Below are 72,089 nucleotides of genomic sequence, written 5' to 3' on the forward strand. Positions count from 1 at the left end.
AGATTAGTTTGGTCAACCAATTTTAAGTGTGATCAGTTTCAGACGATATATATTATCAATCTCTAAAAATTAAATTGAATCGATCGATTTGATTAAAAAATCGATAAATTAGAACTTAAACTAATTCAGTCTAACATTATTAAAATCTGTTAAAATTGAACAAAACCAATTAAAATCGGTACAAACCAATTAGAATCGCAAGTCAATAATTAATAAAAGAAAATTCCTCTTTAAATTCGAACTTAGTCCTCTTTATGTGTAGAAGCTTGGCTGCCTAGGCCAAATTGTTTTTTATTATATATATTTTTTTAAATATATAACATATATAAATTAAATTATATTCTAAAAATTTAATTTATTAATTATAAATTCTGACAACCATAATATTTTTTTCAACCACTACTAAGATTCGAATTTGTGTAACTTTGGTTTGAGGCAAATACTTTTGCCATTGAAACACATGCCTTAGCCACTGACAACCATGATATTAAATGTACAATAAAATTATCCATCAAAATTAATTATTAATATAAAATATATATTAAAATATAAAATACATCATTAAAAATGAGTTAAATAAGACATGTATTTATACATGAATATATAATAATTAATTTTAGTTACTAATTTTAGTATATAAATAATATTTTTATATATTTATATATATATATATATATATATTTTGTGTGATTAATCTATACGTAAAAAGAGAAAACGCGTATTTACCGTAAAATATTTAAGAATTAGTGCTTGCACATATGGTACGGCGATTCATCTAAATCAGGGGAATATCACATTAATAATCAATTATCAAAACATGTGTTATGTGTACATGGTTGCATGTTTTAGTTTGAATGATATGCACACAAAAAAACAAGTGATGATAATAGGTATCTAGCAAGGCCTGCCAACAACGCAAGTAAGAGCACCAGCATAACTAGTGAGTCTGTTAGCATGAGAACCATGTCGAGGGGTCATGAGGAACCCCCTGAAGGGTAGATTGGTAATTGGAGCTCCAGACTCAACAAACCTGGCGTTGTTCATGAAGAGGTCATTCTCCGAGCGCCACTGCCAGTTGGCCCACTCCTCGGGCCTGGCGTAGTCGCGGTGGGTCACCTCCTTGGCCGCCATGTTGTTGGGAGCGATGAAGCGGTTGCCCTGGCTTAGAATTGTTGGGTTTGAGCTTCCTCCAATGGCGTACATGAGCCAGTGGGTGTAGTCGTTGTTAAGAACATGGAAGAATCCGAATCTGCACCTCGGCATCCTTTGAATCAATCCTTGTCCGAAGTGGTTGAATACCACGGTCACTTGCATGATCTTGTCCCTTGTGAATCTGTCATCAGCTCCAAACAACATCACCTGCAAATAACACCATGCACCCATACATATTACTTCATTGATAGCACATATGCTAGTATGTAAGGTTTTAGATTTTGAAAATCAATCAACATTAATAAATCTAGCAAATCAATCAACATTAATAAATAATCAGTTAATATGAATTTTGAATGTAAGGTTTTAGATTTTGCATATATATTCTTTTAATGTGCAAAATTTTTGTTAACTAATTATTGACTTATTTTTATTGTTGTGCCTATAGGATAGTAGTATATTGAAGGTTAAATTTTAGTATAAATGATTCATACAAAAATGCTAAATACTTGAGTAAACTAAATAATTAGTTTTAAGGTAATTAGTCAGGTGAATATGTCTAGACAGTTTGGCTAAATTATTTAGAGTTTAATTAGAGAAGTAATTTTTTCAATGCATTGGTCAGCATTTTGAAATTATCTTTTATTTTAAATTATTTTAATCTTAAAATATAAATCCTCTAAAAAATTATAATGAAAAATTGACCAATATTATTAGCTCATTCTTAAAAGTTCTTTATTAAGTAAGGAGTACAGCAAATTATTTTTTTATTTATTATATTTTATAATTAATAACTCAAATTTAGTATTTAAAATTTAAATTTTATGAATTATGATTTAAATTTTAATATTAAGAGTTTATAGTTTAGAATTTGAATTTTAGTGTTCAAGAAACTTATTTTTTACTGAACGCATAAGTATTCGCTAATATTAATCAATTAAAAATTAATGAATAAAATGACAAATAAATTGCGAAAAATTTATACTTCTGGGATATATTAATTTTTAAAAAAAATACTAATAAATATTTTAGGATAGTAAATTTAGAACATTATCATTAAATTAGTTCTTATTTTTAAGATAGAAGATTTTAATTTGAACTAACTTGTTTATATTTATTATGTTAAAAATTTTTATTAGTATTTATTTAAAAAAAATAATTTGTTCAAACAAAAATATTATTTGTATATTAAAATTAGCTATTAAAATCAGTTATCAATATATTTTATATTTTAACATATATTTTATTAATTATTCAAAATATAAATTTTTAAAGAGTTTATTTGTCACTCAACTCAATTAATTAAAGTATGATAATATGTACTTGCAGTTAGTTTTAGTAGTACTTACATCGTTGTGTTTGGTCATATGGCAATTTGAGATGGTGATGCCAGTGGAACCGGCAACAACATCGATGAGGCCATCCTCGCAGTCAGACATGGAGATATGATCGATCCAAACGTTGCTTGACCCAAAGATGGTGATGCCATCACCATCACTCCTCATCCTCAGACCAATATGATCTGCACTTGACCTTATCATGCCACCAGATCTGGACCTCACTCCCTTGATGCGAATCCCATGAATGATAACATTGTTCACGAACTGCAACGTTAGCCCGGCGCCGCCCCTGATCTGAATGTTGGCGCCGCGCCCGTCGATCGTCTTGTCGGAGGTCACGATCAACTCTTGCTTCAAGTTGATCAACATGCTTCTTGCAAATATGATCCACACTGGTCCCCTCAGGAGGACTCCATATCTTAGGGTTCCGGGTCTAGGGTTTATCATGTCGTCGTCGGATTCGTCAGTGACGACGTAGATTGGGCCGCCTAAGCCTCCCTTGGCTCTTCTTCCGAATCCCTTTGCGCACTCCGCCAGCCTGAAGCGGTTTCTGGCCCAATTGGGATCGCACCTCCAACAACCGTCTATGGGGTTGGTGGCTTCACAGATAAAACGTCTGTTCCTTCTCTTTATCTTCATCAGATTCCTCCTTGATTCAGTTTTGTTCATGAATCTAAAAGACGCCAAATACACACTTTAATTTCAGTTTTCTAATTGAAGTAATGTTTAATTGCAAAAGAAAAAAAAGGAAGAAGAAGAAACTTGATCCGTTGTTTACAATGCACTTCATTCAATTTTACCCAAAATAAGAGGATTGTGATATAATATAAGTCAAGATCATCAATTTGATTCATTTATTAAAATGTAGTTGTTTTTTCTAGGATGATAAAAATAAGAAATATTATATAAATAAGTGTTTTTCTAATTACCTCCCAAAGAATTATTATTTTTTCTATTTTTTTAATTTAATTTTAATGTACTGTCAGTGTAAAATAATTTTACATGTGTATTCAATTACATAACGTTACATTAATTAAAATAATTATCTTTCACATTTTTCATGTAAATAATTATTCCAAAAAATAGATATAATTACCCGATTATGTAAAACACTTTACAATGCATCAAATTAAATTCATTCTTTTTAGTCATACAAAAAATTCCTAAAACTAACATAGATTTTTATTTTGAAAAAATACAAAAATTTTTAAAAGAGAAAGAAAGAAAAGAAAAAGCAGAAAAAAGAATATGAAGAAAGACGAGGACAAATAAATAAAAAAAAATTGTGGCAGAAGAATAGAAAAAGAAGAAAAAGGGGGTTTTGGGTAAAAAAAAAAATTGTTTATTTAATACTACTAAAAAAATAATTAGATATTTAATCGAGTAAAGAACTTAAATTCATTGTTTATATAAAAATATTCCATATATATTAAAATTTAATCACTAAATTAACTGCTATATATATTCCTATATATTCATATATTTTTAGAATATTAGATGTGTACGACAAAAGAAAAGATCAACCACTTCTACAAGAAATTATGCATTCTAACAAGCTAGAGTTAATAATACTTGTATATTAAAAAAAAAACAAAAACAAAATCATAAACACACATATATGATGAGAGTTAGAATTGAATAATTACAAGTTAACATGATGGTTGAGTTCGAATGTAACTTCCAAAGGGTCTGGGACGTAAGTTTTGAGGGCAAGTTCATAAGCAATCCTCTCTTGTTCTCTGAGATGATCATCAAACACCACATTCCCACCAGCTTCAATGCATCGAACAACAATGGCCAAAGTAGCCAAGAAAACAAATGTAACCTTCTTAGTTGCACTTCCCGCCATTTTTGTCCCTTTTTTTAATATAATTAAATATATAGTTATATATTTATAATATGTATGTATATATTTTTTTTTGGCAACTACTCAAATGAAGATGCTAAAAACATCTTTTTATGAAGATTCTTGTGTTAAAAGTGTACTTTGTTTGTTTAGCCACACTTTAAAAAAAATAACACTTTTGTAACACATCAAAATCAAACCATACATTTCATCATCTAATGGTAAAAAAGAAGCATCTTCATATAAAGACAATAATAAAATCTTCATGGTAGTATCCACCTTTTTTTTTTTAGGTGAACATATGTATGTATGTATGTATGTATATATATATATATAATATTGGCAAGGTTTCCTGGCCAAGGTCTATTGATTTTTGAGCAATTAAGCCCAATATGAATATGACCCTGCCGTTTGCCTATACCAGTTTAATGCCTAGGGAACATGGCCATGGCATAGAAGGCATAGAACTTATTAATGAGAAGTTGGCATGTTTAAATAACAATGTTGTTAATTCTAAATTTAGATATAGAGCTATAGCGGATAAAGTGGCCAACCACCGGCTATAATTTAGTTTTCTTTGGTTGGTTTTATCGTCTAAATTTGATCAATGACTCTGGTGGTTATTGGGAGATGAATAGCAAGGACAACCAAATGTTTGTGCATCTTATTAGGGTTTTGTTATGATATTGTTTTAGCTTAGATCTTAATTTGGCATTGCAAATTTTCAGTATTTCTTGATTTTCTTCAGTTAATTTGACCACACGTTTGTTATGTTGACTTGTTCAATGTTGTGATTAGAAGGGTTTTTCCCGAGTGATTTTAATTTTGCTATTCTAACGAGAAAAAAGAAAAAAAAATAAAGAAGACTTTTGGTAATTACTAATGTTAATGTATTTCTAGAACGAAAAGTTTAGGGCCATCAACTTTATTAAATTCTGACCAGTATGTAACTAGGAAAACAAAAACAAAAATGAGTAATTTCACACCATTAAAAAAAATCTTACACCATTAAAAGTATTATTGATAGCTATTCAATGAATATAAATTACAAAAGTTGCTGACCTCTAACGCTCCTTTTTTCAGAAAAGCCAGCAGGAAAAATATATTCAGTTTGTAGCTTACCAGTTACCACCACTACAAGCATAAAAGCATGAGAAGAGACAACACTTATTTTGTGGAAGAGAAAGTAATTCTCGTTATTAATTAGTTCCACTCGCATTTAATTTCTTCCACTACTCATCCTCTTGACAGCTTTATCTAAAGCCAACACCCGCCATCTGTCTTCCTTATCATCCTTCTCTCTTCAATAACCAAAGTGTAAAGCTTTCCTTCCTACGGCATGACCATCAGCAGGGACGAACACCCAGCTCTTTTGAAAATTGGATCGGAAAATCAAAGGCTAAAAGAGTTTCGATGCATTTACACTATCACACTAATACACATGCCATATAACATTAATAAAAAAGTTCTTCAATAAATAAACCGAGAAAGCAAACCCAACAAAACTCCTCCTAGTAACAGCAATAATAATGTAGGGATAATTTGGTCCTATGCAGTTTAGGCAACTTCTCACAAGTAGGAATCCTTTTGACTTGTCTGGCGTAAATGCAACTCGTTAGTATCCACTCCTAGATCTATCTATAGTGTGTCTGTCTAGCACTGAAACTCTTATCTCTCCTCAACCCCACAAGGCCACAAGTGTTACGACCCCAAGCAAATTTAGGTGGTTGCCCTGGAAGATTGAGGACGGATCCAACAAGAAAGTTGAGACAGTAAGTGATCTGCACTAGAACTTCCAAATATAATTCTTCCACTATGGGTGCTGACAATAACATAATCTAGCTAGGAAGAGAAGCTACAGTACTTTGACTAAGTACTCCAATGGACACCTTTTCTGCATGCTGTAAGTTTAGATTTAAACATGAGAAGTTGTATCCTCCCACAATACAAGATATTAATTGGCAAGAGTTGATTATGTTATATGATGCAGTCTCACTATATCACCACTCAAGTAGAGTAGAGTTTCTTGTACAAATTAGTTAGGAAATTTGTAACTAGTTAATTATATCCTATGCATGCAAGTGTAGGGAAGTCTGTTATGAAGTTTGCTATATAAGGTAAGAGTGTAAGCTTAATTTTGTTGTGATCTTTCATAGTAAGATCAAGTAATATTAATTTCATTTCTTCTCTCCGCTCTTCTCTCTCTAACTCGGCATAAATTCATTGATGGAAGAATAACCAAACCTGACGAGTCTGATCCTAATTTTGAAGCGTGGGAAAGATGCAATACATATGTAATTGCTTGGATAAATCTCTCTTTGAAACCTGCTATCTCGCAGAGTGTCATATGGAACAATATAGCATTTGATCTTTGGGATGACCTAAAACATAGGTACTACCAAGGGGCTAAATTCCGTGTAGCTGAGTTGCAAGAACTGTATACTGTTAGATAAAGAGATATGACTATCACAACCTACTTCAGAGCGCTTCCAGGTTGTGAGTGTGGTTCAAATTGTAAGTGTGGGTTAGGAGAGGTTAGAAGATTCAAAGCTAAAGATCAAGTTACTAGGTTCCTTAGAGGTTTGAATGAGCAATACTCTGGAGTTAGATCAAAGGTGATGCTTATGGACCCTTTTCCGAACATAAACGCAGTGTTTTCTCTCCTCACATAGCAAGAAAGGCAGTTTCACAGTCTAAGCATTGATTCAAGCTCTGATAAAAGAATAATAGCCCAAACTAAATTGCTTCTCTCTTGAACACTGATGATGGTGTGTATAGCAGAGGAGACAAAGCTCAAGGCATGGGAAGAGGTCAAAGAGGAAGGAACAAATATAATCACAGTGTTCATATTGTGGAAAGACTGGTCATACTATAGATACATGCTATAGGAAGCATGGGTTGTCGCCACACCTAAAACAAAGACAAAACACTGCTTTTGTCAATCTGAGTGCAGCAAAACTGAGGAAGCAAATGACAAGCTTAATACACCTTGCAGTGGAGAAGGAAGCGATTCAACAAGCTTTGATTTCACTCTAGAGCAGAAGACAGCCTTGCTAGCGCTCATCAACAATGGCGAGCACAAGCCTACTCAAAATGCTGTCCCTCATAACATACAGCCTTTACCAATGCCTCATCTAGGTAGTTTGGTAAACATCATGCACTTTAAATCAAATGTTGCTGCATTAAACGTTTCTAATACAAAGGTTGCATCTTGGGTTTTGGACACAGGAAAACTGATCACATTTATTCTTTATATGATTTTCACCATTAGTAAAATTGTTGGAACTATCATTTTCTCCAATGATTTATACCTCCTTGATGCATTGTACATACCGTCCTTCAATTTCAAGCTTATCTCTGTTTCCAAAGCCACATTAAATCTGCATTGTCATATGGATTTTACTGATAAAGTTTGTAAGATACAAGATACCAACTCAGGGAAAGTGATTGGCACAGCTGAGGCGAGTAATGGACTCTACACATTTACTAATGAGGCTGAGAAAAGAAATTCTGCACCTATTACCAGTTTATTAGCTACATCATCCAACACAAACAATTCCAGTACAAGAAATAAGCATACAAACTTGTGGCATTTTAGACTCGGGAACTCGGCATCCTACTTTGTTTTATACAAAACCCATTTCGTTACTAATTGCAAGTAGGAAATTTAACATGGATATTCGTCCCGCTTATATATATCCCTATAATTTTTTAAACTGAATTTTTTTATTAACTTTTATATATATTTTTTATATTATTTATTGTATATATTAATTTTCATAAGTATACACACTGGATTTATTCGGAAATCCGACATCGTCATGTGTCGAAAGGGATAATTACCACTCCAATTACTCCAATCTGGTAAGGGATTTTTATTGCTTTATTTTTGTCAGCATATTAAGAAACGATAAACATGCAAACCATGTTATTTGATTATTCCCGTTAAACAAATCATTTGTTAAAAATATGGGAATGACAGAAATACGTCGTAATAAACTTTTCATAGTCACCGATAAGAAAAGTACATAGATCGGGTGAAATCATGTTTATCTCAAATATTCATTAGAATTTAATCCAATCTTAGATACCATGAGAACTTCCATACTACAAATATACTTGAATCCAATGACGAAAGCTAGTGCACTCCAAGTAAAGTAAGGAGTGCAGCACTCTTTAAAAGTTAACCTACTATCAAAAGTGATTAGGTAAATTAAATTTATTTATTATTGTTATTATTTTTTTTGTTATGGGGTGAACAAACAAACCGACACTAACAAAAAAAACTAATTCGCTCGTTTAATAGAGGATTATCTTTACACAAAAAAAATACCCAAAAAAATTTAATCCAATTCCTCTATTACTCTGTTATTGTTGATGTGATGTCTTCAAACATTTTCACTGTTTTATTTACTAGTAGGTGTTTTTACTATTGTTTTGTCTAGCCACAGATTTTGACGCTCTTAAACCCACTCCATTCCACCTCTACTATAAATGGACCTTCAAAGCCGAAAAAATTTCTGCCATAGAAAAGGAAGACGCTGTCTGTCGCTGCTGCTAGTTGGTTAACTCCAAACTGATTCTGTAGAAGAACCGGTCTCCATGAAGGCGTCATGATTCTCAAATGATGACGCAGTCAAAGCACAAAATACATGACAGTTATAACAAATTCATTATCTTTTATTTCAAATTATCCTTAACTTGTGCTTAATAGAATGAAAAATTAAAATATAATTTTATTTAAACAATTATTTGTATTATTTTTTATTAATTTATTCAAAAAATAATTAAATTTTGAAGCTAATTGGTATAAAATATTACAGATATAAAACTAAAAAATTTTTTTATTTGTATAAGAATGAGCCTAATAAATAATTATTCTATTTAAATATAATTAAGAGTATTTCTTTCTTTGTCAACGAGTTATAATTCAAATGACATAGTCTCTATATTCATCTAAAAGTTGGTAAAAAAAATACTTTTTTAAACATTAATTATTTATTTTACATACTATATAAAAATATATGAATATAATATTTATTGAGTAGACACAGTTACGTAAAAAAAAATTTATTGTCATAGTATTTGAACCAAAGAAAAGAAAGTATTATTTTAAAAAAACTAACAATATATTTTTAATAATATTATTAATACAAAATAATAAATTTTAAATATTTTTAAATAATATATATTAACTAAAATAATATATTTATTCCAAATAATATATTATAAATATAGTAAAATAACATATTTCAATAAAAAAATTGTTAATAAAAAATTATATGAATTTTTGCTTCGCACAAAATAAAATTATTATATGTTTGTTTGTTTTTTATGTTATATATATGATTTTTTTAATTAAATTAATATAATACAAAATCTTTTATTATTCTATTCATATTTAATGTTTTAATTTTGTTTCTCACAAAATAAAATTATATATATATATATATATATATATATATATATATATATATATATATATATAACACAAAAAATTTTATCATTGTGTTTATATTTAATATTATAATTTTATTTTACATAAAACAAAATTTATTTAAATTTTAATATTATATACATAAAATATATATATAACACAATTTTTTATCATTGTGTTTATATTCAATATTATAATTTTATTTTACACAAAACAAAATCTATTTAAATTTTAATATTATTTAAATTTTTTTCTAGATTTAGTACATGAATTTTTAACTTATTTTTTATGTATTATTTATTTTAATTCTAAAGTCCAATAATTTTTTTACAGATATGTTGTTTTTAATATTTATATACTATTTTTTATTTTGAACTTCAGCCCAATATCTGAGATTTATAAAAAAATTCTAAAATTTGTAAAAAATGATTAACCTGATTAACATGTTACCTTTTTAAATCCAGACCATTCAAATAAAATATAACAAATGAAGAGTTTAAATTTAACGAATTTACAAGGTGTGCAGCACTCCATACTTAGTAAGGAGCGTTTAAAAATGAGCCGAATCCAATAGAATAAAACCAAATCTAGATCTTATATTTTTTAATAGAGGTACTATATATTTAAGTATTTTTGACAATTAAATTTAATTAAATTAGCCTAAATCCAATAAAAATTATTTTCATTATATATGTAGTGTATACACACACTTCACTAATACAAATAAAATCCTACTTCATTTTGTGTTTATTTTTGCACGCCTCTTCCTCCTTCTTCTATCAGTGTTGTTACTACATTTTAGTTTTGTTTCTTCTCTTTTTTTTATGTTATTGCATTTGTTCTTTTTTTTATATTTTTTTATTTTATTCCTCTAAAAAAAATCAAGAAAAATTTTAAGAAAATAAAATACAAAAAAAGATAAAAAAAAAAAAGACAAAACAGAAGATGAGAAAGAAAAATTTAAATAAAACGAAATCAAATGAACCTAAATTAAACTAAGAAATGACTCAAATTTCTTTTAAGGAATAAAAAATTGGTTAATACTTAACAACAGCATCAAATTAACATCAGTTAAGTAAAAAATCCAATTATCAACAAAAACACAACGAATTCATTTTTAGATACAAATGAACCTCAAATAAACTAAAAAATAAACCAAAATCATTTAATAATAGCAACTGAAAAAATTAAAACCAATAAAGATGTTAACAAAATATTGATATTATTGATAATAACAAGAGAGAAAAATGACAAAAAAAAAAAAAAGAAGGCACAACATCAGGAAAAAGAAGCAGCAGCGACAACAGTAAAACGTGCGCCCATAAATTTAAAAAACTTGGTTAGACTTTGTTAGAATTATGATTTGGATGCAGAGTTTTATTCTCCTTAATATTTGATCTAGATATCATATTTATCTTGTTACCAGGTAACAAATTGAAGAGGCTCTATTTTCCTCGGAAAGGATCGACATTCGCACATTGTTTTTGCACGTTATATCTTTATTTGTATGTTATGCGATTTAAGTTTTTAAAGGGGAAGAAAATGATACCAACATTAATAGGAACAATTATAATGATAATATAAACTACAAATTGCTCCTACAATATGCTAATAATATCATGTATATCTCTTACGAATTAAACTGCTAATTGAACATTTTTAAGAACAAAGATAACTTCCAAATTAAGGCATGATTATAATTTTCTGCCACTACATAGTTAAGTATCTTAACCATCCAAACAAGCGGATGTTTGTACTCTGTAACCCATGGCATGCTAATCTCCAGCTCATTCCGGTTAACTTCACAGGTTAATATACCGTTAGAAGCTCACAAAATTACCTTCAAAATCAAGTAGCTCAAGCACTGTCAGTCTCATTTCCTGAATCGATATTCACAGGTTGCGGATTCTTGTAGCCACTAATCTCATCCTTGTAACGTTTTTTATCAGCACGAGCTTTCGCCTCATATGGTTCCTTCTCCTCCGCTGTGCATTTAACAGGAAAATAATTAAATAAAGCTTGGTCATAAGGTAAGCTTGGATCATATCCGACACTGAACAATTAAATTATCAATCAGCCATACCTGACATCTTTTTCCATTTTTCTCCAAGTACTCTTCCCACATCCGTAAATGAAATTCCGGGATTACTTTTCTTTAGATTCTGCGATTAAAAAGGAAAAAAAAACAGTTAAGAAAATGTGAAAAATCAACTTATAAATTCCCACATAACAGCTCAGCAATCTCAGCTACAGTATCTACTTTCTTACCATTAATGCTAGATCCTAACAACCAAATGCACCTAACATGCTGACAAGAAAAGTTGGACTCCTCAGTCTCTCCCAATCTACTTAATTATATGCATGAATTTCCGTGTAAGACACAGTATTTTTCAACTCAACCAAAAATGCTACGAGTAGTTTTACTAGAGATCATATTTCCCAATACTGTAATCAGAGAATGAGTCCAGAAACAATGTGGCAGGATGTTCTAAGGTTTCTCTTGCACTAATATAGGCTTGCTAAAGCCCAAAAGATTTCAGATTATCTAGAATCTGGTCTTGTAAGAATCATACTGGAGAAACTTTACTCCAGGCACATATAGAAGTTATGAACATTGTGGTTCATGTCAAGCCACCACTCAATGGGACTCATTACTCATGTTAAATATATATTGCATGCACATGATCTTATTAATTTGACACCCCACATCAAGATAAAAATTTATGTGAAGCAACATTATTTGTGTCTTGCTGCAAAAGTTTTCTGGATGCATCAATGCTCGACTTCCTCCTTAAATGATCTGCAACATAACTTGAACTACCAACTGGAACTCAAAATCATGAAGGGTAGATATCCGTAAGGGGAAAACTGAAATACTCTCACCCACATCCCCCCGTCAGCCTATATCCATAAGGGCCTACCCAGATATGTACAAAATTGTACCTCTCTTTCCATTTGAGAAAAGAACATGAAACCAGACATTGCCCTCTTGGGTGCATTTGGGTCCTTTTTCTTTTTCTGCTTTTTCTTTTTTCCATCTTCATCAGCATCTTTTGATCTCTTTTTCGAAGTAGATGCCTTAGAAGGCAGCTCCTTCTTTGATTCCTTTTTGGCAGGCTTCTGAAAATCGACCATCATTGAAGTGTCAGATACGTTAAAGATTAGTAGAGGGAAGTAACCATTGTCACCAGATTATACCACAAGACAGCAAAGGCAAATAAAGTGAATCACTTGCCTCTTTCTCATCACCACTTATACTAGCATCAGAATCATCTCCTCCAGAATCATCAGTTGGAGAGCCTTCATCATCCTTGTCAGCAACAAAATCTTCATCCTGCAGATTATTTATCACATGGAATTTAGTACTGCATAGTGATATCTGGCCCTGAACACTATTTAGCATGATTCTGTCTTGCATATAACAAGATAGCTGCTATATTGAAAAAATATAGAAATATGTAGTGTAAAAATTATACATTTAAAAATGTTTTATAATGTAGAGGATAATGCATAACAAAAATGTTTAAAAAACCTACAATTATACAACTAAACATTATAAGTAATAATCCACAAAAATAACAGTGTTATCCCACTAGATGAGGTCAGCTATGCAGATCAAGTGATGCAAATGCGCCTTGTCATAGACCATGTCTATGCTCAAGTCTTTTGATAATTTCAAAGAGTTTTCTTGGGTTAATAATCAAAATTTGTAATTTACACTTTACATACATGATAGCTATTAATCTAATGTATAAATAATAATAAGTCGATGCATAAGAATTTCAGTAACATAAAAGGAGTAAAAAATAAAACACAGCATCATCATACCTTCAAAAGAGTTTAAATCAAGAGTTTTATTCTCATGGAAGGAATGACTTACATATAAAGAAAATAGACAAGCCCAGCCTAAACAAAGGTTTCAGCATTAACAAATAGGATCTACTTGAACATGAAAAACACACCCTTGAGTATGATGCAGAGAAGCAAACCAAGACTACAAGGATTCCTCCCACAGAGAGGACCCTTGAAGACAAAGACCAAAGAAACAACTGTTTCGAAGATATGAGACATGTACCATTACAAGTTCCACACACACGAGAAACCAAAAGAGATAGATGAGACAGAGAACAGATTGAGAATAGGGTTTTTAAAATGGGGAAAAGTGACAAAGTGGCAAATTTTAGAGCCACTACCCAGATACTTATGGATGCTGGATGATAAAAAAATGATGTCTCCTAAACTATAAGAAAAACACCATTTAAATATATGCTATGAGAAGTTAAGGATAGGACACGGAGTGAAATGAAAAATTTAGGCACCTCCTCATCACTTTCATCACCGGCTTCATTTCTGATGCGCTCAAGATGTGGATCAACAGCATCATCATCATCATTCTCAAGAACCTTAGCCATACCAACAGATCCTGGTTGGGCATCTCCTAAGTTCATAATTTTCAATCCCTTTGAACTGCATTTGAAGGAAAAACATGAAAAGTTAATAAAATAAGTAGTTACTTGTGCACATATGTAATAATGTGGCATCTAACTGACATTTACCTGATAAAACCATACAAATTGTGGTACTCATTTCTTTGAATATTACGAAAAAGATGCTCTTGATCAGACTTTAGTCTGACCAGAAGGTCAAAATAATGCATATTTGAACCACCAGCACCATGCCGCTGAAATTCAACATAGTCGATCTAATAGAAAAGACAGAACAATTAACCTCCAATATATATTCTCATTTGCATGTAAAATAGTAAACTATACAAGTTCATCTGTGAGCACACTGGATTTTACCTCTTCATGAAGAATAAGAGTTGGAGGTTTAGGAAGAAAGAAGAAACTCTTCTCAAGGGGATAAAGAATTCCATCTTCAGCTTTTAAAGATGATTTCACTGCATAACCATCATGGCAACTTCTAAATTTTCCTGGTTTGGTAACCTTGGCACCAGACAAACCACGCAATATTGTTGTGAACACTTCATGCATGAGCCCCTGATTATTAAATAGGAAATAATCATCAATTATTCTATCACATGTAATAGGCATAGCAACCAGTTCCATGAATTCTTGCATCATTTAAGATATCCAAAATGTTCTCTCTTATTTTCCCACAGAGTGAAGTACTGTGCGGTTATGCATCAATTAATAACAGTCTAGCAAATACCTTATAGGATAACTCCAACTTGTCCTTGTACTTGCTGTTATAAAGATCTTCACTCATAGCCAACTCACTTTGAACAACATAATCAGTTTCAAACTATATAGATCAAACCAAAACAAAAAGACTGTTAGATCCAGAAGCAAGGAATATATGTATCCACTCAACTGGTACACCATTTTAAAAATGATACCTGCATCACAATATGAGGGTACAGAGTTTGTCCTTTCCGAATAGGTGGGTCCAGACTAATAATAACGAACGTATGTGGCTGATTAGACTAGGGGTACATACAAATAAGAAACATGAGAATTGTCAGTATACTATAACAAGTCAGGACGAAAGGGACATCAACTCAAGAGATGGCTAGCTAGCTGCATCAAAGTGTTATTTGTAAATACAAGAATGCAAATGATCAAGGAATAAACCTTGGGAAGTAAAAATAGGCGAACTACACTGCTATACTGGATCTTGAAATCATTAGCCTGTCCCTGAAGCCGCAAGAATGAAAGATGTAGCTCAACACTATATCTTCCCCTACAAAAAAGTAGAAGTTTTGGTTAAAAAAAGACCAACTAATTCTTTTCCTGAATTGAGACATCGAATCAAAAGGAACAGGACAGCAACAATAAGAAGCAAAAAGTGTTTGAATCATTCATGTGTGTTTAAATCTATATGTACATATGAAGACATTACCTAGGTGTGAGGATGGCAATACCCTCAAATGTGACAACAGCATCTTCACCTCCAGCACCAACATCAGCCATAGACATGATTTTGTCATGGAAAACCTTACACCAACAAGAGTGTGCAAATGTCAGCTAAGTAGAAGTTATAACTACAACAGATGTCATCAAATGATGAAAAATCACCTGAGCAGGAGGTCGATTTTCATCACCAACAAACTGCGTGTTAGAATTTGGGATGTGGAAACTTATCTCCATCAATGAATCTTTCTGAGACCATAACATACATAATATTAGACAATAATGCATTCTCATAATAATAATAACAACAATAATAATAATAATAGTCCAGACTAAGTTTAGATTACGAATATTCTTTACAAATTAGCTTTGTGTTATTCTTGACTCTATGAATACTGCATTGTCCTATGGCCTAGTCTATCTAGAACAAGCTTTCTGAAATCTTTAGTGTGGTGAGTTTGCCCAATGGTTTCTCTCACCAAGTTCACAGGGTTTGGCTCTTGTAAAGAAGTAAATATATTGTGCCAATCCTTAGTTTTTGCTAATCTTTGGTGGACTCGATTACAAAAGAATGAAAGAATTTTTATGGAGTCCTTTTCAACTATAAACTTTATTAGAGTCAAGAATAACTCTTTTCACGTCCTTTTGATGCTCTTTTCAATGTCAATTTAATGTGTTTATTTATCCAGATACAAAGGCATCAACATGAGTTGTTACACATTTTATTTTAGCATTTCGTTCTAGATTTTTGTTTCTTTGTAAGGATGCCAAAAAGGGATGTGTATGTACCTCATTGGCTCCAGTTGTGTCATCCACGTGAAACTCCAAGATCACATCATTTTTCCCCTGAAGCTGTGTCTGAGAGACATCAGCTAAAGACACTTCAAAAGCTTGTTTTGAACCAACCATGAAAGCCAGCATATTTCCTAAAACAGAACAAAAGTTCAGGAATATTCACACAGCACAAAAATAGTGAACCCAAGTATATCAAAAAGGATGCAGCATAAACTGAAAGGACACATTCGATTGCAAAGGAAAAAACCAAGAATAAAAGTTCCTCTATGAAAACCCCACTCCTCAAATGATTTTTTTTCTTCAGATTTTCAGAAGATCAAAGTATAAAATAAAGTGATATCTAATTTTACACCTAAATTGCACCTAGTGGGGTAATCTCAGATATTGATACTTAAATTTGTAAGCGAATTCAAACTTAAAATAAAAAATAAAAAAACCCTTGAAATTAAGAACAAAGGAAAAAGAAAAAAGAAGGAACTAGTTCATGAACTCATGGTAATCTTCATGAATAATGATATGATAAACAAAGATATGATATCAAAGACTTTGTTTCTCCAAACACATAATATTCTGAAAGTATTAGGTATAGCAAGTATGGATGGCAAAGCAGAATGTTTGAGACAAAGAACGCACCAAAAAGGGAAGAGATTACAACACATTAATTCATGTATATATCACTAACCATTTAGATCAACTTCTCCCCAGTTACGCCCACTTACAGAAAGCTGCTTCTCCTCTACTGCTATCCCACATGTATTTTGGAAAAAATTGGTCAAATTTGAAACATCCTGCCAGAAGTGTACAAATTAACTCCATAAGAAAGTTCTTTTAATAACTGAATGATTCTCTTGACCACAAAAGTATGTAAATGCACATTCAAAAGGGATGGAGAGAAACCTGGTCACGGAAACCAGTGAACTTGTAAAACAAACCGTCCTTGATCTGAACACCTAGTTGATTAGTCCTTGGAACCTTCATCCATGTCACTCCCATTATGTCAGCTTTATCGACTTCAATCAATTTACCACCCCCCTGTCTCTTCCATATAATACCTCCTGAATATATCTTCATCTGCCCTGGATTCTGCAACCCCAATCACACGAAAAGAAGTATTATACATAATAATTTCTGGTTTCTCCGCAACTATTCACTTATTCACATAAGCTTTACTCTTCTCTTCTTATAAGAAATAATGTTAACTAATTGTATTGTTTGAAAAAGTTACCAACAAAAAATTGATCAAACAAAGCTTGCCATGGAACAGGTAAATAGGTAATGCAACCATGATTAAGGGAGCAGATTCAACGTTACCCTATGTGTATTAATTGAAGAGAAATGATATTTGCACCACCCTTTACGCCCTAGTGTTCATCAATCGAGTTCAGACAATTTTTTTTATTTTCTCCGAATTCTTATCAATCACTCGTGGTTCAAACTCAAAATGATTTTCGTTCCATTCTCTACTTTCTACTTCGCTACTTTCCCCTAACTCTCAAAAGTTTCTAATAGTAGTCACTAAAAACCAAAAAACTTTAACCTATTCAAAACGTAATGTTCTCTCTTAAACTAAACCCTAAGCACAAAAGACGAAAAACAAAAGTAAGTAACACAGAATAAAACCCTAAGATTTGCTCGCTAAACCAGCTGGTTTCAGGTTCCCGTTTCGCTTTTTCACATCGTCACATCAAATTCCACACAAAAAAAAATAAAAAATAAAAAATTCCAAAAAAAAAAGAGTAAACTTCCAGCAGCAAAAGAAAGCCGCCAAACAAGGGCAGCAGTGAGTGATACAGATAAGGCGAAGAAATCAAACATTTCGTGGAAAATTTCAATGCTGGTTGCAGCGAAATTCAAAACCAGGGTTTAGAAAACAAAAAAGCAAGAACAAAATCGTGGTTCCAGAAAGGAAAAAACATGAATAAAAAAGAAAAAAAAAAGAACCGAAAGAAATTAGAAGATTGTGGAGATTGATGAAAAGAGCTTACGGTGCCTCCGCGGCCACCGAGGGTGATGTTGTTGAATTGATGACCATCAGCCATGGCCCTTACGCTGCTGTTGTCGATGCTCGAGGGTGAAGGTGAGGGTGAGGGTGTGGATGGGATGTTGGCAATGAAAATGTCTCTCGTATTTATTTCATCAAAAGTAGCGCAAGCGCGAACTGTACTATTTAATGACCACATGAGCCGGTCAGGTCCGTGTTTTAGATAGACCGGACTCGGTCATATTTTTTAACCGCCATGTGATGATTATGTAATGAGTAAAAGCCCTTTTACAATCTTTAATTTTAACAATAAAACTCTACATCCAACCAAAATATTTAACTAAATCTAATCAAATTATTATAACAACTTTTTAAATTATGCTTCTCCTTTTTCTTCTCCTTCTACTTCTCCTTCTACTTTTTTTTCTTTTTCTTTTTCTCTTTCTGTATTTCCTTTTTCTCCTTCTCCTTCTCCTTCTCCTTCTCCTTCTCCTTCTCCTTATGTGTTTTCTTTTCCTTCTTCTCCTCCTCCTCTTTATTTTTCTTCTTCTTCTTCTTCCAAATTTGCACATATAGGTTCTTCTTCCCTTTTTCTCCTCTTCCTCCTCCTTCTTATTATTTTCTTCCAAATTCACGCACGCAGGTTCTTCTTCTTCTTTTTTATTATCGTCATCACCAATAACACCAGTATTTGCAAACATATTTATTGGTTCTGATTTCTCTACTGCCATAATTAAATAATTTCGGTTCATTTCTTAATTTGTTTCGGTTTATTTATGTGTTAATTGATGTTCACTTGATACTACTAATAAGTATTGACCAAATTTTTTATTTCTTAAGTAATTTTGGGTTTTCTTTAGTTTAATTAGGTTCATTCGGATTTAGAAATGAATTTGATGTGTTTTTGTTAATGATGTGTTCTTGTTTCCTCCTATTCGGTCCTTCAACTGCCTTAGTTTAGGCAAAATGCCCTTATCCATGATCTGTTGGAAAACTTCCACTATCGGGCAGTCAAGGGAGTGTAATTTGTGAACTTTTCTACTCAGGAAAAAGGCTTGAATGGTCTCCCAAACGTCATTTCTCTCAAAGGGTCCCTTGGCTTTTCCGGGTTGATAGCCTGACGAGTGGGCAGGGCAGCTAGCTGCCGTTTGTTGGCGGCTACCACCTGACTGACCTCCTCGTTATTTATATACTCTCTTGGCATATACTGTATCTCATGTAATGTGCAAACAGGCTTGGTGGTCAAGTATTTCTGAAAGTCCTCGTTCATTAGGCCTTTAGTGAGGCACAAGTTGACCACGGAGTCCGTAAGGCCGTCAATCTCTAAGTACTCATCGTTGAAACGGTCCAAATACTTTCTAATAATCTCGTGGACTCGTCAATCCATTGTGTTATCCCCAAGAAGTTGAGTGGGTGCTTGCCTTGGCGATGCGAGTGGCGAACTGGACTAAAATCTTAAGAGAAATGTCTAAAAAGGTGGTTATGGAGCCTTATAGATGAGAATTGAACTAAGAGATCGCCAGCCCAACCAGGGTCATGGAAACGCCCGGCATTTGACCGCATATCCCGCAGCTTCTAGGTTCATCCTGGGTTCGAAGGCCGTGATGTGCTCTTGTGGGTCTTTGGTACCATCATACCTCATATCCATCGGCTTGTCAAAGTTCTTGGGTAGACAGACTTTGAGGATGGAATAGTGGAAGGGGGTGGCACTGATCACCATGGGATCCTAGCGTTTCCTTTTCTATTCCTCCTTACGTTCCCGGCTTCTCGATTTGTCTCGGGAGTAAAAGGGCTGGGTACGACTGTTGGTTTGGTCGCGCCCCTCGTCCTCCTCCCCCTCAAGTTGTCTTTCTCCCTATCTTCTTAACGGGGACCGAGTGTAAAAATGGCTGAGTCGGGCCTCTGCGCGTGAGCAAGTGTTTCGGCTAACCTCAGGGTTATATCAGTCTCTCGCCGCCAACTTTCTTTTGAGTTTTTGAACTCTATGCCTGAGTTCTTGCATGATCCTGGAATTATCATTGCTCGTACCCTCCAAACGAATGCCTTTTGGGGGACTGCTCATGGGAGAGATCATGGTCAAAAGGGGTTTGTCGCCTCTAGGAGGTCCCCATGCTCAATATATTCATGAGGCGACCCCCTGTCGCTCACTGTTCGCCTCTTTTCCAGCCTCGTCTTCTGGGTGGAGGGAAACTTCCATCCTCAGCTCACGTCAAGTCCCCATAGATGGCGTCATTGTTCGGTAGTCAGTTAGACCGGTTGAAGAAAGATCGTTGGAAGTAAGGATCAGGATCTGAATGAGAGAGATGAGGTGAGGGATCAAGCCTGTGAGTCATCGGTTGGTTGGCGGATGGGGCCACCTGTAAGGATACTCCGATGCCAAAGTAAGGGTCCGTACAATGAGGCAGCTAATTAGGGTTGTAGTGACATACATGAGGAGAGGGGTAGATCCCCCTCCTTTTATCCTAGATTTTCTGGGTGGGCCTTCTTTCGCCAAGGCCTAACCTTTCGAAAGCTTCCACCAACTGTCAAATCTCGAGAGATCGAGATATGTACGGGGTGTCATGGCGTACGGATAAGGTCAGGTCCATTTGGTGGACCCCGATCTATCGAGCTGAGCCAGAACATAATACATTATATAATATAATTTATCAATATACAAAGTAAATTGATATTTAGATATTTAAAGAGAGGTAACATCAATTTAATGCAAATATTTGTAAATAGTAAATTTTCAGTTAATAAGAAAGTTTATATGTAAATTTATAAAACTTTACATCCTGTAGCAATTTATATGCATTAAACATAAGATTGTAATTATTTTTAATTATTGTATTTGAGTAATATTAAACTGCACTTTATTTAATTTTGTATTTTTTTTTATAAATAACGGGGCATTAAGCCCAAACAAAACAAATTAGATAGTGTTAGTACAAATTTCAAACTGTTGAGAAATTCAACCATGATATCTACTGACTCATATGAATTGAGTCAAAAGGATCTGGGACGAAACCAGTTGATCATGCATGGTTGAAGTTCTGACATAATAAGGACTCGACTTAAGGAAGCAGAATTTTGACTATGAGATGAGTCAAGTCGAGAAGGACCGTCAAAAGTTTAGACTTGCACTTGGTTTTTATCCAGAAGCACTATACAAAATATGGAGCTTAGGCTACGTTTGTTTCTAAGAACATGACAAGACAAGACACTGAGAAGTGAGAACAAGACATAAAGGACGGAGATACAAAATTTTGTGTTCTTGTATCCTGTTTGGTGATAAATTAGAACAAATTATAAAAATCTAATTTATTTATTTTTTTTCATTCAAAAAATTTGAGACGAAAAATATAATTATAAAGAATTAACAAGAATAATGAAAGAAAAAATAAAAAATAAGTTATGTCCCTTGTTAGTGTCACCGTGTCCTTCCAGTCATGATGGACACAAAATACACTAATTCAGTGTCCCTGGACACATTGTCTCTGTCCATGTCTCCTCTGTCAAACACGATTTTGTGTCTCTGTGTCCCTATCTCAGTGTCCTGTCTCTGTAAACAAACGCAACCTTAAAGACCAAGGTAAAATCAAAGACATGAGGTGTCCACTTTAGAGAGCAAGGTCCTTCATAGTCAAGGAAAGGTAGTGGGTTGTGAAAACCTAAGAAAAAGGAGAAAATTAGATCGTGTCACAAGAAGAGCATTTTCCAGTCCACTCCTCGTGATCTATAAATAAGAGAAACTCAGATGAGTTCATAGACTTCAATCTGAACACCTCACCATCACATAAAGCTCTGCAATTTTTCAGTCACACTGACACAATAGAAGCCAATGAAATGTAAGTATATGTAAGTGTATAGAGTCCACTTTTTATTTATTTCCTTTATTTTCTTTTTTTTCCTTTGTTCTTTCCTTTCCTTTTAATTTATTTTATTTTCAATTTCTTTGAGCATTTCTTTTTCTTTCTTCGAGTATTTTGCTTTTTCTAAATCTTAATTTTATTTTATTATTTATTTAAAGCTTTTATTTATTTTATTTCCTTTTATTGCAATTCTTTACATTATTTGCCACAGTTTGATATCTTTATACACTTTTCGACACAAACACTAAATAATTTTCGAGTCGATCTCACTCTTTTTTTATACTCTGAGATCTTGATACAAGCTTTATTCGACACTTTATCGAGGTTACAAAAAATAAAGTGAAACAAATTGGTATGTCTAGTGGGACACTGAGTTAAGCAACGTGTCAAACTTTGCATGCAATTACGCAGTGACAAATTAATAATGTCTGATAGAGTATCTACTTTCACTAATACGTCGAACAGTGATACTGGAGAAAATACAAGAGGCCTAGAAATAGAGGCTGTTTTGCAAGTACCTCAAGTCGAAGGATGAACCCTGTGATTACAGAAGAAATCCCTTCGACTGTGTTCACTACATGGCCTCAATATGAATTGCCTCTAAATTATTCTCTGCCATTGAAAAATCCCAACACAAGATATATGAGAGGTACAACCACTACAAGGGAGAATCGCTTGTATAACCTTACACCTCTTACAGGTTACCCTCCAGTGGGTATACCAGGTAACTATAATCCTAATATAGAAAATTATAATGCTTATTAGTATTTAATGAATAATTCCCCATATTTAGAATCAGTACCCATGTCTTCATAACCTACATTGATGATGCCAAACGTCTTTTTGACACAGGGTACAGGGGCAACCCAGTAAGGTTGCCAATTGGTGAAGGATGTGCTTCTATATTTCTAGAGATGTCAAGACAAGTTTCTGTTGGAATAATGTCTCCTAACACGGTTGAATCTTTTGCTGTATTTAGACAACAAATAGAAGACGATCATTATGACTTAGTTAATATACTTACCCAGCAAATGGCTATAGTTTTAAATCTAATCGTGAAAAATGATAATGCAAGAATAGAATAGATAACTCGACATGTCGATGATATTGTAGGAGCAATTAATTGACCGTTTGTACCGCCGATAGGTGGAATGCATGCAAACAATTCTTAAGTAATTCTAAATAGAGGATATGATCCAAATAGGGTTTTAAATAGGTTTAGAGCAAACAATGTTGCTCAAGATTATAGTAAAAAAATAACCTAAGTTGTCGAACAAATCTTCAATAGGGCAGGATTTAATATAGGGGTGACAAATCAACCCTAGTTTATCTCTTCCTTTTTAGATTATGTTTTGCAAGCTGAACTCCCCAAGGGAGTCAAAACTCCAAAGTTCTTCACTAAATTTGCAGGTAAGAGTGGAAAACCAATTGTTGAGCACATAGCTTGTTATACAGTTAAAATTGGTGAATTAGATGGTAATAAATACTTGAAAATGAGATATTTTTCTCTTCTCCGATAAAGAATACATTCACAGGGTATTCAAATTTACAACGTAACTCAATCTATAGTTGGATTTAGTTAGAAAGAAATTTTCATGATTAATTCTTTAGAGGTGAAATGAAAGTAACTTCGTCTGATTTATTCACAGTGAAAAAGAAAATTTGGAGTCAATCGATGACTACTTGATATAATTCAAGAATATGAGAAATAAATATTTCACTCCTATTCTTGAACCTGAGATAGTCAAAATGGTCATCAATGGTCTTGACTTCAATGTTCGAAAGAAATTAGTGAACCAGCAATTCCTAGGCTCAGTTAGCCAATAAGGTTAAGCAAATTAAAAAGTTGAATAAAGAAAGAGAAGAACATGAGTTGAGCAAAGGAAAATGTTCTTTAATAAGAAAGTGAGTTATGCTGATAGTATGAGAGAAGAAGAGTCGAATAATAAGTCCGTCTTTGCTGCAAAACTAAAATATGGACCACATTATGTGTATCGATCTCTTAATCTAGCAAAAGACAAAACTTCTTTGTTAGGAGAAAAATGGTATTCTTTCGACTTGACAAAAGCAAAACAAATGTTTGACATGCTTTTGAAAGACAAACAACTCATACTTTTTGAAGGAAAACGAATGTCATTTGTTTCTAAAATTAGAAATAAGAAATTTTATAAATTTTATCAAGCTCTTAGCCACTATACTAATAATTGTGTACGTTTCGAAGACTTGATACAGAAGGCAATTGAAGATGGTCGACTAAAGTTCGCAGAGAAACCTGAGATGAAAGTAGATTTAGATCATTTCCAGGTCACATTAAACTTTGCTAAAACTGAAGATATGGTTTTCTCAATCAACATGGCTTTTGTCGAGCCCATGGAAAAAATGATCAATTTGAACTAGATATGTTCAAAGCAGAAAGGCCAGTTTACCCAAAAGTGGGAGAGGATTTGTTGGATTTTTTACTAAGACAAAGAGAAGAGGAAGAAAATGTTGCTATTTGTCCTTGATGCAGTGCTTTGTTCGACACTTCAGCTGCTAAGGTTTTTTACTCACACAAAAAGAGTTGAGAATATGTGTATTAGGAAGAATTGAGGCAAGTTCGAGTAAAGTGGGGAAGTAAGAGTCAAAACTCTGCAAGTGCCCCTGTTAAGAAGCAAATGCGTACGGTGATCATTGTCGATCAGAAATCCCATGGGGTGTCAAATCGAACTAGAGTTCCACCTGCTAATGTGTCAAATAATATGTGGGTACAGAACAATGCTCCAAACTACTCAAAGAATTATAACTTTAACGTTCTTAGAAGAGGTTTTGGAAATTGGGTTGGAAGCTGAAAAAGAGGTATTTCTCGATGAAGGGCAAGTAGAAGAGGTGGCGATCGAGCTAGATCTTGACGCAATTTTCAAGAAAAAACTCCCTTCATTCTAAGAGCAGTGGCTCATGTACAAGGGGCTAATGTCAAACACAGAAGGTCCATAACCAGAATTGAATAAGGAGAGAAAGTCACTTAGTAAGAAGGAGGAAAAAGCATCCTCGACCAAGGGCCAAGACCAAAGGAGGTGTCGAAGGAGATTATGATGATGTCATCCTAGGAGACAAGTACAGATTTGTCGAAAATGGGTTGATAAAAAAGGACTATTTGAAAGGCCTGATGAAATAACAAAGGGTCATATTTGACCTTTACACATTAAGGCTAAGGTGGAAGGACTAGTGATCAATCGCACTAGTCGATAGTGGAGCAGCAATTAATTTGTTTTCCGAAAGTATGTTGCCATTGTTCCAGAAGACAGTCGAGGATTTGTTCAAAACAAATTGAGCTGTTATAGGATTCAATGGTAAGTCAACAACTATCCTAGGTATGATCCCATTCAGGGTGAAGGTGCGAAGTGTCGAAAGACGAATGGTATTCATAGTGGTGCCTACCAAGGCCACTTTTAACATGCTGTTAGGAAGAGACTGGATCTATGGAGTATGGGCAATTTTCTCAACTCTGCATCAGAAATTGGTGCTCTGCGATGAGGATGGAAGGATCAAAGAGATTGAAGTAGACAACAACCCCTGCTATGTTGAACAGATAAATGTCAGCTTTAAAGAATATCATACTAGTGTTCGACCACTAGAAATTGATATGAGTTCCTCTCTAATCAAATGTTGCGGCCCAGGGTATGAAGTTGGTCCCTAAGGCCAAGGAAAACTTGGCCACAGAATCTACTTAATGGATATAGCAAGCCATTGGGCTCGACTCAGCCTACATGGCTGAGAAGAAGGAGTGCATAGGTGAACGTGCACTATATTGTATATATGATCTCGACCCATTAAGATTCGAGAAATCTGATTTATTTTCAGAAGATTTGCACAATAAGAAAGTTGAGGTACAAGATCCACTCGAGGAAGTCGAGATTGGTAGACAAGGAAAGGCAAGGTAGTGGGTTGTGAAAACCTAAGAAAAAGGAAGAAGTTAAATCGTGTCACAAGAAGAGCATTTTGCAATCCACTCCTCATTATCTATAAATAAGAGAATTTTAAAAGAGTTCAGGGACTTCAATATGAACACATTGCCATCACACAAAACTCTGCAAATTTTCAGTCATACTGTCGCAACAAAAACCAATGGAGTGCAAGTGTATGTGAGTGTCTGAAGTCACTTTTTATTTATTTCCTTTCTTTTCTTTTCTTTTCTTTTATTTTCTTTGTTCTTTCCTTCCCTTTCCTGTTAATTTATTTTATCTTCATTTTCTTTGAGAATTTCTTTTCCTTTTTTCAAGTATTTTACTTTTTTTAATCTCAATTTTATTTTCTTATTTATTTAAATCTTTCATTTATTTTATTTTTTTATTATAGTTCTTTACATTATTTGCCATAATTTGATAACTTTATACACTTTTCGACACAAACGCTAAGTAATTCCCGAGTCGAGCCCATTCTTTTTTAGAGGAGTCATATTTGCTCTCCGAACTGAGATCTTGATATAAGCTTGATTTAACACCCTGTCGAGGTTACAAAAAATAAGTGAAACAGGTAGAAACTATCCTAGAAAAGTAATTCCAATGAAATTTACATGAAATTTAAAAAAATACACTCGAGAATAGAAAAGAAAAAATGACATCCCGACTAAAGTTCATGACCTTGCCATAGCAATCTATCTGCACAAGCACTCGGTTCTTGAAACTTATGATAGATGTTCCAATTACTTTGCCTACTGCAACATTCTTTAATACCAAAAATAACGTTCTTGTAGGGTGCAACTCGATAATTTCTTGAAAGTAGAGACTTACTTCTACTTTAGAGTCCATTCCCATACAAATATTTACGTGTTCGAGATTTAAGACCAGATCCAAACCTAATAAAATACCCTAGAGCTCTGCTAGAGTCACCACAACTACCTAGATTTGTATTGTAATAAACCAAGAACTTACTTTCATGGTCTCTTAATATCCCACCACAAGTCGCTCTACTGTCTTTTTATTTTTAGTGACTAATAGAGAATAACACAAAGAGCAACTAAGTTGGAGATATCATCTCCTTCCTAATAATCTTATCAACAACATTATAAGGTAGTAAAAACTCAATGTAAGAACGAGAATGACTTGCAGCCGTCTTAGCTAAACGGTTAGCCACTGAATTCAATATTTGTTGAATTAACTAAAATATGAACCACCCAATTGCGCTGCACCACCTCAGAAATCTTCAAAAGAAGGTCCTTGTCTTCCCTCTGCATTGGAAATGAATCCTTATGGCTGCGTTTGTTTCTAAGAACAGGACAAGACAAGACACTGAGAGCAGGACAGGACAAGACACTGATGAACAGAGACACAAAATTTTGTGTTTTTGTATTCTGTTTGGTGATAAACTAGAACAAATTATAAAAATTCAATTTATTCTCATTTTTTTCATTCAAAAAATTTGAGATGAAAAATATAACAATAAAAAATATAATTATAAAAAATTAACAAGAATAATGAAAGAAAAAATAAAAGATAAGTTGTGTCTCTTGTTAGTGTCTCCATGTCCTTCCTGTCAGGATAGACACAAAATACACTAATTCAGTGTCTCTTGACACATTGTCTTTGTCCATGTCTCTTCTGCCAAATACGATTTTGTGTCTCAGTGTCCCTGTCTCAGTGTCCTGTCTCTGTAAACAAACGCAGCCTATTAGTCAAAAGAAAAGCCTCTAAATAATCTGTTTTACAAATCACTTCCTTGTGCCCACTCTCCCAAGCCAAACAAATACCCCTCTAAATTGCGAAAAGCTCACACCAAATAATAGTCCCTATCGAAATGCTTGTGTAACAGCCCAATAACAATTTACCTGTACTATTCCAAATAACACACCCAAAACCAGCAAGTTGTTCTTATTCAAAAAGACTAGCATCATTATTTAATTTAACAACATTGATTGGGAGAGGGCACCAAGAATCACACAAAGAGGGATGATGAGTCACCTGATTAGAACGCTTAATAGTTGCATAACTGTAGAGTGCCTAATGAGCTTGACAACCTTTTTCATGCTCCGGTTGTCATTTCGATTAAAAATATCATCGTTTTTATTCCTCCAAATCCACCAAAGGGCTACTGCAAAAATCTCTTCCCTGATCCAAAGATTTATATGAAGCCAGCTTCGAAAATTGAAGGAGACATCCGAAGTTTGCATTCCTACCTTCAAGCTCTCCCAAATCAACTTCACTTTATTACAAAGTCTGAGACAGTGATCTACAGTTTTAGGTGCTTTATTGCATATAAGACAAAGATCCGTTGTTATTAAGCATCTTCTGAAATGGAAGCTTGCAGTGGGGATGACCCCATGCAAAATGAGCCAAATTAGTCCCTTGACCTTCTTAGATACTCCCAAATGCCAGATCCATAGCCAATTTTCATTTGTATCCCACGCAACCTTCATTCCAAGGAGCCATTCATAACCATCCCTTGTTGAGTAAATGTTTGAGTCATTAAAACCACTTTGGTTCATTCCCTTCCTGCACATAAGGGTTGTAATTTGTAATTTCTAACTTTAAGGACTCAGGTAATACAGTGTACGAACCTTCCAAATTCTAATCTCCACCAGACCACACGTCGCCTAAAGAGAGACAAGTGTTAGAGATATGCACAAAATGAACCTCTTGAGCCAGAATCCCCAAAGGTCTCAAAGAATGATACCATAAGGATTGAGTTAAAGAACCAACGCACTAAATATAGCCATTTTTAGCCTACTAGATGTTTTTGTGATGTTATGCTATATACTCGAAGCTTGCATAAGACACTTAAGATCCAAACCTAGGTTTCCTTGAACATATTTAGCTAGAATTATGTGTACTTATAATTTGTCCCTACCATGAAAGAGCTGCCAAACCAGTTTGCCAAGAAGGGCAGTATTAACATACTGAGAATCGCAAACACCAATGCCCCATACCTCTTAGGTGTAATCACAGTATCCCAATTCAACAAATTTAAACCCCGTTCATCCGTCTTTCCTTTCCACAAGAAATTACGCATAACATAATCAATCTTAGAACACACCTTGTTGAGGAAGAAGGAGACCTGTATTTGGTATATAGGTAGAGAAGCTGCCACAGATTTTATAAAACATAATCTACTGGCTCTATTAAAAAGTCGACCCTTCCAACTAGACAATCTACTCTTAATTTTCTCCATCGCCTCCAGACAAGCCGCTCTAAATGCCCTCGGATGATTAAGGTTAACCCCCAAGTACTTGTCCAAATTATTAGCAAATTTAATAGATGACACACCGACCTGTATAACTTTATGATTATTAAACACACTCTTAGAACACACAGCTTTGGACTTATCTAAGTTTAGCTTCATGTCAGATGCCTTACATAACAAGTTTAAAGAATGCATGACCTGATGAACTTGACTCTTGCTTGCTTTACAAAAAAGAAAAAGGTCATCGACAAATATGAGATGCGAGATTCGTGGGCCTCTTCGAGAAACAGCAACCGAGTCCCAAGCCCCCAACTCCACTTGATTAGAAATAAAGCCAGCTAGCATCACCATACAGAAGATAAACAGATATGACGGCATCGAATCTCCTTAACACAGCCCTCTCTTGGGTTGGAATCCATCTAACCTACTCCCATTCCACAAGATTGAAAGAGATGACACTTGAATACAGTTCATAATGAGACTCCTAGTAGAGGTAGAAAAACCGAAACTACTCAAGGTGTAGTTTAAAAACTTCCAGTCTATTTGATCATATGCCTTCTCTAGATCGATCTTAAAAGCAATAGCGCCCTTTCTTGACTTCGTTTTCTTCAAGAAATGGAGCATTTCTTGCACCACAATGATGTTGTTCAGAGCTCCTCTCCAAGAATGAAGCTTCCCTGATTCGGACTAATAATATTAGACAAGTAAGGTCTCAAACGACTTACTAGCACTTTAGTTGCTATCTTCTAAATGACATTGCAGAGACTAATTGATCTAAATTTTTTCATTTGGCTAGAGGTTTCAATCTTAGGAATGAGCACAATAAAGATTTCAAGCATACTTGGATTAATTATGTCACCCTGAAACACCCTATGAACCAGACCTCACATATCTTGACCCATTACATCCTAATATTCTCTAAAAAAGAATGTTTGGTCCACTGCTCATTTGACTTCTAATATCAATATTGGTTTAGTAAGATTCTCACAAGCTTCTCTGTTAAGAGTAGTTCTCGAAAAATCTCCTAAAGAATCCACCTCCATCGAGTCAATTGAGTAAAATGGATCTTTATAGAAATTCAACATCTATTGCTAAAGGAGATCCGAATAAAAAAACCAAGTTCTATCTTTTATAAAAAATTCATGAATCTTATTTGCTTTTCTTATAATAATGGTATGCATATGAAAAATTTTTGTATTTCTGTCATCATATCTTACTTATTATTTTTTAGACTTTTGAAATTAAAATATTTCTTCCTAAAGTATGATCATTTTTTATAACAGAACAGAATTAAATTTTTTTTATTTTTTTTGTCATTTAAAAAAATAAATTATAATCATTTACTATTAATTTTATAAATAAAATAAAAAATATAAAAAATATTAAAATATTAAAAATCACACTTTTTTTTTGAATTGAAAAAAAAAGATCATTCCGATAACAGAGCCATCGAAATTCAACCTAATAAAAGGAGAGTTTAGAAGATCCAACGGACTTGTCAGTAAAACATCCAACTCTTTTCCTTATCAATTTATCTCCTCTTGCGTTGAGTTATATTGTTTGGCTAAGTGCACCGCTAAATTATAAATTTTCATTTGAAAAATGTAGAAACTAATTTAATTGTTATTTTGTTAAAAAAAAAAAAAAGTGAAAATTTAACCATAGTTGATTTTCACTCCCTACCAATGGATTTTCATTTCAAGCATAGTTGACTGAGAGAGTTCGCTCAGGCACTGCTACTTGCCAGATGGTTCGGAGCTGAGACCCACAAACCCACTCCGCCGCCGCATCATCACTCATAAGTCATAATGTCCACTCTCCTCTTCCTCGTCGTCCTCCTAACAACCACCACGAGCAGCGGCGGCGCCCCAATCATAGGGCTAGACTCATTCCTATCCCAGCAATCACGCATCGACCGAGAAGCCACGAACGACACCTTCCTCATCCTCCCATCCACGATCAAATCGTCCCTCTCCCACTCTCACCCAAACCCCCACATCCCAACCCTAATCTCCTCCCTCCTGTCTCTCTCCCTCCCTTTCTCCCTCTCCCTCCGCCTCGTCGGCGACTTCCCCTCCGACACCCCCTCCCTCCTCTCCTCCTTCCTCTCCGCCGCCTCCTCTCCCTCCCACCACTTCCACCTCATCTCCCCCTTCCCCTCCCAACCCCACCCTCTCTCCCTCTCCCACTCTCTCCACCTCCACCTCTCCCACTCTCCCTCTTCTCTCTCCCAATCCCTCTCCCAAGCCCTCTCCTCCCTCATCAACTCCACCCCCTCCCCTCTCCGCTCCTCCCTCACCCCAATCCCTTACTCCCCCATCGACGAAATCATCAAGCGCGATTACCACTCCCTCAAGCCCGTCCAAGGCGTCTACATCTACCTCATCAATTTGTCTCGCCCCAAACCCTATGCTTATAGCTTCAACGAAGGCTCCGGTGACTCGTCCCCAGCTGTCACTAAATGCCTCGGCAGCGTTTGGACTGCTAAGGAGCGTTATGTCTGGATCGACTTAGGTGCCGGCCCCTTCGATTACGGCCCTGCAATATCCGGTGACGGTGTCATACCCCGTGGCGAGTTTCACCCGCTCGCTGCCGCCCATGGCCGCCCCAAGTCCCAGAAGGCATTTGCCGCTGACCTTGCCTCGTTGGTGTGGAGTGCATATCAGGTTTTTATGGTGCCTTCGCTGAGGATTCCGGTTCCCTTCGAGAATTCGCTGGTTGTGCAGTTTGTGCATATTTATTCAGGGGAGAAGGACCCTCGTGGATTGGAATGGAGTGCGATTGAGAAGGTTTTCAAGGATGAGGTTGGTGAGAATGGGCTTTTGTTGGGTTCTCAGTCATTGACCTTTAAGTCCTTTGAGGTTAAGTACACTGAGTGTGCTGTTTGTTCGTTTGCAATTTCACGGTCGATGAATTCGTATACTTCTAGGTTCTTGTTTGATAATTATACATTGATTGTGAGTGAGTACTTGGACTCTAAGAGGCTGCATCAGATTCTATCTGATTCAGCTGACGAGATTAGGAAGTCTGCCGGGATGCCGGAGGAGGATTTTGGTAGGATTGTGCCGGTGTATGTGTTTGATTTGGACTACAATTCGCTTCTGTTGTTGGATAGGTACCATCAGAGTGTTGCTTTCAAGGATATGGTTATTGCAGTTAGGACCAGGAATACGCAGACTGTGAGTGATTATAGCTGTAATGGTCGGCATGTGTTTACACAGACGAGAGAGCTCGTGAGGCCGCTGGTTGGATCGATCCTGCAGAGCATGTGGGGAGTTTCACCAACACATCTTTCTTGGAGCCCAAGGCACAACAGTACCCTGGTGGATTATACTTGGAGCATAGGGCAGACACCGTTTGGGCCATTCTCTGAGCTGTCGTCTCTGTCCTTTGTGCAGAAAGATGCAGCGCGGAGGAATATTCTGTTGACGACAATGAATTACAGCATATCGAGCGCCATAGATGTCCTTCAGTCCATTGAAACACATGGGGGAGACAGGAATCTGCTCAAGGGGAAGCAACATGTTGAGTTTGTTCAGAGGTGGAACCTTTTCAAGCACAAGCTGAACAAGGCTGTGTCTGCGCTGTCGCATTTGGATTTCGAGATGGCTTTGTATTACTTGAGGTCTTCCGATCATGATCTGTATGCCATTCACTCAATTGTTTATCATGCTTCTCAGGAGATTGAGGCATCCCTTGTGTGCTTTAAGGACCCTTCATTTCCCTGGGCTTCAGTTTCATTCTCGGCAGTGGCTTTCCTTTTCCTCTCTTATGTTTATGCGAAACGAGATAAGCTTTTCAGAAACAAAAGAAAGCAATTTTAAATTTTGATGCCATCACATGAGGACAGAAAGTCTGTAAGATTTTAACAAAACCCAACACATGTATCATTGTAGAAGAGGTATGCTGATGGATTTAGCATTTAGATTTTGCTTAAAGTATTGATTTCAGATCAACCTGTGTTTTCGTCACTTCGTTCATTCTGTTATCCAGCTGTTTTCTGGGTATATCTTACCTCTTCAGCATTGTAGTATTATCTCATCATTACTATATGGCACATCAATATAACCAAAGTTATTCAATTGTAGGATGTTATGACTGTTTTACTGATGTAGGTTAGAAATCCTAGAATTGAATCTGCAGTGCTTAAGAGCAATACTAAAATTGGGATTGAGAAGTATAAAGAAAAATATCGAGAAGATAGTCAAAGAGGGCTGGCATTTGCTTATGTTATTAATAAAGCCTGAAGAAGTATTCCATGTAACATCCATTAAAATCCTTATAACCCTTATACTGAGTTGAATTTTAGATAAGAACAAATTATATCCGGGGTTGCCTTCTGCCTTGCTTTCTCAATGACTTATTAACCACTTCAATTTTTAATGTGCAGAGAGTAAGTCCCAAGTCATAGGATATTTATATATAATGTCCAAAGTAACTTGAATGGAGTGGCTAATAGACATAAAGTAAATATAAATAATTCTATTGAAAGAGAAGTTTGAGCTACGTTTGATTTGCATTATTGTAGTATCTCAAACATCATCCAACATATTATCACTTATGAGTGAGCCAGTGTGTTCTGCATCATTTGCCTTAAGCTAGAATGCAAGTTCAAGCTCTAGCTCATGGGTTAAAATTGAACTCTTCCGATCCATATAAAAGGTTATATATCTTGCAATTTGTTTTCACAATTTGTTCTCCCAATTTTAGGGATGCCAGTTACTTTTCACTCTTAGATTTTGCTTGAATTTTTTACTCCAGATAAACTGGTGTTTTCATCAGTCTGCTCATTCTCTGTGATCAGTTTGTTTTTTTGGGTTTACCTTTCTAGAATTATGACATTAGCTCATCATTACTTTATATCATATAAAATACTGTAGGATGTTACCATTGTTTTAATGATGTAGGTTTAGAAATAGTGGCCTTTTTCTCTGTTATCTATTGAATGGGTAGTTGCAATTAAAACCATTAGAGACTTGATCTCTAGTTTCTAAAGAATATTGGTTAGTGTGCCTTTCTGCCTCTCCTGTTGAACCTGTCATTTTGGACCAATGAAGATCGCCCAAACAACTTAGCAACTCCTTCAATTTTTTATGGAAAATAAAAAAAACTGTAACCTTAGGGATATACCTAATATTTAGTTGTCAAAAGAAAGTTGAATGAAAAGTGACCAACAGAAACAAAGTAAGCATATGATTGTCTATGTCATGGTTTTTCATTATCTAATCAACCCCTTGGACTCACCATCCATGTTCAGGTTTAGGCAGTTGTTTTTCATTAACTAAACAGGAACTTATCTCGTTATTTATGCATTAGTTAAGGTCAAGTTTGACTTGCAGTTGCTTAAGAATAAGAAGCAACTTTTTTTTTCCCACTTTTGAACATTTGAAACTTTCAATATGATTTTATTCCCCATTATAAACAACATACTCTATCTCCCCCCCCCCCCACCCCCTTTTTTATTATAAAAAGTGACTGGTTGTTCAAACATTTGACAGTAGGAGTTACAACAAACTATCTTGTAAATATGCCTATGAATGTAGAATGATTAGCAAAGTACCACAGCAATAAATTTTAAAACAAAATAATTAGCATTATATGTGTTAAAACTTACAAGTTTCATATATTTAATACATGAATTCTTAACTTATTTGCTCTAAATAATATGACTAAGCTATTTGGATGAGCACCAGGTGCTTTGTGGTCAAGCTAGACCGTGTCAACTATGGCTTCCATGTGCATAGACTGGGGCAATCAAGCTGCTTATTTTAACAACTATGGTTAACATTATTGTCTAGTCCAAATCTGTAAATAATTCACATTTACACATTTGCAGAAATTCAAATTCAATCGGAACTCTTAGATATGCTTCTGATTTGTAGTAGTAACCTTTAGTCTCTAGCAGTTGTGCACTCTGCCTTCAAGGGATGACTCTTTTTTTGGAATCTCTCCATGTTCAAAGAAATGGATTGGATGTCTCTCATTTTCTTCATTTCTTTCTGTGGTGAGATCACAGATAAGGGAGATTGCTAATTCCATCGTAAAAGATCCCACCCAACTCATCATCACTAGTTATCTGTGGGCGTTGATCCTTTTTGTCTTCCCCATCAGTTTCATCTCCACACATGTTCAAATTCTTTTCAACCAATTCTCTAAATATTGATGATCGGAGGAGCAGGCTGAGTGCGGTTGGAGAAGATGACTTATTGCTGGAGAATTGGAATGTTTTGTTTTCAAAGATTTCATGATTTTGAGGTAAATCGAGATAATCTGGACTAAATGTATGAACGGCCAAGGATTTAGACCCCTCTATTGGTGAATGAGTTTGAGATACCACTGTCTGAGACTTCGGTGTTACCTCTGATTCCTGTTTTAATTCTGAGATGTTCCCCCCTGAAGGCTTTAACCACCGTATGTAAGAACTCAAATCAAAGTTGGTTACAGCATGGATCCCTCTATACTCGATGGCTGCTATGTCATAAGCACGAGCAGCTTCTTCTTGGGTGCCTGTTGCAGGACAGTGGAAGATTCAGATTTTGGTCGACGACATGTCTAGAGAAGTTTTGAATGAAAGTCAATAGATATGCAATTTTGTTTTAACACAATTATCAGTATCTAAAATCCACTAAATTTCAACTAATCCAAGTTAAGTTGGGTTAACTACTGCTTGTGTGTGTGTGCACGCAGAATTTCAGTCTAGTTTTGTAGAGCTCTTATGGGTTCTAGCCGTTTAACTTACTGTAGGTGCCTAGGTAGAGATATTTGTTTCCAAAAACTCTTCCGATCCGTGCTTCCCATCTACCATTGTGGTGGTGCCTGCAATATACTAACCAAGTATTAGTGATTCACATTCATCTATTGCAATCCAGAACTCATGATGTTCGTATTTTCATTTGGAGTATCACCTTGCAACACCCCTATACTTTGATACACCTCTTGAAAAGCCACTGCTCTTTCTGCAAGTTAAAAAGAAAGTGAAAATATGAGTGAAGTGATCTTGGTAATTCTCTTAAACCAATCTTGTGAATTCTATCTATCTTACCTCCTTAGAGTAGCCAAGTACTCTTCTTTTGTCATAGTTTGCATTATCTCAATCTCTTTCTCATAATCTGATATCTGTAGGAAGAAGAGGATCATTAGGTCCTAAATAATTTGCATCTAAGCTTAAGCTAAAATAGACTATCACTTAATAGGGAATATCTATCACCATACCGGAAAATTGGTGAAAGTTGATGTTCCCCAGTACTTAAGTGCAGCTAAATCATATGCTCTAGCAGCAGATTCTTCTTCATCATATGCCCCTGTGATAATATGGAAGATTATTTGCCTTTTCATTATTGAATAACAGTTACCAAAGTAAAATCTTGGCTTTTGTACTAAGCTACTTACCAAGGTAAACTGTAGTCAAAATAGTCAAATCCCAATCCAAGTTCCAAAGACAAAGTTTGAGGATTGTGAAAGGAAAAATTATGTCAGAAGAATAAACAAATTCTTGCCTAACTAACAAAACAATTGACATTAAACCAGGAAAAAAAAACAGAAGCTGCCAATACCTTGCTTCCCTTTCTTCCTTTGTGTTATGTTCCAAGAGAGCTTGTCCCACAAGTGAGCCTCGTATCGACCTGTCCATCTATGTCTGTTTCAATTCATAGGTTCAAAATGGATTAGCCAAAGAGAGGGAGGAAAAAGAACAAGTCAAGTTGGTCCTTGACTTGGAAGTTGAAACTAAATATTAGTATATAGAACAGGGAATAAGTTCAGTATTTAGGACCTGCTGACACCCCTGAATCTTGAACTTCTCTTTGTAGTGTTGGTAGTGGAATTTGGATCAACTTTCTGTTGCTGTTGGTGTGGCTGCAATGTTTGTTCCTTACTTTGGTTTTCTTCATTTGTTAGTGCAACTGCGGTAAGCTCTCTCCTTCTCCTCTTGTTACCCCTTGCTGCTACTTGGAACTCACTTTGTGGCATTGACATCCAACTCCTCTTCATGTTCTCTTCTTTCTTTGTCATCATTTCCATTTCTTTTGTTATTTTCTGAGCCTTTACCTTTTCCTTCTCAATTGCAACTTCACTTGGGGTGTGTGTGTGTGAGAAGGGTATGCATTCTTATGTAGGCACATTTGTTTTTGGCCTTACTATGTTTTTTGTTCTTTTGTAGTTAAAAACAAGGGGAGCGATAATTACATGGAAACTAGAGGATGAACTTATTTTAGCCTCTTTTGCCAACCGAAGTCAGAGAGTTCTGAATTTGTTTCATCTTTGTTGCTATAAAAACCCTAGAGTGTGGTTGAAGGGAAGAGGTTTGTCCTCCTTTAACTAAACGTTGTCAAGATGCCTACAAACTAGCAAGGAATTAGTTACCGAATTTAATGATAAATATTCCGGTCGTAATTATTTGTTGCTATAAGATTAAAATGATGTTATAGTTTTAAACAATTATTTTATATATAGATAAAAAATACATAAATATTTGATGATTGATTTGGTGGCTAATTAGTAGGGATTTTTATTTTAATAAATAAAATAAATATAATAATTACCGAATTAAATCATTTAAAAAAATTATCGAAATTCGCATTTTTTGCTTATCTCGTTTATATGGTAAACGAAATAATTTTGCACGTATCTCGTTTACAGATATACACGTGTCAGGTTAACGTGTCTTATCTTGTTTACACTGTAAACGAGATAAGGCTGGATGACGTCTTTAAATAGATGTCGTTTGCAGACATTGACTGTGCCCCCATTTTGCACTTTTCAACGGCTTTCTCCTCTCTATTATTCCTTTTTGACCATATTATCGACTGATACTGTGATGGCGCGCCAAGCAGGGAACGACGGAGACATCAACAGGCTGAATGAGATGTCGTATTACGTCGGAGTAGCCGACTTTGAGGTTAGTTCTGTTGTGTTTAATTCTGTTCAATCCCATATGGAAATATTTTTTGTATATAGCCATGGCTAGGGTAGTTTGTAACTTTAGCAATAGGTGTTTATTAGAAATTCGGAACTCTATTTGGTTGTGGTAGGTTATTACGACGTAATTATTAGTTTAGAACTCTGTTTTACTTGTGCTAGGTTGTTACTGCTTATAACGTTTTAGTTAGGTTTTGTTTAGTATGTAGTATGTAATTTAAAAATATGTGTAAGTTAGAAACATAAAAATATGTTTTTAAATAGAAGTAGCTGTGAGTTAGAAAGAAATATTTTTGTAACTTTAATGTTTTGTATATCATATTAAATTGATCTAATTACGAAACTAATAAAAAGTGTAAGAATTCAATACCAAAAAAAAATTTAAAATTATTTTTTTATAAGGCTGATTTTTTTTATTTTTCAGAGACCTCGCCTTCTACTGCTCCGTCGAGTGAGTCATACCCTTCCTCCATCCGGCGCCATCGTCTCGTATCTGGTTGAGGCTGGATTCGGCGACACGGTACTCCTAAAGGATTTCACTTTTGACAATTTCCTGATTTCGACATTCGTTGAGCGATAGCGTCCGGAGACGCACACGTTTCATCTCCCGTGAGGTGAGGTCACTATCACACTGCAAGACGTGGCGTATCACCTAAGCCTACGCGCACACGGGCCCCAATTGGGGGAGGTGCCTCTGTGACTTCGGTAGATGGTACTATACAGAGACGTGGGCGTTGGTGGAACAGCTGCTTGGTGCCAGGCCTGATGACTCCATAGCAGGCTACCCAGAGGAACGAGTCGTTCACACTCAAACTTGTTTGATTGCGGGATCGTATCCGTCAAATGCTTCCTACAAATGACCAAGAGACCTTCCGACAATACACCAGCGTAAACAAAATACGTGCAAATTATCTCATTTACAGTGTAAACGAGATAAGTAGGGTCGCAGATTTCGATAATTTTTTTTAAAATTATTTAATTTGGTAATTATTATATTTATTTTATTTATTAAAATAAAAAATCCTAATTATTAGTGTATATATATTTTTGAATTTCAAAACAATCTCATGATGCGGGTAGGAAGTGGCTTCTTAAGCTTGGTGTCCATTTTATTTACCAATTATAATTTATAAATTACAAATAATTTCAAAGTTCCATTTCCTTTTTGGTTTAGAAATAAATAAATAAATAACTGTACGGCGTTACCTATTATCAGAAAGACAGAAACACTTGTACGCTTTGGGAGTGCTGTATGGGTTGTGTTCACAATCAATTATTTAATAACAATTTACAATAAGAATACAAGTTAATGGTAGGCCTTGTATTTTAGTATCATTTTATTATTGTGAGCAAATTTAAGTTGCGCTCCATCATCATAATAATAATAATAATAATAATAATAATAATAAAGACTCAAAATATATAGTAAAAGAATGTGAGTTTAATTTTTTTTCCTGATATTCTTACTGCATTTAAATATATATCTTTCTCTCAATGGATTAACACTAGCTGAACATCTAAACTTTTATTTATATTAAAAAGAAGTAACATGTAGTCCAAAGAGCTTATCTAAACCATGCTTTTGTTATTCCTTTTTATCAACTATTTAGTCAATTTTATTTTGATTAATGTACGTGTTAGTCTTACCGTTTTATCCAAATTAAACGAGGTATAAATCTAAACCTTTTCTTTTATTATATCGCTGATATATATCATTGCGTCCTGTCATACATCGGCTAAAATTTTTATATATGAAGAATTTGAATGGAAAATACAAAAATATTTAATGATTTTAGTGTTTTATAGAGTTGTAATGGTATAATAATGTTTTGTAATAAAAAAATTTTAATTATAAAAAAATAAAATATTATTGATATTTTATAATAAAAAATATTATTTTAATTATTAAAACACAAAATATTATTGATGTTTTGTTAAAAAATATTATTTTAATTAAAGAAACACAAAATATTACTAATGTTTTGTATATACTATATAACCATAATAGTATTTAATACACAATTTGATTTATTATAGAGGATTTTACCTTTAATAATACAATATGAAAAAAAAATTCTCATACATCTAAGTTTTTTAGTCTTGTTATACATCTATATTATTTTAGTTACTAAATTCAATTAAATTAGTTTAAATCTAACAAAATTATTCACACAACAAACTCGTAAAATTATATACTTTTTTCTTTTTCATGTTTTTACTTTTTTTTCGTGCACTGTTTTTATCTTTTCCTTTTTCTTCTATTAATTAGTACTATATTTTATTGTTATTTCTTCATCTTTATGTGTTATTGCAGTTTTTTTTATTTGCTTCCTCTTAAAAAATGAAATAAAAATAATTATCAAAAAAGAAAAAACAAAAGATAAGAATGAGAACACAAAATTTTAAATTGTACAAAATTTATCAAAAAAATAACACTGAAATTTTTTAATAATAACACAAAAATTTCTTAATTTTAATTTTGAAAACGCAAAATTTTTTTAATATTATATTTTTTTCTTCTTATTAGTCTTCTTTCTTTTTTTCTTTTTTTTTGTTGTTCTTACTCTTTTTTTTAATAGCATTATTTTTCATACTAAACTTGAATGAACATAATGTATTATTTTTATTTAGTTGAAGGAATAGGTTCACATTAATTGGATTAAATTCTTGTCAAAATTAAAAATAGCACTGGAATTTATTTAAAGTGATACCAGAATTTAAATACAATGATACATAATGTAAAAATAAATTGCATACTAAAAGATCACATTGAGTTTATAAAATGAAATAAGATAGTACCGAAATTACTTAAAATTAACACTAGAAGTTCAGTAACACGACACAAAAAAATATTGAATCTTTTTAAAAATATTACACATTTAATGGATTGAATGTTTATCTCATATATAAAAACACATATGAAAATCTAAAAAATAGCATCGAAATATTTTCACTCTAACATCAAATTTTTTAACTAAATGATATGATAAAACTAAGAATTTATTTTATAAAGACTTGAGTTGCAGATTCACAAATTTTAATAGAAAAAAGAATAAGTAGAAAAATCTGTAGATAATGTAGCGAAATTAAGCATAACAAGTGTAACTATTCAAAAGATAATGAACAGTGACATTTATGTCTAAGAAGAAGATGACGTATCTGATATATAAAATAACACAAATTTTTAAAGAATAACATCGAAATGTCTTCATTCTAATACCAAAATTTTCAACAAAATACTGTGATGGAACTAAGAATTTATTTCATGAAAACTTGAGTTGCAGATTTACAAATTTTGATAGAAAAGAAAATAAGTAAAAAAATCAGTAGATAACATAGCAAATTTAAGTAGAACAAGTGCAACCATTTGAAAAAATGAATAGTATTATTTATGTAGAAGAAGAAGGCGACGATAACAATAAGGATAGCTATAGCGATGACGATGATAAAAATATTGATGATGGTGATGAAAAAAAGAAAGAAGAAAAGGAAGGAAAAGAAAAAATCAAATGAGAAAAGAAGAAGGAGGAGGAGGAAGAGGAGGAGGAGGAGGTGGTGACGACGACGATAATGATAATGAAAGAAAAAAATTAAGAGGAAGAAGAAGAAGAAAAAAACGCACGCAGTACTCGGTTAGCTATTTTGCTTGGTTGTAGAGTTTTATTGTATATTATATATATTAGAAGAGTAAAACTCTTCAACCAAACAAAATATTTAACCAAATCCAACCAAGTTGTTATAACTGTTTTTCACATCATGCGTTCTTCTTCTTCTTACTCCTCATCCTACCTTGATCTACTACTTCTTCTTCTCTTCCTTCTTTTTTTTTTCTCATTTTTTTCTTTTATTATCGTCACTACTACCATAGCGCCACCTCCATTTTCTCTCTTTCATTAAAGCTTAAAGGAAAAAGGAAAAGTATGAGAAGCCAATGGAATATTTGTACAATGTGTACAATGGAGATTTATGGAGTATTAGAGATATAACCATTAGTGTTACCTTTTTCCATCAGTTGAAACTTTTTGGGATGAGTGGTATCATGACATGATATTAGAGTGCTAGATCCGAAAGGTCAAGAGTTCGATCCTTAGTGAACCCCAAAATTAGTTTAAACTTTTGGGAAGATGTTTATTATCCCTAGTACTCGGATGGTTATTATAGATAGTATGAGAGATGTTCATTTTGTAACTCATTCATTGTACACATTGTACAAATAGGCCATTATCTCCCTAGTGGGATCCAAGCTTAAAAAAATTGTAAATATGTTATAAATGATAAACCATTAAATGAAGTTTAGATCCGCGATAGATTAGCCCTTAACTTAGTGAGTTGGGAGATACCGTAAAAAAAATTGAACTAAAAATATTTTACATCCAACCTAAATCTAATATGATTCAATCAATTTTTTTGTTTTTGGAAAAACGAATGTATTCTCATTATTCAGTTTTGGTGGTCTATAAACACCTTATTAATTTTGTAGACAGAATGAAAATAAATTAAAGGAACTTCTCGGGTTAGCTCAATTGAAGAAATAAAATTAAGGTTTTCTATTTAATTATGAAACTATTAATCGGTCCAAGAGTATATTGGTATTTGGTTAATTAGTAAAAAAAATATGCGATAATAAATAAATATAATTCTCAAGTTTTTACGTGAACAATAACTTGATTTAAAGATAAATTTATTGTTTGACAGAATTTTGTTGAGAATATTTAGTAAACTGTACTAAATAAATTAAATTTATGTGTATGTAGTTTATGCAAATACGAATTAGCTCAAAGGAAGTTCTGTACTTAGCCAAATTACATGCACATTCATGGTAATAAACATGTGATACTTGTTTGGCTCCATGTAAACAATAAATTTATCTCCAAAGATAAACTTATTGTTTGGTAGTATTTATTATCAATGTTTAATTACTGTAAAAATATCGTTTACAAATTAATATTTTTGTCCAAAAACTAAATATTAATGTTGTGCTAGGTATTTGTAATAGGCCCACCATTATATGAATTTATTCATATGATATGTAGTTTGTGTGAATATATTATTTTTTTTAAAGTTATATCTGCTAATATTAGTTTATTTTTAAATAGATTTTTTTTTGGAATTAAAGAAAAAGAGACTTTCTGATATAGTAACCTATATTTCATCAAATTATTATCTTATATGGCCTTTTGAGATAAATGTGGTTGATGATTTATATCAATTTAGTGGAAGTAAGTATATTTTTACTATTCTTGTATGTCAGTGATATGCAGAACTATAAATAAGATTATATACTCAACTATAGAAGATACAAGTCTAGTCTCATTAGGTGCCTCAAAAAAGTCATAAAGCTCAAAAGTGGATAAGATTTATTATACTTCAGCAGTATTCTGATGAATAATAAATTTGTACATTTACAGTTATTGTATACTTTATTAGTATCTTTGACAGATATTTGAATCAAATAAGAATGGATCACTAAATAATAGACAAACAAATTTGTTATAGTAAAATATTACATATTCACACATATGAAGTCAGAAACTAAAATTGAAGATCATTTGGTATTCACATTCTGACTTTGTTGGATATTAAAACAATTTTGATCCCAGATATATTCATATGCTCATTGAAAGATTTTTTTGTTTATTTGAAAAGTATTAATAAGATACTTATTACTCTTTTCACTAAAGCACTTGAATATTAAACACCTTTTGAAGGCATTCAATTAGGTGACTACAAACACGTGTCATAAATTATCGATATATATATTTAAAAGATCACTTGAGTTATTTTGTGATAATGTAATTAGTAGTCTAATATTTTAAATTATTAATTATTAAACAAGACAGTTCAAAATGTTTAAGTGTCTAATGAAAAAATTAGCACAAACTCCATAAATGCATACATATTTGGTTTATGATATATTATTTCAGTGGGAGTGCGCATTTAGATTCTTATATGGTTTAGATATATTTACAAAAATTGATATTTCTGCAGAAATAAAATATTTAGTTTTGTTTTCAGTCTAACTCATGATCTTATAAAGGTATTAAAATTGGACCAGTTGAAAATAGGCATGCATGAAATCATTTTCGCATAAAATTTTGAATTTTCTCATTTAAATTTGATCTATGTCGTTGAATATATTAGTATGGTAATCATTATGGTTTCGTCATGACACCAATGTGACAAAAGCTGAAGTAATTTTATAATTGATATATGAGACGGACAAGATTGTTAAAGTAATCGAGGAAATAACATTCAGATGCACACATAAAATTTATAAGATGTGATTATCTCAGGAAAATATATATGTATAGCCCAAGTGGGAGATTGTTAGGAAATTATTATTCCCTAATTTATTTATGAACAATACATATATTAATTATAATCACAAATTAAGCTATTTCACATTAAATGTCTTATATAACAGCGATTTGATTTATTGTCATAAATGCTAAATTAAATAAGTCATTATTATTTTTAATTTAGAATTAAATGAGAATAAAACTAGAGATACTAATTTATTTGGATTTTACGGTTTAATTGGTGCTACACTCAAATATAAATAGTGACTTCAGGATTTTGGTCCTCAACACATCAAAGTTACCTCCGCAACCCTTTTCGCATCAGAGGAGTTGTGATTCAGTCCTATTATGAATATATAAAACTTTGGTCGAGAAAGATCAAATAATCAAACTCTTTTAAATTATGCTTTTAAATTTAGGTATACTTTCACATTCAAATATATTTTTTTTAATGATTAAATATTAACGGTCTTAGAATTAAAAATTTTTAAGAATTTTTAATAAGTAGACATATTTTATGACATTTTCATATTTATCTCCAGTGCATTCTTTGTAATAAAAAAAAACATGGCATGTTATATAATTTTTTTCAGCGGTTAAAAGAAAAATAATTTAGAGAAAACAATACAAATATAATCAAGCATGCAAAAAGAAAACTCGAACAAAGATAATGGAAGAAACATAAATATATCTCTTTTGCATTAGAAACAATTCTTGTGGAAACTTTCACGTATAATATTTAGTTTAAATCTGATATAAACTTAATGAGAGACTTCTTTATTTATTGAAGGTTTTTATCCCAAAATTTTATCGATTTCCTTCTCTTAGTTAAAGATTATTGTAATTATCTTGTCTTTGGAGTTATCTTTTTTACCAAAAGATCATCCCCTCGATTTTTAATATAAAGGGTACTTTAATAATAATAATAATAATAATAATAATAATAATAATAATAATAATAATAAAAGACAAACACATAAGATCCTCTATTTAGGTGTATTAACTTCTAGATTCCCTTACCCACCTTTAATAATGCGGTGTTTATTGCGGTCAAAATTGTGAGTTAATTCGTACAGGTTTATGAGTTTAGATAGTGAAATCAAGTTAATTCAAACACAAATTCATTTTTGGGAGATTCAATAGACTCGCATAAATTCGGTCAAAATCGCGAGTTTACGGGCGAGTCAACAAGTTTGATTTGGGTGACATTCTTCGCCAAAACGACGTCGTTTTGGGCCCAAATAAAAAAAGGAAGAAAGGTTGCAACATAATTCTAAACGGCTAAACCCCTCACTTTGCTTGCACTCACTCTCTTCTCCAAGGCCTCTTCGTGTTTCGTCGTCTGTCCCTCGCCACAGTCCGTCTTTCGCTGTCGTTTGCCGTTCGCTGTTCCCCAAACAGCTCGTGTCTGTCTCACTCTCTGCCATTCTCTCACTCTCACTCTCTCATTCTGCTCTCTGTTGACCCTGTTCTGCATCAAAGCGCGTGGACTCGTGGAGCCTCTTCCGTCTGCCACGCTGCTGTCGTTCATCATGTCTTTTTCCGGTCGTCGTGCTTCCATCGTTCGTTCTGTCAACCCGTTGCTTGTTTGCCTGCACAGCCCAATAATGCCTGGTTTCTTAGTGTCATCTGAGCCTACTCCATTCAGCCATTCAGATTCAGGTATACTTAAAAAAAAATTAGTTACTGAATTGCTGTATTTTGTAGTTATTACTTGTTAGTGTGAGTTTAGTTTGTTCTGAATGGCTGCATTTTGTAATTTGTAGTTGTTATTTGTTAGTATTAGTTAGTTGTTATTGAATCTGGATGTCTGAAATTCTGAAATATGAATTTATCAACTTTGTAAATTTATATTTCATAATTTGTAATCATTATTCAGAGATGGATAAGGATAAGTGGATAACTTTGCTAAATTAATTATTTAGTTTGTTGATTTGTTCATTTAGGGACAAAAATACAAAATGTCTGAGAATGTTGGTTCAAGGACAGGGTCTTCAGTTCCAAGTATTCCTAGACCTACTATTTCTAGGAGAAAAAATATAACTGGAAATAGAAGTGATATAGGATGAAAACGTGGAATTGATGTTCAAGGCAATGGTAAAAAAGTGAAGTGTAATTATTGCTCAAAGACTATAAGTGGAGGAATTTATAGGTTCAAGCATCATCTTGCCGGTACAAAAGAGGATTTAGAGCCTTGTGCTTCAATATCTGAAGAAGTTAAGGCTGTGATATTGAAAGTGTGTGTGGAGGCTAAAGAAGCATCATTGAAAAAGAGAAGATTTGGTGATGATGAGGATTATCCTGAGCAAACAGGAAAGAAAAAGGAGAAGGACAATTCTCAACAAAAAGAGAAAGATATGTACAACTTTGTCTCAAAAGAAAAAGGGGCTTAAGTACAATCAACAATAAATCAAAGGATGAAGAAGGATATAAAGGAACAATGTTATCAGCAATGTGCTATATTTTTCTATACAAGTGCTATTCCTTTCAATGTTATTAAGAATCCTGAGTTTTTAAAGTTTTGTGAGATGGTTGAGAGATATAAAATTGGCTACAAACTGCCTTCTTATCATGAGTTAAGAGAAACTCAATTAAAGAAAACAGTGACCAATGTTGATGAAATGCTTACAGAGTTTAAGGCAAAGTGGAAGAGAATTGGTTGTTCAATCATGTCGGATGGATGGACAGATAAAAAAAGGTGTAGTATTTGTAACTCATGGTAAAGTTCTCAAAATGCTAGAAGATATTGTAAAGTTTGTTAGTGAAGAGAATGTGGTCCAAATTGTTACAGACAATGCTGTTAATTATAAGGCTACTGGAGAAAAATTAATGGATACTAGAAAAAATTTGTATTGGACACCATGTGTTGCGTACTGCATTAATTTAATATTGGAGGATTTTGAAAAGACGTTAAAGGTGCATGAAATAACCATAAAAAAGGGAAGAAAAATCACCACTTTTATCTACTCTAGGAATATGCTCATTAGCATGTTGAGGAATTTTACAAAGAGAAAGGATTTGATTCGGCTAGGTGCCACAAGATTTGTCACTGCCTTTTTACTCTCACTTGTTTTCATGATAATAAAGGACCATTGATGACTATGTTTACTTCTAATGCTTGGAAGACAACTAAGGTTGCATCAACGCTAGAAGGAATACAAGTCCAAAACATGGCCTTAGATAGTAGGCTATGGAAAAATATTGTCATATGCTACAAGATGCTGCTCCTCTCATTACAGTCCTTCGCTTGGTAGATTCAGATGAAAAACTATCCATGGATTTTATATTTGAAGGCATGAGAAAAGCCAAAGAAACAATCAAGATTAACTTCGATTGTGTTAAAAAAAGTAATCTTAACTAATTGACTTCTTTAATATTTGATCATCCATGTATCATGTTATCATGTTTTCTTATTATATTCAGTTATTTATTTGATTTTTTTATTCTTATTCATTTGTATTGTTATTTTTAGTTATGAACCTATATGAGAAATTATTAATGGATGGTGGGAAAGCCAATTGCATAGGCCATTGCATCATGCTGTGTATTATCTTAATCCTCATTATCACTATGAACCTAATTTTATGGTTGATGATGCTGACATTAAGATTAGTCTATATGCTGGTTTGAAAAAATTGGTTCCTAACCAGAAAGAAAGGAAAAAAAATTAATGTACAATCTTTTTACTTTCATTATGCTAGAGGCATCTTTGACAATGAAACTGCAAAGAGTAGTTGGAAGACTATGTTACATGCTGAGTGGTGAAATTTTTATGGAGATAGTTGTCCAAAACTAAAAAAGTTTTCTATCCGAATTCTAAGCTTAACTTGTAGTTCATCTGGTTGTGAGTATAATTGGAGTGCATTTGAAATGGTGATTTCTAGAACTATTTTTCATTTATTTTAATTTTGATTTTGTATATCTATTAACTATTGGTATTATATGTTTTAGGTTCATACAAAGAGAAGAAATCGGTTTCATCAAAAGAAAATGAATGACTTAGTATATGTAATGTAGAATTTGAAGTTAAAGGGCAAACAAATTAGAAAAACTTAGGAACTTGAATTTGAGGCAATGCATTCTGATGATGAATGGATAACTGAAGATGTTAATGAGAATCTTGCTGAAAGTATTGAGCATTCTCACCTGCCAACGAATGACAACACTAATGATGATCCAAATAGTAATGAATTTTCTATTCCAAGTATGAATAGTAATTAATTTAACATGGGTGAAGGAGGTGAGAATGAGTTCATTGGGGATCCACAACAAAATTTAATGGAGGAAGAACATGAACATGTGAATGATGATGATTCTGTTGGTCGTGTCGAACTTGAACTTGAAAGAAATGATATTTCTGATGAAGATGGTGAAGATGATGATGTTGATGTCATGGAAGATAAAGATATTGGAGGATTTCAGTTTTAGATTTTTAGTTTATTAGAATATTTAATTGTTGCTTTGTTGTTTTCTTTTTTTTTTCGGTTGTGTTATATGAAGCTTTGATTGAGTATTTTATGTTGAACAGATGCATACATGTGAAGGATTTAAATGCGTATTCTAGAGTACTTATTATTATTATTATAGTATTATGTTAATTTATTATGTATTTTGATGTTGAATTGTTAATTTTGAATCCCTATATTTGAATAAATATATATATTATACACGATATATATTTTTTACAAAAAATTTATAACAGGTAAACTCATACGAATTACGAATCGAATCTACGAGTCGAGTCTAGATAAGTTCTACGAGTTTACTTAGACTCACGAGTTTGACATCCTTGGCGATGTTGATTTATGTTTATGCACGAAATTTTTGTGAATGAAAAATATTGAGAGGGTTAAGAGGATGAGTTTTCACTTTGTTGGTTTGTCCCTATTTATATACTATTAGTGATTCAAGGGGCACTTCAACCACTTTATTATTGAGTTAAAAAAATATTTTTATATTTTTATTTTTAAAAGTATAAATTTAATATCAATAACTAAAAAATAAATTATAAAAAATAACATATTTTAAGTTATTTAATATATGTCAGAAGTATAAAATAAATAAATTTAAATTAAGAAAGTAAAAAAAGAATTATGTTATTATTATGTGTAACAAAAACAAGATATAAATTTACCAATATTATTTATAAATTAGTTATTTATATATATTAAATTTATGCATTTTCTCAATTCTATTTATTTCGAAACAAATTTAAAAATTTATATTTAAAACAGGTCAAGAACTGATCCGCCACAGTATTAAATTCCATTTAAGGGTTTATCGTTGGCTAATGGGTTGCTTGAATCGATTCAAAACACTTTTTATCTTTATGCATAATTCTAATAGATAAAAAATTATTTTTTAATCTTATATTGAACATCTTTTATTATCTTTAATTTTATTATTATTTTAAAATTATTAATTTTTATTTTGATTATATCTCATCATATCATAGTATCATACACTATCATTTTTTCTTATTATTCGTTTTATATGTATAACTATTATTGTCTCGTCGTCACTATTATGTTGCCTTATTTTATTCCTCTTCCTCTTTTTTTCTTCTATTAACCCCAACCTCAATCAATTACTACCATATCATTATCGCAGCTCTCATCTTTGTTTATCACTTTAATCCATAACTATCCATTGTGTTAACTTTTGAGTTGTTAAAGATTTGCTAAAAGAATTATTTTCTTATTTGATTTAGATATCTAGATGTATAACTATTATATAGATACTTATTTTTCATACTTTTTTGTTAAGTCATATTTTATCATTTTAAAAAAAAATTAAGATATCAAGCATTCAAAAATTTTGTATAGAATAATTAAATAAAAAATAAAAAAATTATAAGTTATTTAATTATTTTAATATATAGAATAAATAAATTTGAATTAATTTAGATATAACACTAAAATTATTACGTTGTTATTATGTATAACAATAAAGATAAAAATTTATGAATATTTGTAAATTTATTTATTTCTCAATTTTATTTAATTTGAAGCTGATATAAAAATTTATATTTAAATCACTCTTTCTCTCGCATAATTTTAATAGCTAAAAATTTTTTATTTCTTATAATTTTATATTCAACATTTTAAATTATCTTTAGTTTTATTATTCTTTTAGAATTTTTAATTTTTGTTTTCATTATTATTTTTTCTTACCATTATCTATCCACATACCATTATCTATCCACATATCTATCATTGGCTCACCATCACTCTTGTATTGGCTTGTTCTCTCTTCCTTCCTCCGTTTTTATTCTCTTCTTATCTTTTCTTCAATCGCAATTAGTTTCCATCATATATTAGTTCATAATTATTAAACTCAAAAGTGAATACTACTTTAAAAATAAAGTTAAAAAAAGTCTTTAACTCTTATCTGAATCATCTACACTTTTGTAAATATAACGGAGGAGTAAATTTAATTTTTTCTATTATGAGTATTTTTTTATTATCAGTAAAGTATTGTTTTTGTCTCCAACGTTTAGAGTAAGTATCAAAGTTGTCCCTAACGTTTGAATCGTCCTATTTAAGTCTCTAACGTTTCAAAATTGACTCAATGTTGTCCTGCGGTTAGGAATCTGTTAACGGAATTGACGGTGGAATAAAATTGAGATGATTTTAAAACGTTAGGGACTTAAATAGGACGAAAACGTTAGGGACAAAAATATAGAAATAAATTTTAATTTTATCCTTCACTAATATCAATCTTTTATGGTACATAGTTATTTAATTATTTTTAAATCACATTTAAGTAAATTACATTTAATCACATTACTTTGATTCTAAATAAATTTATTTTTTTTATAATTTTACTCTTAAAAGATTTTTACTCATCATAAAATATTTGTAAAATGACTAAAATCACATTACTTTATTATATATGTATCATTTTTCTCCACAAGTTTATGTACTAGTCATTCTACAAATATTTTATTACGAGTAAAAAATTTTAAGAGTAAAATTATAAAAAAATAAATTTATTTAGAATAAAATTAATGTGATTAAGTGTAATTTACTTAAATGTGATTAAAAACTAATTGAATAACTATGTACAGTAAAAAATTAATATTATTGAAGGATAAAATTAAAATTTATTTCTATGTATCATTTTTGTCCCCAATGTATTCGTCCTATTTAAGTTCCTAAGGTTTCAAAATAGTCTCAATTTTGTTTCGCCGTCAATTCTGTTAACAGATTCCTAATGGCAGGACAACATTAAATCAATTTTAAAACGTTAAGAACTTAAATAGGACGATTCAAACGTTAAGGACAACTTTGAGACTTACCCCAAATGTTGGAGACAAAAACGATACTTTACTCTTTTATTATTTAATGCATACAAAGTCACATATTTTTATTTATGATAAAAGTTGAAATTTAAAGTTAAATTATATTAGTACTTTTTGGTTTAACAAAATTAAAATAAAACACAAAAATAAGGATACAAACTAAAAAAATAGATAGTTCTAGAAAGGGATAATGTTAAATTTTATGTACGAGAACAATTATTTATTTTATTATATTTATTTTTAATAAAATTGTGAAAGAATAGAAAAAGAAAAGAAAAGACGAAGAAATTTTTATTGATTGTTGATTGATTGAATTATGAAAGTAAAACTAAATATATATAGAGTACTGCCTACAAAAGATAAAAGTAAAAATAACATAAAGATAAGATAATAAATACTAAAATTGTAACTGAATTTATGTATTTTGTTGGGTTCAATTTGTGGATCACGAGACTTCTTTATTGTTGTCATGGACTAAGGTGGAAGAGTGTTTTAATATGCCCCCGCAAGCTGGAGGATGAAAGATGTCAAAAACACCAAGCTTATTGAGATTAAGATGGAAGAGTTAAGAAAATAAAGACTTGGTAAAGATGTCAACTAGCTGCCCAGAAGAGGAAATGGAGAGAAGTTTCATTACTCCAGCTTGAGCTTTTTGTCCAACCAAGTGGCAATCAACTTCTAAATGTTTGGTTCGTTCATGAAAAATTGGGTTAACAGCAATATGAAGATCACTCTGATTATCATAATATAAAACTAGTGGGTCGATATGAGAGATACGTAAAAATTGTAACACATTTAGTATCTATTGATGTTTACAAGTTGTGTTGGCAAGTGAACAATATTCTTCTTCAGTGGATGAGCGGACAATGGTGGTTTGTTTCTTGGTCTTTCAAGAGACTAAAGAAATGCCTAAGAAGAAACAATAGCCTGTTAAAGATCGCCGAGTGTTAGGACATCTGACCCAATCAGAGTCACTGAAGCTGTGAAGCTGAATTTCTAATTCTCTTGAAAAAAAAGTCCTTCGCCGGGGCTAGTTTTCAGATATTGTAACACATGCTTTGCAGCTTAAAAATGAGATTCAGTAGGAGATGTCATAAATTGACTTAATTGTTGAGTGGCATACATGATGTCTGGTCGAGTAGCGGTGAGATAGATAAGACGCCCAACTAAACGGTGATATACAAAATGGTCAGACAGCAGGGGACTTTTGTCTTGATATAGTCTCGTGGTACTATCCATTAGAACAGATGCAGGTTTAGCACCTAATAAACCAGAATCCTCCAAAAGATCAAGACAATATTTTCTTTGAGATAAGCAAATTTCCTTCGCTGATTGAGCAACCTCAATACCCAAAAATATTCAAATGGAATCAAGTCTTTAATTCGGAAGTGTTGGTGCAAAATAGACTTAATGGTAGCAAGTTCATAAATAGAATTACTAGTAAGAACAATATCGTCAACATAAACTAGAAGGATAGAAATTTGAGTACCAGTGAATTTAACAAATAGACTATAATCAGATAAGGTTTGCTGATATTTATGAGATAGTAAAAGATGAGAAAGTTTTTCATACCACATACGACTAGATTGTCGTAAACCATACAGTGACTTCAGCAGCTTGCAGCATTGATTCGGTCGAGAAGATGTAAATCCGGGTGGCAGAGTCATATAAACATCCTAAAAAAAACCCCATGTAAGAAAGCGTTATTGACATCCAATTGATGTATGGGCCAATGCTTCATAGAGGCCAATGCCAAAACTAATATGATAGTGACAGGTTTGACAACAGGGGAGAAGGTTTCTAAGAAATCAACACCTTCAGCTTGAGTGAATCATTTAGCCACAAGACGTGCTTTATATCGATCAATTGAACCATCAGGTTTACATTCAATACGATAGACCCATTTACAGCCAACTGACTTAACGCCTGCAGGGCAATCAACTAGACGCCAAGTTTTGTTCAACTCAAGAGCATCCAACTCATCTTTCATAGCACTACGCCAATTAGAGTGTTGATTGGCATCCTTGAAAGACTTTGGATCAACATTAGAATGTAGAGATAATAGAAACTTATGATAAGAAGATGAAAGAAAAGAAAAAGACATAACTGAAGATAGAGGATAACGACACTTTGAGGGAGAGAGATTTGTGGAGGTGAGAGAGAAATTACACAAGTAATTAAAGAGATATGCTGGAGGTCGGTGAGGTCAGTCGGAATGACGAGGATGATGTTGCTCAGGTGACGAGGAAGGTGACGTGGGATGAAGAGGTGATGGTGGGTTAATGTCTATTGCGGAAGACAGAGAAGTTGTATGACTTGAAATGGATTCGAGGGTCATGGGTTCATGTTGGTCAGGACACGACAGTGAGGAAGAAAGAGGAGTTGTTGGAGAAGAAAAAGAGTAAAGTATCGTTTTTGTCCCCAACGTTTGAGGTAAGTCCCAAAATTGTTCCTAATGTTTTAATCGTCCTATTTAAGTCCCTAACGTTTTAAAATTGACTCCATGTTATCCTGCCGTTAGGGATCCGTTAACAGAACTGACGACGGGACAAAATTGAGACGATTTTGAAATGTTAAGGACTTAAATAAGACAAAAATGTTAGGGACGAAAACGATACATAAAATAAATTTTAATTTAATTTAATTTTATCTTTCAATAATATTAATTTTTTACTGTACATAATATTCAATTATTTTTAATTACATCTAATTAAATTACACTTAATCACATTACTTTTATTTTAAATAAATTTATTTTTTTTATAATTTTAAAGAATTTTGATACATTAGAGACAAAAGGTATAATTTATATTTTATTGTATATATATATTATTTTTTTCTTTTCTGTAAGTTTATATACTAATCATTCTACAAACATTTCATGATAACTAAAAATCTTTAAGAGTAAAATTATAAAAAAATCATTTATTTAAAATAAAAGTAACATGATTAAGTGTAATTTACTTAAATGTGATTAAAAAATAATTGAATACTATGTATAGTAAAAATTGATATTATTGAAGGATAAAATTAAAATTTATTTCTATGTATCATTTTTGTCCCCAACGTTTTCGTCCTATTTAAGTCCCTAACGTTTCAAAATCGTCTCAATTTTGTCCCGCCGTGAATTTTGTTAAAGAATCCCTAACGGCAGGACAACATTGAGTCAGTTTTGAAACGTTAGGGACTTAAATAGAACGATTGAAATGTTAGGGATAACTTTGAGACTTACCCCAAACGTTGGGGACAAAAACGATACTTTACTCGAAGAGAAAATTTTTTATGGAAGTTCGTCAATGGGTATGGGTGAGGGTCCAACTGGAAGACTAACTGAATCTTTTTTTGAGAAGGCGTGTTTGGTAATGTTGGGTTGAGTGTATGGAATTGGACATTTTTTGTAACTAAGGGCAAGATTATTTCATAAAAAATCATATTTCTAAAAATCTCAATTCTTTTATCTTCTAAAACATAAACAATATTTCCTTTAAAATCATGTTGAAAATCAATAAACACAGTCTTTTTGGCTCTTGGATCAAATTTTGATCTGTTTGCCATTAGAGTAGAAACAAAATATAAGCATCCAAAAACTTTAAGGTCATGATAATTTGGTGGATGATTAAATAAAATTTCAAATAGTATTTTAAAATTAATTGCGGATGATGGAACTATGTTAAATAAATAAACATGTTTAGCAGCATACGACAAAAAAGATTATGGTAAATTAGATTGAAATATAAGAGCACGAGCTATACTCAAAATATATTGATGCTTGCGTTCTACCCTTCCATTTTGTTGAGAAGTTTCAACACAACTACGTTGATGAATAATGTCTTTTGAAGCATAAAAATCATGTAAAATGAATTCTGGTCCATTATCGGAACGAATAGCTTTGACTTTAGAGTTGAATTGTGTTTCAACTAAAGTAATAAAATTTTTTACATGATTTTGCACTTCTCCTTTTGATTTTAATAAAATAACCCATGTAAAAAGCAACTAAAATAATCAACAATAGTAAAAAAATATTTATAATTATGAATAGAATTTTGTTGAAACGGACCCCAAATATCAAAATGTAATAAATCAAAACTTGCATTGACTTTGTTAAAACTTTGAGAAAATGAAAGTTTCTTTTACTTAGAAATATGACAAACGTCACAAGTCTCGTCATGATGCATAGAGATAAAAGAAAAATGTTTATGTAAATGATTTTAAGTCTTTGTCCATAAAGGTGTCCTAAACGAAAATGCCATATATTTGAAGGTGTAATGGGTGGGGATTGGATGGAATTTATGGGATGTGTAGTGGATGAATTTTTACCGAAATTGGGTTCAAGGAGATATTATCCCTCTCTCATTCTACCCAAATCAATCGTCCCCAAATTGTTGCTCTGTAGAGTGTAAGAAGAAGATGAAAAAATGAGTACACATTTGAGTGCTGAAATAATTTTTGAGATGGAGACAATATTAAAGATGAAATGAGGTAAACAAAGAATATCATAAAGAATCAAGGATGGTGAAAATTGAACAATTCCTTTATAAGAAATAGTAATTTGAGAACCATTTGATAAATGAACAATAATAGGAGAAATTTGTGTGAAAGAAATAAATCAAGACAAATTTGATGCTATGTGATCTGTGGCATCGGAATCAATGATCCAAGTGTTCAAGAATGAATCTCGATTTAAAAAATTGTTAACAATAAAAAAAGTACATAAAGAACAAAGATAATGAGTAGTTGGACTTGACAAAAGTCCAAGTTGGTTTGAATGATGAGTTTCTTTATTGGAAGAAAGTGCCATGAAAGAAGAGTGTTGGGCTGACGAGAGATCCAAAAGAGGCTCCTGATGAAATTGTTGGTGTGCCCTTTTTCCTTGACCTAGGACAGAGTAGAGAGGCAGCTCAGCAATTCGAAGAAAATCTGAATTGGTTGGTTTATCCATGGATGTCAGCAGAGTTCAAAAGGAGCTCTGATAACATAATAAAATTATGAAAGAATAGAAAAAGAAAAAAACAAGACGAAGAAATTTTTATTGATTATTGATTGATTGAATTATGAAAGTAAAACCAAATATATATATAGAATATTGTCTACGAAAGATAAAAGTAAAGATAAGATAAGATAAGAAGATAATATAAAGATAAGATAAGATAATAAAGATTAAAATTGTAACTAAATTTATGTATTTTGTTGGGTTAAATTTGTGGGTCACGAGACTTCTTTATTATCATGGGCTAAGGTAGAAGAGTGTTTTAATATTGTACCAAATAACAAAAAAGTTAAATTTTATGCCCATTTTTCATTATTTATTTTACTTATTTATAGTTGTTTAAATTATACTTTATAGTTATTGAGTCATATTTTCTTCTAACAAAAAAATAGTTACGAAGTCATTTTCATTTTTTATAGGAGCACATCCATTATATCATAATTTTAATAATTAATGTAAATTTTAAAAAATTGAATAAATTTATATTTATTTTAATACATTCAAGAGTGAATTATATGTACTCTTATAGTAAAAAAATAGACTTAACTTTTTCTATAATAAGTAATTTTTCAATCATCTAATTTATAAAAAAGTTTTAATCTTTTTATTTATTCTAAAAGTTAAAAACAAAAACTAATATTAATACTTTTTTATTAACATAACTAAAATAAAACATAAAAATAAATCTTGAATAAAAATAAAAATATAAAATTTTGTGTTAGAAACAAGAGAGTAATTCTGAAGAGTGTAGTATTGAGTGTGAATCAAAGGTACAATGTAAAAGGGTATATATAGGTGCTAGAAGAATAAAATCAATAAAAGCATAAAATCCTACAATAAATACACAAATATTCTATATAAATATAAATAATACTAACTGATCTTAATTGATTCTAATTCTATGCTAACATCCTCCCATAAACTCAAGTGGGAGCTAAAGATACCATCTTGATTTTGGATACTAGAGTTCGAAAATGAGTAGGATGATGAACCTTCATGAAGATATCTGCAGTCTGATCCAAAGTTCCAACAGCTATGAGACGAACAACATAAATAAGGAAACAAACAAAGTGACGATCAACCTCAATGTGTTTTATGCGTTCATGAAAAATATAATTATGGACCATCTGAATAGCATTGCAATTGTCACAGAAAATATCAATAGGGAATAATTGAGGAGCACCCAAGTCTTCAAGAAGCTAACGAATCGATACAACCTCAGCAGTGGTGTTAGCAAGAGTACGACATTCTACTTCTGTACTTGAACGAGCAGTAATACAACCATTCTATGATTGGGTTCAATATTATGTTTTGGGTCTTTTCTTGATTGAGGTTTACAAGCCATTGATTTTTCTATTTGATGCTCAAATGGATTGGGTTTAGTGGCTTGCTAAAATTTTCTTTATTATTAATTAAATAAATTTGATAAAAAGATATTCTTCTCTCCTTTTTTTAATTTTTATTTTGGGGACAGAACAATATTTATGTTAAAAGGAATATGGAGGATTCTCCTCTGCTTTATCAATTACAATTCAATTTCTTTTTTTCTGTAATATTTTTTGGTGTGCTTCAACTTCTGCTATCAATCAATAATGATTTCTGTAATTCTCTTAAATGAAAAAAAAAGATTTCAAGCTTTTGAACTTCTTCTATCAGAACAATCAAAATGGTGTTACTTCAAGGGTTTTATCCGTGCATTTTTGTTTGTATTTTGTGTTTCAATTTAACCTATGCTATGAATTTATTTTGTTGAATTGTCTTGACATGTTTGTACTGCAAATGCAATTGCAATCATAATATGGTTCCTATTCACACTACTAAATTCTTCCTCTGATTTTATTTATGTTTTTAATGACAATTATTGCAATTAGGAATGGCGAGTGCTTTGTCAACATTGTGTGGTGAAGCATACGGTGCAAAAGAATATGGCATGATGGGAGTATACCTTCAAAGATCATGGATTGTTTTGTTCCTAACTTCACTGATTCTTCTTCCGGTGTTCATCTTCACCACCCCAATTTTAAGCCTCTTAGACCAAGAGGAAACCATTGCACAAGTGGCACAAACCATTTCACTTTGGTCAATTTCTATAATGTTTTCTTTTATCGTATCCTTCACTAACCATCTCACTCCCTCTGTTTATATGTGTTGATAGAAAATTGATTTTTGATCTGAAAGAAATTGAATTGAAAGATATCGAATATGGGTTTTCGAGGAATGTATTTAGGAGGCTAAGTCTAGGAGTTGTTGACACGGAAGTTGTTTCCGAGTTGCTTTGTCGAAATCGAAGAAGTTAAATCGATGGGGAGATTTGATTTGAAAGAAGACTTTTGAAGATTTAGTCGAGTGGTCAAAGAAGTGAGAAGGTTAGTGGATAATTAATCACATGGGAGTGGATAATTAATCACATGGGAAATATCTATAATCATGTAGCGGGAACCGTTACCAAAGGCAGTTGTGTTTCAAAATTGTATTTATTTTAATTATAATTAATTATAATTAATGTAATTTTAATTGACCGTTATGTAAAGGTATCTTATAAATACTAGGAAATTTCAGTGAAAAAGGGGTTGGAACTTTTATTCAGAAAAACACTCTAAGCACTCTCACATCCCAGCATATCCCTGAGTTTGCGATCGAGTTTCCTTTTTCTGTAGGGTTCCTTCCACCTTCTTCTTCTTTTTAATTTCAATCATGTTTGTATTCTTCATATTTCATTTAATCTTATTCATTAAGTATTATTCATATTCTTTATTTTTTCTGTCAAATTTAGCTTTCATCATTTTATCATTATCATTTTACATGTAGAAGTCCTTTATCTCAAAAGAAAGTAACTTGTTGTTTTCCTTTAATTTCTTTAAAAAATTGTTGATTTTGTTTACAAAACGTTAATTTCTGAACTTTATTTATTAATTTATGAATTTACTGTATTTTAATATTTTAAATTTAGTCTGATCGAAGACACTTTGATGCACTTATAGAAAACTGGTACTCGCACAGAGGAGTTGGTTTCGCTCCCAGACCATTAGAATCGAACCACCATCGATTTGCTGAAAATCGACAAAATAAATTGGCACGCCCGGTGGGACAGTTTTAAGTCGAAGTGTGTCAAAAGTTATTATTTTCCAGTGTATGCGATTACGAAGTGGGAAGATCATTCACATGGCTGATGAATTGTCAAATGTGAATGGTGGTTCCTCCACCAATGATAGTATACTGGTATCCGTACAACAGGCCGACGTGTCTTCACGTTCGGAAGGTGCAATCGGAACTGAAAGTATAGTCGTCACGACTATTCAAACTGGAAATGCTGGACGTAATATTCGTCCACGAGGTCCTGTGCCCCCGTTTCAGCCTCCATTAACCGTTGGTTGGCCCCCTTATGGCCTTCCTGCTGGTTATACCCCATCAGTGGGTGGGTTTGTCCCACCTATCCGATTTGGGAATGCAAATGGAATAAATGTTATGCAAAACCCACAACAACACTCTGAGTATTCTCGTGAGTATCATGTGGGCTCCATTTCGAGTGCTGCGGGTTCAATGGCGGCATATCGACAACAAGTGGAGAAAAGTCATCATGACTTGGTTAATTTATTGACACAGCAAATGACTACAAGTCTGAATCTTATGAGGGCCGATCATGAATCGAGATTTGAGCGTCTTGCTGGATAAGTCAAGATGGAAAATATTTTTCAAAATGAAAATCATGTTTTAAATCGAGAAAATCCTCGTATAGTTCGTCGACATGAGAATGCTGATGATGTTTTACATGGATTGTGTGGTGATCGTTATCAGATCACCCAAATCATAGAGGAAGTATTAAATCGAGTCGGATTGAATGTTGGCTTTATGAATCAGCCACATTTTGTATCGGATTTTTCCCAAGTAGTTCAAATGGCTGAGGTGCCAAGAGGGGCAAAAAATCTGAAAATAACTACAAAGTTTGCTGGAGAAGTTGGAGAATCGACAACTGAACATGTTGCTTGTTATTTGGTCGAGATTGGAAATTTGGCGAATGATGAAAATTTGAAAATGAAATTTTTTCCATCGTCTTTGACGAAGAATCCATTTACATGGTTTTCAAATCTTAGACCAAATTCAATTACAACATGGAATCAGTTGGAAACTGCTTTTCACGCTCAGTTTTACCGAGGGGAAATGAACATAGCAGTTACTGATTTGGTAGCTTTGAAACGTGAAGATGGTGAAACCATCGATGATTATTTAATACATTTCAAAAATGCTAGAAGTAGGTGCTATGTCACATTACCCGAAAATGAGATAGTGAAAATAGCAACTATGGGATTAGGATTTTATATGCGCAGAAAGTTACTTAATGTGCATATTCCTAATTTGGCTCATTTGGCTAAAAAGGTTCGGCAAACTGAGTTAATGAAAAAGGAGAAAGAAAAACATAGAACCGAACAGAGGTCGAAGAGTAAACAGTTTACTCGAAAGGAAAAGGTCGCTTATGTAACCATGGAGTCCTCATAAGAGGAAATCGATTTCGAGACAGAAGTTGATTTGGTCGAACTTAAGAAAGGCCCTCCATATGTTTGTTCTTTGTTGAAAAAACTCCCTGGTAGTGAGAAGTCGAATGAGTCGAAACTTAAAAGTGGAAAGAAATATAGTTTTGATATTTCGAAATCTGATCAGATTTTCGATGTGTTGCTTAAAGATAAATAATTGATTTTGCCTAAGGGTCAAACACTACTTTCCTTGAAGGATTTAAAAGGAAAGCCTTATTGCGAAATTCCATCAAGCAACAAGTCATTCGACTAACAGTTGTGTTCATTCCAGGGATTTGATTCAGGAGGCAATAATGGAAGGTCGTTTGAAATTTGATGATAGCAAAAAGGAAATGAAGGTCGATGTGGATCCCTTCAAAACTGATGCCAGTTATGTGAAACCATACTTTGGAGTGAATATGAAGGGGATGTCTTATGACTTTGATGCGACTCTTGATGATTTTGAGTCACAAGTAAGAGCTGTGTACCCTAGAACAGGGGATAGTTTGTTGGACTTTTTGGTTCAGCAAAAAATTAAAGACCGGGACGTATCTCTCTGTCCACGGTGTAATGCTGTCTTTGATGCTAAAGCAACGGCAATCTTTGAAAAGGAAAGAATAAAGAAGGAATTAGCCCACAGGGAAGAGCAAGCACGTCAGAGACAACCAATGCGATGTATAGAAGGTTCTGGTTCAAAATTCCTTCACATTATGAGAATACACCTTTGAGCCGATCTCAGGCTATTGGTGTTCAGTGGATCAGAAACTGTCAAGAGTTTCAAAGGCGTGATCATTTGTATCGACAAAATCCACAATAGGGACAAAGAGCGCCGTCTAGAAGTCAATATGCTACTTTTCGAGGGTGAGCCAGAGGATACCCGAGAGGAAGAGGAGGAAGAAGGATTTTCTATCAGAATAAGAAACTTCAACTTGATTCAGGGAAGGAAGCAAGCAAGGGGGTAACTCCTTCAGTGCATTCCCGAATTATTTTTCCTTCTGATGGAGAGACTTTTCCTAGAGAGATTCCATCGCCAGCCAAGATGGATAAAGGAAAGGCAATTGCTCAGTCTTCTGGGGTAGATAAAGATGTTGACGTGATGAGGAATATTTCAATGAAGGAGATGATGATATGGTGGGGAAAATTTCGATAATCCCTACCGAGTATATTGGGGAATGCAAAGGTAATCCGGATGAGGATTATGATCAGGAAGACAAAGAGGCTTTTTCTTTTATTCGCATAGAAGATGAACCAGGTGTTTTTCTTCGCCCTACTGATGCGTGAGCATCTTGTCTATCTTTTCTTAGTAAATTTGCATCTAAATTGTTGAGTTTAATTAAGAATTAATTATATTTTAGCCATTATGGATGCTATTTTGAGTTTTGTACAATTTTATTTATTTTAGGTAGCATTCGGAGGGATTTGATGAAGTTTCTGTAGAGAAAAAGAAGAAACCAAAGAGATGACCAGCAAAGACCGACGCGGACGCATGGCTCACGCGACCGCGCGGAATGGAGAAATCGCAATGACGCGATCGCGTGCCTGACGCAAACGCGTGGACTGGAAAATTCACAAATGACGCGAATGCGTGGACGACACGGACGCGTCACATGCACGATCTGCAAAAATACAAATGACGCTGGGGTGATTTCTGGGCTGTTGGGACCCACTTTCCAGCCCAGAAAACACAGATTAGAAGCTGCAGAATGGACAAAGCAAGTGGTCCCCACCCATCAACTGAAAATCTGTTAATTAATTCGAATTTAAATTCAAATATTATCTTTTAGGAAAAGATATTATTTTTATTTTTTCAGATAATTAGATTTTAAATTAATTAGGATTAGTTATAAATAGGGGAGACTTCTCTTCTATTCAACAGGACATTAGATTACATTAGGGAGATTACATTAGAGGGATTCCATTAGGGAATTCTATACAAATTTACATTCTACATTCCATGAGCAACTAATCCTCCACTGTTAAGGTTAGGAGCTCTACCTATTTGTATGGATTGATTTTATTACTTTTTCTATTTTAATTTATGTTTTGGATTTATATTTAAGAATTGTTTTCGTTCTTTATCTTATGAATTTGGGTGGAACGGACGTATGACCCTCTTTTTATTTGAGTTCTTGTATAACTTGGAAAAGCTCTATACTTGAACAACAGCTTGAAAACATATTCTCCTGAATTCTAATTATCTGGATTTAACGGGATACGTGTCATATAATCCTTTTATTCTTTGGGTAATTAGAGTTTTTGTGGCATATCAACTGAAAATTGATTTTTACCCTCTAATTGGAATTAATTGACCAAGGAATTGGCAGTTAATGAATTTTAGAGGAGACTAGGAAGGTCTAAGGAATTAGGGTCTAGTGATGAGCGGATAATTTATACGCTTTTTGGCATTGTTTTTAGTATGTTTTTAGTATAATCTAGTTAGTTTTTAGTATATTTTTGTTAGTTTTTAGTTAAAATTTACTTTTCTGGACTTTACTATGAGTTTGTGTGTTTTTCTGTGATTTCAGGTATTTTCTGGCTGAAATTGAGGGTCCTGAGCAAAAATCTGATTCAGAGACTGAAAAGGACTGCAGATGCTGTTGGATTCTGACCTCCCTACACTCGAAGTGGATTTTCTGGAGCTACAGAAGCCCAATTGGCGCGCTCTCAACGGCATTGGAAAGTAGACATTTTGGGCTTTCCAGAAATGTATAATAGTCCATACTTTGCCCGAGATTTGATGGCCCAAACCGGCATAAAACTTGGAGTTAAACGCCCAAATTGGCATAAAAGCTGGCGTTTAACTCCAGAAAAAGTCTCTACACGAAAATGCTTCATTGCTCAGCCCAAGCACACACTAAGTGGACCCAGAAGTGGATTTTTATGTCATTTACTCATTTCTGTATACCCTAGGTTACTAGTTTACTATTAATAGGATCTTTTGACATTGTATCGGGACCTCATGACACTTTACACGTTTCTTTGTGTACCTTCCACAGCATGAGTCTCTAAACCCCATGGTTGGGGGTGAGGAGCTCTGCTGTGTCTTGATGGATTAATGCAATTACTACTGTTTCTCATTCAATCATGCTTGCTTCCATTCTAAGATACTACTTGTTCTTAAATCGGATGAATGTGATGATCCGTGACAATCATCATCATTCTCAACTATGAACGTGTGCCTGACAACCACCTCCGTTCTATCTTAGATTAAGTAGATATCTCTTGGATTCTTTGACCGGAATCTTCGTGGTATAAGCTAGAACTGATGGCGGCATTCAAGAGAATCCGGAAGGTCTAAACCTTGTCTGTGGTATTCTGAGTAGGATTCAATGATTGAATGACTGTGACGAGCTTCAAACTCCTAAAGGCGGGGCGTTAGTGACAGACGCAAAAGAATCACTGGATTCTATTCCGGCCTGATTGAGAACCGACAGATGGATAGCCGTGCCGTGACAGGGTGCGTTGAACATTTCCACTGAGAGGATGGGAGGTAGCCACTGACAACGGTGAAACCCTTGCATACAGCTTGCCATGGAAGGAACCTTGCATGCTTGAAAAAGAAGACAGTAGGAAAGCAGAGATTCAGAAGATGGAGCATCTCCAAAACCTCAACCTATTCTCCATCACTGCAAAACAAGTACTTATTTCATGTTCTTTTACTTTTCACAATCAATCCTGATAAATTCTGGTATCCTGACTAAGATTTACAAGATAACCATAGCTTGCTTCAAGCCGACAATCTCCGTGGGATCGACCCTTACTCACGTAAGGTATTACTTGGACGACCCAGTGCACTTGCTGGTTAGTTGTTCGGGGTTGCAAAAGTGTGATTGCAATTTCGTGCACCAAGTTTTTGGCGCCGTTGCCGGGGATTGTTCGAGTTTGGACAACTGACGGCTTATCTTGTTGCTTAGATTAGGACTGTTTTATTTTTGTTGGTTTAGAGTCCTTTAGTTGAGTCTAGTTTTATATTTTAAGTTTGGTGTCAATTGCATGCTTTTGTTTTCTTTTAGTTTTTCGAATTTGCATGTCCTTAGTCTCTTTTTGATCTTTAAAAATTCTAAGTTTGGTGTCCTCTTGTGTTTTTCCCTTAAAAATTTTCGAAAATTAGTGTTTGATTTTCTAAAAATTTTAAGTTTGGTGTCATTTTGTTGTTTTTCTCTTCCCTCATTTCAAAAATCAAATCTTTTTCATAAAAATTTTTCAATCATATCTTTTAATTGCTATTTTTAAAATCTTTTTAATTGACTAATTGATTCAGTTCTCAATTTGCTTTGATCTTATTTTCTTTTTAATTTTCGAATTCTTTATTTTATTTTTTTATTATATTTTATTTTTTTTCGTTTAATTCAAAAACAAAAATAAATAAATAAAATAAAAAGATATTTTTATCTATTTGCAATCCATATCATTTCCCTTTATCCATTATGGACCTAAGTGGGATTGATCAGTCCAGAAGGACTCTGGGGTCATATGCTAACCCCATTACAGCTGCATATGGGAGCAGCATTTGTACACCTCCCATCAAAGCAAGCAGCTTTGAGCTAAATCCTCAACTCATTATCATAGTGCAGCAAAATTGCCAGTATTTCGGTCTTCCACAGGAAGAGCCTACTGAGTTTCTGGCACAATTCTTACAAATTGCTGACACAGTACATGATAAAGAGGTGGATCAGGATGTCTACAGACTATTACTGTTTCCATTTGCTGTAAAAGATCAAGCTAAGAGGTGGTTGAATAACCAACCTACAGCAAGCATAAAAACATGGAAACAGTTATCAGACAAATTCCTGAATCACTTTTACCCTCCAAAGAGGATGACACAGTTAAGGCTGGACATCCAAGGCTTTAAACAAGAGGATAATGAATCCCTTTATAATGCCTGGGAGAGGTATAGAGGTATGCTAAGAAAATGCCCCTCTGAAATGTTTTCAGAGTGGGTACAGTTAGACATCTTCTACTATGGGCTCACAGAAAAAGCTCAGATGTCTTTAGACCACTCAGCTGGTGGATCTATCCACATGAGGAAAACAATTGAAGAGGCTCAAGAGCTTATAGACATTGTTGCTAGAAATCAATATTTGTACTCTAGCAATGAGCTCTCTCCAAAAGAGGAAGTCGTGACAGTAGTCACTGATCCTAATCCTCAAGAACAGATGATTGAGCTTAATCAACAATTGCTCCGGATGACAGAACAGTTAGCAGAATTTAAAGAGATACTCCATGAAACTAAAGTTGCTAACAAGAACATAGAACTGCAGTTGAATCAAGCAAAACAGCAAATATCTAAACAGATAACAGAGGAATGTCAAGCAGTTCAACTGAGGAGTGGGAAGACACTGAATAACACTGCTCAAAGTAGCAAAAAGCCAAACAATGAACAATTGACAGGGGATAACCAAACCACTGTTCAAAATCCCTCTGAGGACAGTAAGAGCTCAGAGAGGAATGTTATTGGCGTTCAAACGCCAGAGAGGGAAGGAAAGCTGGCGTTAAACGCCCATTCCTTGCCCAGTTCTGGCGTTCAAATGCCAGAAAAGGGGGAAAAGTTGGCGTTAAACGCCCACTTTCCACCCAATCCTGGCGTTCAGACGCCGAGGGAGGATCAGACACCTGAGAGTGCTGACAGTAATCCCTCTAAAAAGGCTTCTTCAACCACTTCTGTAAGGAATAAACCTGCAGCATCTAATGTTGAAGAATATAAAGCCAAGATGCCTTATCCTCAAAAACTCCGCCAAGCGGAACAGGATAAGCAATTTGCCCGCTTTGCAGACTATCTAAGGACTCTTGAAATAATGATTCCGTTTGCAGAGGCACTTGAGCAAATACCTTCTTATGCTAAGTTCATGAAAGAAATCTTAAGTCATAAGAAGGATTGGAGAGAAACTGAAAAAGTGTTTCTCACTGAAGAATGCAGTGCAGTCATTCTAAAAAGCTTACCAGAAAAGCTTCAAGATCCAGGAAGCTTTATGATACCATGCACATTAGAAGGTGCTTGCACCAAGACAGCCCTATGTGATCTTGGAGCAAGCATCAATCTAATACCTGCATCCACTATCAGAAAGCTTGGGTTAACTGGAGAAGTCAAACCAACCCGGATATGCCTCCAACTTACTGATGGCTCCATTAAATATCCATCAGGCATAATAGAGGATATGATTGTCAAGGTTGGGCCATTCGCCTTTCCAACTGACTTTGTGGTGCTGGAAATGGAGGAGCACAAGAGTGCAACTCTCATTCTAGGAAGACCTTTCCTAGCAACTGGACGAACTCTCATTGACGTACAGAGAGGGGAAGTAACCCTGAGAGTCAATGAGGATGAGTTCAAGTTGAATGCTGTAAAAGCTATGCAGCATCCAGACACACCAAATGACTGCATGGGCACTGACATTATTGACTCTCTGGTAGAAGAGATCAATATGACTGAAAGCCTAGAATCAGAGCTTGAGGACATCTTCAAAGATGCTCAACCTGATCAAGAAGAATCAGTGGAAACAAAGGAATTTTCGAAAATTCCTCAGGAGGAGGATAAGCCTCCCAAACCTGAACTCAAACCACTACCACCATCCCTGAAGTATGCATTTCTGGGAGAGGGTGACACTTTTCCAGTGATTATAAGCTCTGCTTTAAATCCACAGGAAGAGGAAGCACTGATTCAAGTGCTAAGGACACACAAGACAGCTCTTGGGTGGTCCATAAGTGATCTTAAGGGCATTAGCCCAGCTAGATGCATGCACAAGATCCTGTTGGAGGATAATGCCAAACCAGTGGTCCAACCACAAAGGAGGCTAAATCCAGCCATGAAGGAGGTGGTGCAGAAAGAGGTCACTAAATTACTAGAGGCTGGGATTATTTATCCTATTTCTGATAGCCCCTGGGTGAGCCCTGTCCAAGTTGTCCCCAAAAAGGGAGGCATGACAGTGGTTCATAATGAAAAAAATGAACTGGTTCCTACAAGAACAGTCACAGGGTGGCGTATGTGTATTGACTACAGAAGGCTCAATACAGCCACCAGAAAGGATCATTTTCCTTTACCATTCATAGACCAAATGCTAGAAAGACTAGCTGGTCATGATTATTACTGCTTTTTGGATGGCTATTCAGGCTACAACCAAATTGCAGTAGATCCTCAAGACCAGGAGAAAACAGCATTTACTTGTCCTTCTGGCGTTTTTGCCTACAGGAGGATGCCTTTTGGTCTGTGTAATGCTCCTGCAACCTTTCAGAGATGCATGTTATCCATCATCTCTGATATGGTGGAGAAATTCCTGGAAGTCTTCATGGATGACTTCTCAGTATATGGAGACTCATTCAGCTCCTGTCTTAATCACCTAGCACTTGTCCTGAAAAGGTGCCAAGAGACTAACCTGGTTTTAAACTGGGAGAAATGTCACTTTATGGTGACTGAAGAAATTGTCCTTGGGCACAAGATTTCAAGCAAGGGAATAGAGGTGGATAAGGCAAAGGTAGAGGTAATTGAAAAATTACCACCACCTGCCAATGTTAAGGCAATCAGAAGCTTTCTGGGGCATGCAGGATTCTACAGAAGGTTTATAAAGGATTTTTCGAAAATTGCAAAACCTTTGAGTAACCTGCTAGCTGCTGACACTCCATTTGTGTTTGACACACAGTGTCTGCAGGCATTTGAGACCCTGAAAGCTAAGCTGGTCACAGCACCAGTCATCTCTGCACCAGATTGGACATTGCCATTTGAACTAATGTGTGATGCCAGTGACCATGCCATTGGTGCAGTGTTGGGACAGAGGCATAACAAGCTTCTGCACGTCATTTATTATGCCAGCCGTGTTCTAAATGACGCACAGAAGAATTACACAACCACAGAAAAAGAGTTACTTGCAGTGGTCTATGCCATTGACAAGTTTAGATCCTATCTAGTGGGATCCAAAGTGGTTGTGTACACTGACCATGCTGCTCTTAAATACTTACTCACAAAGCAGGATTCAAAACCCAGACTTATAAGATGGGTGTTGCTTCTGCAAGAGTTTGATATAGAAATAAGAGGCAGAAAAGGGACAGAGAACCAAGTAGCTGATCATCTATCCCGAATAGAACCAGTAGCTGGGGCGTCCCTCCCTTCTACTGAGATCTCTGAGACCTTCCCAGATGAGCAACTCTTTGCCATTCAGGAAGCTCCATGGTTTGCAGATATTGCAAACTATAAAGCTGTGAGGTTCATACCCCAGGAGTACAGCAGAGTGCAAAGAAAGAAATTAATTTCAGATGCCAAGTACTACCTATGGGATGAACCATATCTCTTTAAGAGATGTGCAGACGGAATGATCCGTAGATGTGTACCCAGAGAAGAAGCACAAAGGATCCTATGGCATTGCCATGGATCACAGTATGAAGGACATTTTGGAAGTGAGCGAACAGCCACTAAAGTCCTCCAATGTGGCTTCTACTGGCCTACTCTCTATAAAGATTCCCGAGAGTTTGTGCGTAACTGTGACAGTTGCCAAAGAGCTGGTAACTTGCCTCACGGATATGCCATGCCTCAACAAGGGATATTAGAGATAGAATTGTTTGATGTATGGGGAATTGACTTCATGGGTCCATTCCCACCATCATACTCAAACAATTACATTCTGGTGGCAGTGGACTATGTATCTAAGTGGGTAGAAGCAATTGCTACACCCACTAATGATACCAAGACCGTGCTGAAATTCCTCCAGAAACACATCTTCAGCAGGTTTGGTGTTCCCAGAGTACAAATCAGTGACGGGGGCACTCATTTCTGCAATAGACAGCTATACTCTGCTATGGTTAGATATGGAATTAGCCACAAAGTGGCAACTCCATATCATCCACAGACAAATGGGCAAGCTGAAGTCTCTAACAGAGAGCTAAAAAGAATCCTGGAACGGACTGTGATAACCCGGAGAAAGGATTGGGCAAAGAGCTTGGATGATGCTCTGTGGGTATACAGAACAGCATTCAAGACTCCTATAGGAACCTCTCCATACCAACTAGTGTATGGGAAGGCCTGTCATCTGCCCATGGAACTGGAACATAAAGCCTACTGGGCAACCAGATTCCTAAACATGGATGCTCAGTTAGCTGGTGAAAAAAGATTGCTCCAGCTAAATGAGCTAGAAGAGTTCAGACTCAATGCCTATGAAAATGCAAAAATTTATAAGGAAAAGGCAAAGAAGTGGCATGACAAGAAGTTGTCAACCAGAGTCTTTGAGCCAGGACAAAAAGTTCTGCTCTTCAACTTTAGGCTCAAATTGTTTCCAGGAAAACTCAAATCCCGGTGGAGGGGTCCGTATGTGATTACAGGAGTGTCACCATATGGATATGTTGAGCTTCAGGACACTGATTCTGACAAAAGGTTCATTGTTAATGGACAGAGAATCAAGCATTATCTTGAAGATAATTTTGAGCAGGCATGCTCAAAACTGAGACTTGAGTAATTCTCAGTAAAAGTCCAGCTAAAGACAGTAAAGAAGCGCTTGCTGGGAGGCAACCCAGTCATTAGCAGGTTATATGTTTTGTTTTTACAGAGGCAAGTATCAAAAATGAAGGAATTCACAGAGTTACAGAAGGATTCAGCTCAAAAAGCAGAGAAAAAGAGCTTACTGGCGAAAAAACGCCAGTAAGGGGCATTTTGGGCGTTAAACGCCAGAATGGGCACCATTCTGGGCGTTTAACGCCAGTAAAGGTACCATTTTGGGCGTTAAACGCCAGAATGGGCACCATTCTGGGCGTTTAACGCCAGGTGTGCAGCATCCTGGGCGTTTTAGAAAAACGCCCAGTGATAAAGGAATTCTGGTGTTTAACGCCAGCCAGGGTACCTGGCTGGGCGTTAAACGCCCAAAAGGGGCAACAAATGGGCGTTAAACGCCAGAATGGGTGCCATTCTGGGTGTTTAACGCCAGAAAGGTGGGGGGACCACGATTTTGATTTTCAATCAAATTTTTTTAAAATTTTCCTTTTCTTGCCCATACTTTTCTACATAAATACATCTTAACCTTTCATCATTCACCTTCAAATCTTCAAAAATCAAAATCATTCTTCAAATCCCTCTCAAATCAATCCCATATCTTACTCAAAAACTCACTCTTCTCTCAAATTCTCTCCATATCTTCTCAAATCTTCCTTCAATTTTTTTTCGAAATCTCCTTCCCCCCTTATAAATACACGTTTGGCCCCCTAATTCCCCCACACCATTCGAATTTGCTCTTCTCTTCTCTCTCTTCTTTCCTTTCTTTTGCTTGAGGACAAGCAAACCTCTAAGTTTGGTGTGCTTTTCCGTAATCACTAAGCCAAGATTCATCAAGATCATGGCTCCTAAGGGAAAACAAATTAATTTAAGAGGAAAGAAAGAGAATAATCCAAAGAATCTTTGGAATCAAGAGAAGTTCTTAACCAAAGAACATGAAGACCATTATCACAAAATAATGGGTCTTAGGTCAGTGATCCCGGAAGTTAAATTTGATCTGAAAGAAGATGAATATCCGGGGATCCAAGAGCAAATTCGAAACAGGGGATGGGAAGTTCTAACCAATCCTGAGATAAAGGTTGGAAGGAATATGGTTCAGGAATTCTACTCAAATCTGTGGCTAACAGATAAGCAGAGAATGACTGGAACTGCTTACCATACCTACAGAACCATGGTCAGA

General features: G+C 33.9%; 4 protein-coding genes across 5 annotated transcripts; 1 reads left to right on the forward strand and 3 right to left on the reverse strand.

The window, feature by feature from the left end:
* Window positions 1-770: 770 nt before the first annotated feature.
* LOC112716366 (pectate lyase) lies at window positions 771-4,806 on the reverse strand. Its single transcript, XM_025768272.2, has 3 exons — window positions 4,139-4,806; window positions 2,502-3,165; window positions 771-1,359 (listed from the first exon to the last, which is right to left on the reverse strand). Exons 1-3 carry the CDS (start codon window positions 4,339-4,341, stop codon window positions 895-897), a joined length of 1,332 nt encoding a protein of 443 aa, XP_025624057.1. The 5' UTR covers window positions 4,342-4,806; the 3' UTR covers window positions 771-894.
* Window positions 4,807-11,329: 6,523 nt separating this feature from the next.
* Window positions 11,330-18,655, reverse strand: LOC112716367 (FACT complex subunit SSRP1). Its single transcript, XM_025768273.2, has 16 exons — window positions 18,429-18,655; window positions 17,341-17,526; window positions 17,126-17,231; window positions 16,438-16,574; window positions 15,814-15,897; window positions 15,638-15,732; window positions 15,370-15,478; window positions 15,135-15,221; window positions 14,948-15,040; window positions 14,578-14,775; window positions 14,332-14,477; window positions 14,095-14,242; window positions 13,011-13,109; window positions 12,719-12,895; window positions 11,859-11,937; window positions 11,330-11,760 (listed from the first exon to the last, which is right to left on the reverse strand). Exons 1-16 carry the CDS (start codon window positions 18,621-18,623, stop codon window positions 11,633-11,635), a joined length of 2,067 nt encoding a protein of 688 aa, XP_025624058.2. The 5' UTR covers window positions 18,624-18,655; the 3' UTR covers window positions 11,330-11,632.
* Window positions 18,656-30,930: 12,275 nt separating this feature from the next.
* On the forward strand, window positions 30,931-33,515 carry LOC112716368 (uncharacterized). Its single transcript, XM_025768274.3, has one exon. The coding sequence runs from the start codon at window positions 31,242-31,244 to the stop codon at window positions 33,255-33,257; it is 2,016 nt and encodes a 671-aa protein (XP_025624059.1). The 5' UTR covers window positions 30,931-31,241; the 3' UTR covers window positions 33,258-33,515.
* A 1,490-nt stretch (window positions 33,516-35,005) lies between these two features.
* On the reverse strand, window positions 35,006-37,772 carry LOC112716370 (AP2-like ethylene-responsive transcription factor At1g79700). Of its 2 annotated transcripts, none has more exons than XM_072205371.1 (7): window positions 37,205-37,772; window positions 36,981-37,069; window positions 36,646-36,734; window positions 36,476-36,549; window positions 36,339-36,389; window positions 36,173-36,249; window positions 35,006-35,940 (listed from the first exon to the last, which is right to left on the reverse strand). In XM_072205371.1, the coding sequence occupies exons 1-7, from the start codon at window positions 37,450-37,452 to the stop codon at window positions 35,444-35,446; spliced, it is 1,125 nt and encodes a 374-aa protein (XP_072061472.1). In that variant the 5' UTR covers window positions 37,453-37,772; the 3' UTR covers window positions 35,006-35,443. The 2 variants fall into 2 exon arrangements, with proteins under 2 accessions (XP_072061472.1, XP_072061473.1); XM_072205372.1 differs by having other exon boundaries at window positions 36,823-37,069.
* Window positions 37,773-72,089: the final 34,317 nt, after the last annotated feature.

Source organism: Arachis hypogaea, chromosome 10, assembly GCF_003086295.3.
Source record: "Arachis hypogaea cultivar Tifrunner chromosome 10, arahy.Tifrunner.gnm2.J5K5, whole genome shotgun sequence".
NCBI lineage: Eukaryota > Viridiplantae > Streptophyta > Magnoliopsida > Fabales > Fabaceae > Arachis > Arachis hypogaea.

Excerpts from the sequence above, each read along its gene's own strand:
- LOC112716367 (XM_025768273.2), bottom strand. The coding sequence starts at position 18,623 with ATGTGGTCATTAAATAGTACAGTTCGCGCTTGCGCTACTTTTGATGAA. Across the intron at positions 17,527-18,428 it reads TCGGTGGCCGCGGAGGCACC|AATCCAGGGCAGATGAAGAT; the intron begins GTAAGCTCTTTT and ends TTGGGGTTGCAG. Across the intron at positions 15,222-15,369 it reads GCCTATTTTTACTTCCCAAG|TCTAATCAGCCACATACGTT; the intron begins GTTTATTCCTTG and ends ATGTACCCCTAG.
- LOC112716368 (XM_025768274.3), top strand. The coding sequence starts at position 31,242 with ATGTCCACTCTCCTCTTCCTCGTCGTCCTCCTAACAACCACCACGAGC.
- LOC112716370 (XM_072205371.1), bottom strand. The coding sequence starts at position 37,452 with ATGGAAATGATGACAAAGAAAGAAGAGAACATGAAGAGGAGTTGGATG. Across the intron at positions 37,070-37,204 it reads AGATTCAGGGGTGTCAGCAG|ACATAGATGGACAGGTCGAT; the intron begins GTCCTAAATACT and ends GAATTGAAACAG. Across the intron at positions 36,735-36,980 it reads GAAAGGGAAGCAAGGTATTG|GGGCATATGATGAAGAAGAA; the intron begins GCAGCTTCTGTT and ends ATATTATCACAG.
- LOC112716366 (XM_025768272.2), bottom strand. The coding sequence starts at position 4,341 with ATGGCGGGAAGTGCAACTAAGAAGGTTACATTTGTTTTCTTGGCTACT. Across the intron at positions 3,166-4,138 it reads CTCAACCATCATGTTAACTT|ATTCATGAACAAAACTGAAT; the intron begins GTAATTATTCAA and ends GGCGTCTTTTAG. Across the intron at positions 1,360-2,501 it reads ATATGACCAAACACAACGAT|GTGATGTTGTTTGGAGCTGA; the intron begins GTAAGTACTACT and ends TGTTATTTGCAG.